Source organism: Saccostrea cucullata, unplaced genomic scaffold, assembly GCF_032062105.1.
Source record: "Saccostrea cucullata isolate Sc308-1 unplaced genomic scaffold, CSIRO_AGI_Scuc_v1 ctg1352, whole genome shotgun sequence".
Classification (NCBI taxonomy): domain Eukaryota; kingdom Metazoa; phylum Mollusca; class Bivalvia; order Ostreida; family Ostreidae; genus Saccostrea; species Saccostrea cuccullata.
Genome location: NW_026921131.1, coordinates 11037 through 83125, shown reverse-complemented (window position 1 = coordinate 83125; position 72089 = coordinate 11037). Strand labels below are relative to the sequence as shown.

The window sequence follows — 72089 nt, the reverse complement described above, 5'->3', positions numbered from 1 at the left end:
TAAGCAAACAGGCCAATTACTACACAAGGCAAAAGAAGAATTCTATTCTGCTAAAATTCAGGAATGCAGATATGATCTGAAAAACTTCTTTAGAGTGACGAATTTATTGATGGGTAAGAATCAGGAGAGTCCCCTACCAACATCATCATCAGATGAAGATCTTGCAAATAAATTTTCAACGTGTTTTATAGACAAAGTAACATCCATCAGAGAGACACTTAAACAAAAAAACAGAAAAAGAAGACAGCTATTTAGGCACAGACGTATACTATCATGGGCCTCTATTAGCTGCTTTTGAACGTACCACTGAAGATGAAGTACGATCACTAATAATAAAGGCACCCAGTAAATCATGCGAACTGGATCCAATTCCAACAAAGCTACTGAAAAAGTGCCTGGATCCGGTAATACCGCTTGTCACAGAAATGGTTAATGCATCTCTCGATCAGGGAATTTTTCCGTCTGCATGGAAGGAGGCCATAGTTCGTCCACTTCTTAAGAAACCTGGACTAGATAAGGAAGTGTTGAAAAACTATCGGCCCGTATCAAACTTGAGTTTTATCTCAAAAATATTGGAGAAAGTTGTGGCTCGTAGGATTGATGCCCATTTGGATGCGAATTCTCTTCGCGATCCACTTCAGTCGGCATATCGTCCGAGGCACTCCACGGAAACGGCCCTCATCAAGGTCCACAACGATATTGTTACAGCCCTAGACCAACAATCTTCAGCAGTCCTTGTCCTTCTGGATTTATCCGCTGCTTTTGATGTTATTGACCATAATATATTGTTCCAACGCCTAACTGTGTCTTATGGTTTCCGTGATGGAGCTCTTGAGTGGATCAAGTCTTACCTCAAGAACAGAAAACAATGTATCACAATTGAATCCGTCCGATCAGAGTCTAGACAGCTGCCTTTTGGTGTCCCCCAAGGATCTGTACTGGGACCGAAATTGTATTGCCTCTTCTTCAAACCCATTGGAATCATATGCCACCGACATGGAATGATATATCACTGCTATGCAGATGATACACAAATCTACATGATCATAAGACCACTGGAAAATTGGAACAATTATTTCTCTCGACTTGAAGCGTGTCTTAGTGAAATTGGTTCATGGATGACATCAAACCTACTCAAACTAAACCAAGAAAAGACCGAGCTAATAATCTTCACCACAAAGCAACACCAGAAGTATCTGCCAACATTACAACTAAAAGTTGGTGATAATATCATTGAAAGCGTGCCATGTGTAAAAAATCTAGGTGCATTTTTCGATCAACACCTTACTATGGAAAAACAGGTATCCTCGGTCGTCAAGTCATGCTATTTTCAAATAAGCAATATTGGACGAATACGGCGCTTTCTTACAAAAGAAGCCTGCAAGACCATGGTGAATGCCGTTATCACTGCCAGGCTGGACTATGGGAACTGGCTTCTATATGGAGTGTCAAAGGCCTTGCTAGACCGGATTCAAAAAGTCCAGAACACGGCAGCTCGTTTAGTTACAAGATCATCGAAACGGGAGCATATTACACCTATTCTAGCTGATCTTCATTGGCTACCTGTTTCTTTTCGTCCACAATATAAAATCTTGACATATGTCTACCAATCCTTACACGGGTTAGCTCCATCTTATATCAAAGATCTTATAATGGAATACAAGCCTACCAGGTCACTGCGATCTGAGTCAGCATCACGGTTAGTTGTTCCTAAGATCAGGACGAAGACATATGGCGAACGTCGACTTGGTTGGGCAGCAGCATTTTTGTGGAACGACCTTCCTAATGATATAAAGCAGGCCAAGTCCCTGGATATTTTCAAAAGACAATTAAAGACGCATTTTTATAGAATAGCTTTTTAAATTTCAGGTGCTCAATTTTTAGCAGCAAATCATAAATCACAAATGATGTTCTTTTATTGAGTTTTATTGATGGCGTAATTGTATTTTGTGTGTAATTTTTAGTATTTTAATGTTATAATTTCGAACACATATATGAGTATGGGTTGATATTTTATATAAGTTTTCATAGCTTTTAAATTATGTTTACTGCGTTTTATTGTACAGCGCTTTAGAGTTAAATTATTAATATTTAGCGCTTTATAAATTCATATATTATTATTATTATTATTATTATTATTATTAAACAGGTAGCGTTTGTATGATTATGATTTAAAACAATATCCCATATACCAGTAATTAAAATTAACAGTCCAGACCCCAAGATATGTTATGATTTTAAAATTTAATAAATACCGGTAATATTTCCAAGAAATTCTCGCATTTTTTCTATTCAATAAGCATTTTTTTCTAATAATTCAAAAATTCAGTCTTGGAAAAGTTTAAATAATGCACATGTGTATTTTCTAGACACTCTTTTAGTTTCACTTCTGATAGTCAAGCATATTGTAATGGCTATCTAGAACCAGGCAAAACATATTGGTATGATCTTTCTTACATTCTCTTTTAACATTTCAAACAAACAGTACTTTTATCGCCAACTGCATGTGGAAACACTGCTTTGACGCTGTTTGGTTTTTTGTTTACTGTGGTATTTATAGTAAGACAGTAGATCAAGATGCCAATAGCCAGGACTTTGCTTTCAGCAAAGCCCGGCTAAAAATCAGAACACAAATAAAAAGGATAAGTAGTTTTCATGTATTGCAGTGGGTCTATTTCGATCTAAAGCGGTGATATTTTATTCACAACAACAAAACATTTGTCCAAACAAAGACAGCCTCAACAAAGAGACGATATAGAATTCTTTTAGTTTGTAATGTGACACACTTAATTGTTGATGCGGATTATTCTTTGAATAGAGGGTTCTGTATTCTTTTATCTGAATTTTGATTTTGAATATATATATTCAAATATATGCTAGCTCTTTATCTTTTTCCCCAGCAACATCCATTACATAAACATGCTTTATCGTTATCACAAATGCATGTGATGCCAGTAATGCCATTGTAATTAATCCGAAAAAAGTCATCGATTTTTTCAATCTGTAAAGAATGGAACATGTGCGCTTATGAATCAATATTAATAATTCATTAAGGGAATATACGTAGATCGTCTAAATTTTTCAAAATACAGGTAAGAAACACTCAGAATTTCTTAAGGAAAAGAAGTCTAGGTCTCATTTATTACACTAAAAATATTCAAAACTTAACTATTTTTATAACTCTGCAAATACATTGATTTTTATAAAGAGTTAACATTTGTACGATTAAGAACCACACCTAACAGATTAAATTGACAATATTTTTTTTGTCTGTTTGCCTGAAATATCTGCTTTTTATTAATTTCAAGAAAAAATTAATTTGTCCTTTTATAAAAAGATTAATTTGTCCTTTTATAAAAAGAACTCGTTTTAAGCGGTTTTACTAATATTATTGTTATTAAAAAAACTTAATCAGTATTGTTTAAGGATGTAACTGCATAGGGTAAAATACTGAGTGGATTGGATTGGAGTGGATTGGAGTTATAAAATATATCAAAAGCATTAGATTCAAATTGATAAGGTTTGAAGCACGAATCGAAACTTACTTTACCCAAAATTAAATTTATGTCTACCGTATTTTAAGTTCATGTTAAGAGAAAAAAATCTTCATCATACAGAATGAGCAGAGCAAAGCACATTCTATTTGACGAAAAGTTTTCTTTATATGACCTTAATGACTTCAGAATCCTAACCAAACAAATCAATGAATAAAAGATTAACCCCTGCTATTAATTAAAAATTAAACCACTATTGTAAGGTAAAAATTCTGTTTGTATGAATGATGAGCTAGCTCACCAGTCAATCCTTTAAGTTACCTGTAAGTGTCCTTTCCTTTCAGAAAACTGTCCATTTTTTTAATAATGAACATTGTTTCTATGCTCAAAACTTGATTTTTACAAAATTTGAATTTAAGTAGCTCAATTTCACATTTGACTTTTTCAGAAACATTGTTCCCTGGCATGGAGGCTATATGATTTCCGTAAGATAATTCGCATGATCCCATCTCTGAAATTTCTGAGTTCCGTATTTTCAGCCTTGTTCAAGATTTGGATGTTTATAGATTTTTTGATATTGATCCCTGTTCGTTATAAACAATCTTTTTCTTTCTAACCGTTTCAAAAATACTTTATAAAATACCATAAAACAACCACTTTTACTTTCGAAAACGATTAATGTTTTATATATTTGTTGAAACATGCTCTCAGAAAACAATGGCAGACAGAGAAAATCAAAAACTGAAGCAAGAGAATATGGGTGAAACTCAAAAACCAAAGCCAGAAAAGACGGAAGGAAATCAAAAATTGAATCAAGAAAAGGTGAAAGAAAATAAAAAACCAAAACAAAAGATGGTGGAAGAAAGTCAAAAACGGAATAATGAAAAGGTGGATCAAAATATAATGTCTAAAAAAGATAATTTAAAAAAAGATAAAGACAAAGTGATTTTTTGTAAATTTCAAAATTTCCGCTACTTCTTGATAATTTAAAACATTTCTATTAAGATAATCTAAGAACTGAATAACAGTTATGTATTTTTATCTAGGCTCACGAAATAGCGAATTGTACGTTGATGATACTCACAGGAGCAATAATGGTAAATTTCCTTTATTCAATTTTTCGAATAATAATGGTCACCCGCGTGGCGCAGTGGTAAGAGCGTCTTCCACTTAAATCGCGGAGTAAGGAGTTGACTCTTATGTCTTAGGTTCAAACTCCACTGTAGGACATGTCGACTGGTCCTTCGGATGAGACCATTTAAATCGAGGTCCCGTGTCGCAGTACATGTAGGCACGAAAAAGATCCCTCATAACTACAAATGACCGAAAGTGCCGAGGATAGAACAAAATATGCAGCTCTACACCGGTAGGTGGTGGTGGTGTCTCCATATGAGTGAAAAATTCTCTAGTGGAACGTTAAACAATATGCAAACAAATAAACGAATATGTAAATGTTCCATATTGAAAATAGAAATGCTTGTAATCTTTGGTGCATTATTTGTGTTTTGAACATCAAAATATCTATCGAATGGTCACCTTTTTAAACTGATTATTAAAATCATTTGTCACTTGAATAGTAGAATAAAATCAATTTTTGCAAAGGTTGTTGCAGTGGTCTTGGTATCTTCGTGTGATGTTACGAAATGTATCAAATCCTGTGATCTCAAGGAAGCCGTGGAATACCTACGCCTAAATTTTACTGTATCTTGTAAATATGAAAATTCTAAGAACATCAAACAGATCTGGAAAATTGGGATATCAGCACTTGTCCTGGATTTCGTATTTCTGTTTCTGAGCCTGATTTTATTGATGGTTCCTGGTGAAAGACAAAGAACAGGATATATAGCTTGTTATTTCGTGGTAAGTTTTACTAATTATATTTACGTTACCGAACCTGCATATGATTACTTACTGATTTTAAAGTGTGGAATAACATCTTCTTTATCGTCTATTTTACAATATTGATTATACAGTCTCATATTTCCTAGCTGGCCATACAACCCCTTGTGTTATCAGTTTTGCTTTTTCTCCGGTACAACAATATCGTCGATTCCAAAACGACTAAAACGGATACGGTACGTTATCAATTTATTCAAACATCATGAAGTTTACTCAAGTTTATATTTTGATACAGATACCAAACCATATCATCACTGTGTTTTAACGTATTATACCTAAAAGGATATTTTATTTAAGATAAGCTTAGTGTGCCAAAACCTTTACTATTAATATTCTTCCACAGGATTATGGAGAACTGAAGCGTGTAATGATTCAATCACTCACAGACAATTTTACTTCGGATGTTATAAGCATCAACGATAGTACTTCCGACCGTTGGAACAACTTCTTTATCAAGGTTAATTGCATTCAAAATGTAGCTTTTTGAAAACATTTATGATTTTATCACCATTTCGAAACCCCGCATGGCAGCTGATGGCGGGGATTGAAGTTTCTCAAGTGCATGTCAACTCCAAAGTTGTAGGTTAAAAAGTCAAAAGTGTTGGTATCCAAAGGAATGTCATAAGGAATACACCTGTGAAATATGACAGCTCTGGTACTAACTGTTCAAAATTTATGGCCAAGGTTAAAGTTTTTTAAAAGTTGAAGGTCAAAAGCACAAAAATATTTAAACATGTATCCACTGAAAAGTTTTGTCACAATAAATGCACGTGTGAAATATATATATATAAAAGCCCCTACATCGACTGTTCAAAAGTGGTCAAGGTTAAAGTTTGGGAATTTTTGTAAAAGTGGGTCATACTCCAAGGTCAAGTGGTCAAATTTGGTAATGCCTCCAAAAAGGTTCTGTCTGTAGAGATTTACCAATGAAATATGAAAGCCATACTAGTCCAAATCACTTAGAAGTTATAGGCAATGTCAAATAGACAAACAAAAACCCAGACAGACGGACCGATAAACAGACAGACCGACATGCCATGGTAAAAACTATATACTCTGGAATATTCGATTACGGGGGCATAGTAAATAAGCGTTTGTGCCCGTTGGATAAAAGTGTGAATAATGCATGCTTATGCTGGAATATTTCTACTCAATTGCCGGTAATGATTATATTTTTTCTCTGGAAAAAAGTAATTGCTAATAAATTATATGTAGTGAGGACAAAGCAAAGTTAGTGTTCTGTCCCCGTAAATGACTTTAACTTTTCTATACTTTAACTTTGTCCTTCATATTTAATATGTATTCTCTTTCTGAAAAACTTCTCTGGTTATGGGGTTTGACATATTGTTGCAAACGTTTACCAAACTTTAACCCAAGCCAAAAGTTTTAGAGGCTTGGAGATATGCGATAGTACCTCACAGTGGCATATCAATTATCTGGATTTTTTAGTACCACAACATTTTCTTCCTTAGACCTTAAACTTGGATTTAGATTTATATTTTAAACTTTAACATTGACCAGAACTTTTGGACGATGATACCTTAAACTTTATTTTATGTTTCACTTTTATATTCTTTGTGACAATATCTTTTTTTAAGGACGGAGTATCAGTGTTTTCTGTTTTAAATTGCTCTCGACTTACTTACTTATTGCATTAAGGTAGTCCGATCCTCAGGTTTATAAAATTAAAAGTTAAGTAATCCAAAATACTCATAAAAGTATCAAAGAATTCACAAAGTTATGTAAATTTATCCACAATATTTCTTTAAAGTTAAATATAAAAGTTAATCATATTATCAAATCTCCAATATTTTTGCAGAAAAAGCGTATTGGAATATGAGCAATGCATTTTCTAATTGCAAATTGATCAACAAATATATTTTAGGTTAAAAAACGATAGGTATCCAGACATTCAGAGAAATTGTCATGGTTTTTATGCTTATTTGGTATGTTTTGTCTTCTATTTCCGTCATGTCCTCTATGATACATAGTGTTATAGGGTTTTGCTATCATTGTAAGACACCACAAATCACTTCTTATTTCATATCATGCTAATAAGCATTTGTATCTAAGGCTGGACTCAAGAAAATTTTATTTCTCTAGAACTGTATTAAAGACTTAGAAAAGCCTTGAATTTTATAAAGATGAATAAAATGAAAATTGTTGCATGAAAAAATTTCATTTTCAATCTTCATTTTGATGCATTTCAAATTAAATATGAATTTTTGGAGTTATCCTTCCTAGCTGAGGATCGGATATCCTTTAGAAAGCTCTAATCACTGCGCTCTTAAACCCTTCCATGGCATATACGCATTTCTACGCATATGACTTGAAAAACAAGTATAGTATGAACAAACATTCATAACTTCGTTAATGCTGCAAATATCAGAATAATTCTTGCACCGTTAGAAACGGAAAATAATAACAATAAAAAATTATACAGAAAATTTTTTTATTGGTTATACCAGTATTTTGCTAGCTTGAGTAAAATTTTGAACACTATTCGAGCGATTTTGCTATTATTGATATCAATGCTGTGGTAACATGTAATATATAAAAATGCTAAATTCTGGTTATTACTTCCAAACCCCACCCCATTTATCTAAAATGCTTTAAATTAGATTTTTAAAAATTGTACAACATACTCATAATTTTCAACCAAACAATGAAATATTTTGAATATTTTTGACTAAGCAAAAAAAATAAATAAATAAATAAATAAAACCACAATGAAACTCATTCTTGAATAGATGGAAATTCAGGCATTATTATTGGCAACTGAAATTATATTTTCATAATCATTTTCAGAAAGTACACAATACCTGCTTTCAGAATATGTATACACTGATATATACAAAAATTACAAAATATACTCAAAAAATGCATTGAAATCTTAATATCAATTTGTCTAGTATACAGTTATGGAATGGGTACGAGGGAAATATTTCCCGAGTTCCCATATCATAACTGTTTTATTATACCGAAACTATCATAGGCAATTTAGTTTTTTTTTTTACCAGATATTCCGACATTTAAAAAAAAACACTGTAGAGGCATAATTGCAAATGCATGCGGTTTAACACATTGTATGATAAGTAATGCATCGTGTTCAAAACAATTAAATTATTTTTAAAAAGTATTTTCACTGACATTTCGAAGAATTATCGTTGTCTTCATTTTGCTAGAATTCAAGTATGATTTTAACATCGAATGTCGAAATGTTTTGACGTCATAGTTACATTGCTAATAATATGACGTCACATACTCTAGATTCCTTGATCGCTCCGCCTATTGAACACTTTGATTGGTTAAAATTACTAATAAATATTCATGAGGGAGTAGTCCCGGGAGTAGCTCTGATTTTCCAGGGACTAGTCTTCAGTTGAGGGCAATAGTTTCTTCTCGGGGAAATAGACAGTTTTATAGTATTAATTTTATATAGATTAATTACAGTTGAGGTATAATGCTTAAAATGCGGTAAAAAGAGGTAAAAATGCTTAAAATTTTTGCCATGGAAGGGGTTAAAAGCACTATTTTGTAGGATAATTTTATGGCATTAGAGTGACCTGCCCTCAGAAGTTAAATAGCATAAATGGTTATTTACAGTGAATTACGCATTTCTCTTGAATTAAAATATTCTTAACAATATACTAGACCAAGAATAAGTAATTGTATTCATTATTTCCGATAATTTTCCCAATGTAAGTAAACAACAGTGATTTCTGTTTTCAATTTATCCATTGTCTTCGAACATTTTTCCTTCGGGAATAAGACATGTACCCTATGTTGAAAATGAACAAAAAAGTTTCAATGTGCACACCTTTGTATGATATACATTTTTTCTCTTAGTCCAAAAACACTTTTTGTTGGTGTTTAGAGCCTCTTTAATTATAATTCTATGTATGAATCGAGTATGTACATGAAAAAAAAATTACTTCATATCATAAAGATAAAAATGCATTATAATCTACTAATATTATCAATAACTGTATTATTGTGTATCAATCAATTGAATGTTTTCCATATTTCAGTACGATTGTTGTGCTGTTAACCAAGTCACTAGCACCACCAATGATTTTGACACGACCCCTTGGTGTACAACATCTGGTTCCTGTCAACAGACGAATTATCAAATTCCAAAATCTTGTTGTAAAGCATATACAGTTGATGATTATGAAGAGGCACCACCCAGTTGTCATGCTACTGTCACTGACAATACCTATAAAGATGTAAATACTATAAACAAAAAAAATGTGCTGAAAATCATTTCTAAATGCTAGTAATTAGATTAAAATTCACACTTTCTTCCTAAAGTGCTGCTCCAAACAATGTGGCAAAGAATCACAGTGTTATTGTAATCATATTATGAAATATAAATTTAAAATATTAAAAAAAACCCAAAAAATTAATGAAAGTAAATATCGTCTGATTTGTCTCTCTAATTTAAAAGTGTTAAAACAAGCAATGTTTATGTATTGTTTAACATTTCAGAGCTGTTTTTCTCGTGTTAAGATGTTGGATGACTTTGCCATAACAGATAACCAGATTGATGTTATAGCTACCATTTCCTTAACCTTCGGGATTCTGAAAGTAATTATATGTTTTGATCACATTTTGAGCTCTTACAGTGTCATCAAACGGAATGTATGTATATATAAACTGAAAATATTTTTAAATCAATTGTATAGACTATATATATAGATATGTTTATATATTAGATGATCATAATATGTAATGTACATTATGGAATACCCACCTGATATTTCATTCCTTCAACATCTTTTCCCTCTAACATCCTATTCTTTGAACGTCTTCCACCTATATTCCCTCTAACATTTTACTCATTCTAGATAACGTTTCGTTCACCATAACGTCTTACTAGTATTTCCTTTATCTTTTTTTACGTTTACCATCATGCCCTCTTCCCTCTTATCACCCTTTACGTCTTATTCCCTTTAACATGATATATATGGAGAAAACGAACAGTAATCAAGCTCAAAAGTTCCTTAGAAAAATAAAAAAAATATGTCCATTAAACAATACTAATAGGAGAAGAACAAACACGGACCTCCAAAACATCAGAGGCGGGATATATTTAGGAGTATATAACGTATGGCTTATTTTGTCTACCATATATTCAAACGTATTATTTCATTTTATGTCTAATTTCCTCTAACTTCACATTCCCTTTGATCTATTTTTCTCAAAAGTCTTAAGTCTAATATCATCGTACGTCCTATTCCCTCTGATCTAATTTCCTCTAACTTTTCAGGCTGGTGAGGTCATCCTGGCTGTTGGAATAGCTTTGGGGCTTTGCATTTGTAAGAAAACTGAAAACTATAAAACAAACCACAGTGATCAATGTTAAGATGCATTTCCAAAGGAGATTCAACAAACCACATGACAAATTGTTAGATGAGATTCTACCTTAGAAATATAGCTTTCAATCATCAAACCAGACTACTTTTTGAAAGGATGCGATCCTAACAGACAATTTTAGCTTTAAATAATCAAACCACACTACCTTTTGTAAGGATGCAATCCTAAGGAAGGAATTATAGCTTCAAATCCACTTATCATTACCTAGGATGAGATCCTAAGGAAGGAATAATAGCTTTAAATCAACAATTCACACTACCTTTTGTAAGGATGCAATCCTAAGGAAGGAATTATAGCTTCAAATCCACTTATCATTACCTTTTGAGAGGATGCAATCCTAAGGAAGGAATTATAGCTTTAAATCAACAATTCACACTACCTTTTGTAAGGATGCAATCCTAAGGAAGGAATTATAGCTTCAAATTCCACTACCTTTTGTAAGGATGCAATCCTAAGGAAGGAATTATAGCTTCAAATCCACTTATCATTACCTTTTGAGAGGATGAGATCCTAAGGAAGGAATAATAGCTTTAAATCAACAATTCACACTACCTTTTGTAAGGATGCAATCCTAAGGAAGGAATTATAGCTTCAAATCCACTTATCATTACCTTTTGAGAGGATGAAATCCTAAGGAAGGAATAATAGCTGTAAATCAACAATTCACACTACCTTTTGTAAGGATGCAATCCTAAGGAAGGAATTATAGCTTCAAATCCACTTATCATTACCTTTTGAGAGGATGAGGTCCTAAGGAAGGAATAATAGCTTTTAATCAACAATTCACACTACCTTTTGTAAGGATGCAATCCTAAGGAAGGAATTATAGCTTCAAATCCACTTATCATTACCTTTTGAGAGGATGAGATCCTAAGGAAGGAATAATAGCTTTAAGGGGATGAAGGACCTTTAGCTGAAAAAATACCTGTCATTTAATTTTTTTCATATTTTGTATATATCTTATTTAGTATGTCCTACATACTATAAAGCAGACATATCAATAGGTTTCTAGACTTATTTCTGAGATATTGAGTGACAAATGCCATACCCCACAGTGTCTGAGCGGAGTTTTTATTCTCCGTGTTTCTGGGTCCATTACTCGTACGATAATTGAAATTTTTCACTATAGATAAAAAATGTACCAGCGGAAATGTGTCTTTTAAAATATTTTAGAGCATGAATAGGGTTAAAAATTCAAAAAAGCAAGATTCTTTTGTAACACCACATCTGGAGACGGAAATTTACGACTTTTTTAGGACAACTTAAACCATAAAAAAATTAATTTGCAAAAAATCCTATCATTCAATATTTGAAAATTTACGTCGAAGTTCAAGGTCGTCATTGTATTGATTAACTGTAAAAATATCGATTGGTGAAACTGAGCTCAATATTGCACGGGGCAAAGTCAAACGAGTCATGATCATGAGAAAAACGTGTCATGTTTACATTTCTCGAGTACGGGAAAACCCAACTATGACGTCACACATTCCTGAAATAAGCGAAATAAGACAAACCCACAGAACTTTTCCGTCAACAACCATGTAAAAATATTTTTTGCGTTCTGAAATTTACAAAAAACCCTACCATGTACATATTATGGCCCGTTTTTATGATTTTATATTACCCGTTTTTACCGTGTATGATCTTACTGAACTAAGAGATCCACTATGACGTCAAAGACGCACTGGACGCGCAGAGTAGGGAAACGGCAGAGTGGATTAATCTATTCCGTAATTTGATAATATTTGCAAGAAATTTTGAATGTTTTCAGATATTTTTATACTAGATGGTGAACGCAAACAAACAGTCAAAAAAATTATACAAGTACTGTGGTTTCAATCTCGTTTTGTACATATTTTATCAGAGATTATGACGTAAATCAACTGAGTCACGTGACCATACATCCTTCATCCCCTTAAATCAACAATTCACACTACCTTTTGTAAGGATGCAATCCTAAGGAAGGAATTATAGCTTCAAATCCACTTATCATTACCTTTTGAGAGGATGAGATCCTAGGGAAGGAATAATAGCTTTAAATCAACAAATTACACTACCTTTTGTAAGGATGCAATCCTAAGGAAGGAATTATAGCTTCAAATCCACTTATCATTACCTTTTGAGAGGATGAGATCCTAGGGAAGGAATAATAGCTTTAAATCAACAAATTACACTATCTTTTGTAAGGATGCAATCCTAAGGAAGGAATTATAGCTTCAAATCCACTTATCATTACCTTTTGAGAGGATGAGATCCTAGGGAAGGAATAATAGCTTTAAATCCACAAATTACACTACCTTTTGTAAGGATGCAATCCTAAGGAAGGAATTATAGCTTCAAATCCACTTATCATTACCTTTTGAGAGGATGAGATCCTAGGGAAGGAATAATAGCTTTAAATCAACAAATTACACTACCTTTTGTAAGGATGCAATCCTAAGGAAGGAATTATAGCTTCAAATCCACTTATCATTACCTTTTGAGAGGATGAGATCCTAGGGAAGGAATAATAGCTTTAAATCAACAAATTACACTATCTTTTGTAAGGATGCAATCCTAAGGAAGGAATTATAGCTTCAAATCCACTTATCATTACCTTTTGAGAGGATGAGATCCTAGGGAAGGAATAATAGCTTTAAATCCACAAATTACACTACCTTTTGTAAGGATGCAATCCTAAGGAAGGAATTATAGCTTCAAATCCACTTATCATTACCTTTTGAGAGGATGAGATCCTAGGGAAGGAATAATAGCTTTAAATCAACAAATTACACTACCTTTTGTAAGGATGCAATCCTAAGGAAGGAATTATAGCTTCAAATCCACTTATCATTACCTTTTGAGAGGATGAAATCCTAAGGAAGGAATAATAGCTTTAAATCAACAAATTACACTACCTTTTGTAAGGAAGCAAGTAAGGAAGGAATTATAGCTTCAAATCAACTTATCATTACCTTTTGTGAGGATGAGATCCTAAGGAAGGAATAATAGCTTTAAATCAACAAATTACACTACCTTTTGTAAGGATGCAATCCTAAGGAAGGAATTATAGCTTCAAATCCACTTATCATTACCTTTTGAGAGGATGAGATCCTAAGGAAGGAATAATAGCTTTAAATCAACAAATTACACTACCTTTTGTAAGGATGCGATTCTAAGGAGGGAAATATAGCTTCAAAACTTACATGACTTAAGAGAATCAAAACTATGCAATGTTTTATATATTTAAAATGTAATATCTACTTTTTAACAAAGAATTTTATTTTGAAAAAAATAAGAAAGACCTGTATAACAGCATTAAATTCTAAGCATATTTACATGTATATATTTTCCACCATACACCCACATCAATACATAACTCCTCAGAGACTGGTAAACAAGTCAAACGCTTTATATTCACATTTTCCGACATCGGAAAAAAATGCAGGTTCACACGAAAATTTGATAAGGGAATTGATTTAAATTCAGAGAATCTGAATCTCATGCAAAATTTATTACTGTGCACCTGGATCCAGAAGAGCCTTTGATTGATTGTCATATTTTTTTTATGTATAAACCTACACCATCATTAATGTAAATTTAATCTTTTTGAAAAAAAGCCCACAAATTATATCACTAGCTTGTACAGGAAGGGTGAATAATTCTTTTTTTTCCCAAAAATTTTTAAATAATGAAATTGCGACGATTTATTGATGATAATTCTATATTATATGTACAGAAAACAGTACACAGGTATTTTTTGATTTTTTTTTTTTTGCAGCAAAGGTTTTTTTTAGCAGAAACTTCATATAATATTTGAATTGACTTGATACGTGTCCCGCTTCTTTTTCATCGAAAATGAAACGCAACTCTTTTGTTTTTTCTATATCATTTGTACTTGAACCGTTGAAGTTTTTGAGATTATCATAATTTCTGAAAACATGTATTTATATATTGTGTAAAATATAACCCGTGATAAAAGATCAACCGTAACTCCAGAGTTCATATTTCAAAAAAAAAAAAAGAAAATGTTTTTTTCACCTCTATAGAGAATGTTTTAAAATTTCCGAAATATTTATTGTAAAAAAAAAAAATCCTGTTATTATCTCATCTTAGTCTAGAAACCGTGATTTTAGCAAAATTGAAAAATTATTACACTGCAATTTTTGCATATTAAACCCCAGTGGTTTTGAAATTTCTTAGAATATAAAAAAAAATCATCATCTTTGATCAACCTAAAGTTTGTAAATTGAAAACAAGTCTTAGGATGATGTTTAATTTAGTTGAATTAAACCCCTCTTTCTAATCTAAATTAAATATAGATATATTCTTTTGCATTTACATGTTATGCTAAATTTATATTGTAATAAAAAAATATTGTTGTTGTTTGCTTTCTGTAATTTAGTCGATGGTTGTATTTTGCGTTTGTTGTGATATAATTGTAATTATCGGGGATTCTTAAACACATGATATGTGGGACTACTCTGAGGCAACAGTATGCGATGAAAGTTTTACATAGGAATATTTTTAGAAAAAAATTCTGAATTAAACCAAAGCCATAATTATTCAAATAAATTATAATGTAGAAACCATGTCGGGGTCAGTGTGAGCCATAAGAGACAGGATTAAAACGGGAAAATACTTTCTGAGTAACAATAATGCCATTTGTAGTGATATCAATATGAAAGCCTCTTCAAGTAGTCTATATCTAAGTAATTCTAATCAATATCATCAGAGTAAAGATGAAGCTAGAAAATCATTTGGAGTCGCAACCTTTGGGGCTGGGCTGATATGTCCTTTAACTTCTAGATATTAGTATACCTTTTCAAGATATGCTTTCTTTTGCTGCTCATTTATAAAAAAAAACCCTACAAAATTCTATGATCATATTGGGGGATCAGAATTTTTACAAGGGAATACATAAGACATATTTGAGGCAAAAAACTTATTTGTACAAAAAGTAAATGGTGATCACGATCAGTACTGAAGCACTGTGGCCCCACCCTACTCCAGGGGTCATGATTAAATCCTTCTCAAGAACCACTATGTCAGGAAAGATGAAACTCATTTAGAAGCATCCTCTGGTGATGAAGATTCAAGTTTGTTCATATCATGACCCCTGGAGTAGGGTGGGGCCACAATGGGGTATCAAAGTTTAACATAGGAATACATAGGAAGAATCTTCAAAAATCTTCTCTTCAAGAACCACTGGGCCAGGAAAATTAAAACTCATGTAGAAGCATCTTTTGGTAGTGTTGAATTAAGTTTGTTCAAATCAGGACCCCTGAGTAGGGTAGGTCCACAATTTTTCACTAATCATAATTATATCCCCTTGCAAAAGGCGTACCCCTTCATTTGAACAAACTTGAATACCCTTTATCCAAGGATACTTGTGGCAAGTTTGGTTGAATTTGGTCCAGCGGTTCTTGAGCAGAAGATGGAAATGTGAAAAGTTTACTACGACAACAACGACAACAACAATGACGACGACGACAGACAACGGACAAATTTTGATCAGAAAAGCTCACTTGAGTCTTTGGCTCAGATGAGCTAAAATGGGTAGCGTTTGACGATTTCATGAATTATTATTAAACAAAGTTTTTTGTTGTTTACGTCAGTAGTTCAATAGATATTTCATATCAGGCAACTATTCACCGATAAAAGAAAAGTCCAAACGACATATGTGCAGACTTAAGGGGAGTTATCCTTCTTACCAAAGACAGAAAATTGGATTAACAAAGAACGGATCACAAATAAAACTAGACGCACTGTGAGCACTGAGCTCACTAAATGATACCCACGCATCCAGTATGATTATAATGGTAAGGTCCTTGTTTTGCTCTATGAGACCCGATAAAGTGTCAGATCAAAAAGTCAGTAAAATAGAAGGTGCACAATGGCATTAAGTACAACAGAATCTGTGAAAGAATTAAAATCTATTCAATGGTATAGGAAGATTTGCAAATAAGAGATGGGTACCCTTCAATATCATAGAAAGAATGGCAGCGGCATGGTTTTGCTATGGGAAACCCAAAATATGTGGCGGATCAAAAGGTAAAATGGGAGGTGCACATTTGCTTTTCATATGTTAAATGTAATTACAATAGACGCTCAGTTTCATAATTTTTTATTTGTTGCAGAGAGGTTAAATGAAGCGAAAAAATGCATCTACCCTGCAATATGACGTTTTCAGTTTTGACTGTGTCTCAGGCGATTTAAACTGAGGTGAAGCAAACTTTTAATTTTATAAACCGCGAAAGGTATTTCTTGTACAACTGTGTTTTTCCCCACGATCACGAGGTAAATCATTTTGTATTATCCTTGGTCCAAATTTGGTGCCAATATAACCTTTTTTTCACGAATTCATAAACGTTCAAGTATTAACGTTTACGAATTCGTGTAAGGAATAAAGAGTTGAAAATGTCTTTGGTATACACCTGGTAATTTCTAGTGAAGTTATGATAGTTGAAGCAGCTTATGGATACAAATCTAATTCAAAGAAAAGAGCCCAAAATAATGAAAGAAAATATATTGATTGTATGTTGTTTTACGTCCAATTCGATAATATTTCATTCATAGAGAAAAGTCACCAAAACATCGGTGAAGGACTTCAAATTTAGACTTTCATTGGGCATTAAGGCCCTCAACTGCTGATTTTGATTTTCAGTTTTCCAAGTTTACTGATATGAGTTTACTTCTTCATCCTCGTTTTAAGTCATCATTTCGCTAATTCTACCATAATGAAAGAATGACTTTGAAAGCAATTAAAATCTATCATTTAGTATAACGCTGACTGACTTTTCCATACAAATTCGTATGCTATTATTGAAACACTGAATTGTGTACATTTTTTTTGCTTACCTGATCATGACAATTCTTCAAGAGCACACGATGGATGTGACTGGTCGACGTGCGATGCTATGCTTGCTCCTCCATGGCACCTTATCCAACCTCTGATTTTAAAGTGTTAGCTCAGTTGCTGATTTGAATTGTTTCAATAGACTATTGAGTTTGAATTCTGTTCATATCTTCATATTTCATTCTTAAAAAACTTTTCATCAAAGTCATGAACTTTGTGAGAATTTTAGTCCTTCATCTTTTCATTTCTGCATCCTTAAATTACAAGTGAAGTGATTATTTTCTACAAATCCGACATAAGTACATTAGTAAAAATTAAAGCGATATTAAAGAGACAATTGATTCGTTGATTTTTAGCTTGTGGAAAAAAATTCAGTTTAGCTTTATGTGAATTAAGAACGTCTTGTAAAAACCCAAGTATATTTTGGTTACTTTAGTAAGCTGTTTCGACAATTCCAATTCTAACACTTAGAAAACAACCAAAGAGCAAACGTCTCAATAAATCTTAAATATGGTCTTCGCCCACCAAAGATTATCAAAAAATGAACGATGCCATTTATTTTGGAATTGAAAGCTCTCATGCTATTGATTTTGCTTGCCACAATTCTATCCCCGATTTCCTTCTCTTAAGCATTTGATTTATTATACTGAAGTGTTTCTACAACAAGATGTTGAGCATCTTCATAGATGATGAAATGTCCTTATCTAGTCAACTACTTGTGTAAAATAAAAGTTTCTTTAGAACATGTATTAGCGAAGAGAAAGGCCTCTAGAAAATAGCAAAAAAATTTCTACAAGACAAAAGATAATTCTAAATGATAATTTAGAAGAATTTATGATGGAAACTGCTTTGAATTTATAATTGCTTGTGCGTCTTCTATCAAATCCGTCACCCTGAATACCAAGAGTTTATGTTGGATGACCTTAAAAATGATATTCTAGTTAAAGGCAAACATTTCATAGCAAATTATAATAAGGTTTAAGTGGGTTCCAGTTAAACAATGTTCTACCAAACATCGTTCTTTAATTTTCACCAAAATATAAGCAAAGGAAAAGCTTCAGAAGTATTTCATAAAACACGTTTGAAAAACAGTGTGAATCAAGATACTGATGCATTGAAAAATAGAAAGTAAAAAACAATTCAAAAATACAATACAAGTATTTACCAGAAACACCAAAAGGTACGATTTAATTCTTTTTTTTTTCAAACAATTGCCCATAAAGATTGTAATTCCACACTCTTTAACCTTAGGTTGTCGCTGTTTCAATAAAATTGCTGTTTCAATAAAAAAAAATCGAAACCCAATATTATAGATAATTTGTTTTTGCATATTAGTCATCTGCAAATAAATAAGTTTAAAAACATTCACATTGTACACAAAAGACCTCTGTGGTTGATATCAAATCGAATAACAATAAACCAATAGAAATCTATGACGTCACTAAGCGCGAGCTTCGCCATGTATAATTCTACGTGTAAGTACTTTATACCTCCCCGTGTTATTTTCGCCCTTTCACACTCGCGAACGAGTTTGTCCAGCTTTAAATTCACCCAGTCACAGTTTTGCTTCTTGTGTTCTTTGAAATCGTCCTGTTTTAAATTTGTTAGAGGGGCGAAAGGGACGAAAATAAAACTGGGGCGAAATTTTCTCTGTGCAATGTATACACAAAAAGATTTTAACAAAACCACCCATACCAAAAGATACTATTTCTTTTTTCCAACATTGCCCACATAAAATGTAAGTTCACACTCTTTGACCAAAGGTTGTTGGTGTTTCAATGCAATTGTATCCTTAAATTATAGATAATTTGTTTTTTTTTTATTAATCTACAAATAAATTTAGTTTAAAAACATTCTCATTACACACAAGTCCTTTGTGGTTGATATAAAATCGATTGAAAATATATCAAGGTTATTTTTAAAGCAAATCTGCAAATAATCTGTTTGGATTTCCAAGGGTTTACTATTGCACTCAGCAAATAGAAGATGTTCCTACGAAACAAAATTATTTAAAATTTTCTACATACAAAATAAAAATTATATCTTGCTTAGTCCTAAGCTTAAACAAATATGTAACGGGAGAGGAGAAAAATGAAGCGGACCATACCTGGATTCGAACTCAGACCCCCTGATAATGCGGTCAGGTGCTCTACCAACTGAACTATCTGACCACAAGCATTTTAACATAACAGTTTAACAATTTGGTTACGTTAATTCGATGTTGAACTTGAATTAAAGAAACAAAAACAATAGTTCATATTCGTTTTTTTTCCTCGAGAAGAATATTAATGGTAACCTGAAAATTAAGCTTTATCATAAACGTGATGATTTCAATATTCCAATGTTCACTTTCCCATATATTTATCCTAGCAATTTACCAGAATCATCTGCATATGGAGTTTATTTCTCCCAATTGTTTCAATATGCAAGAGCATGCTCTGAGTACTTGCTATATCTAGATCTCAGCAAGTGTCTGACAGATCATTAACAGTCTATATAATAACCAAGTTAGAAAATATAATCTATCTTTGATTGAAATGTTAATTGAATTTCTTTATCGAAATAGACTGCGTCTCAGTATGAGTTTAAAAAAAATAAATGAAAGGGAAGTAAAACAAATGAAACAACAGAAAATATCAAATTGCTAATATATTCATTCTAACTTGATGAATACTGTGTATTTCCGTTTGACTGATCCTCACTTTAAGGGTACACAGTGGACGTGACCGATCTGATGGGGATGGTACGTCCTCCATAGCATCTCATCCCATCTCCGTATATTTCATTCCCGTTATGTTTAGCTATTGTTTGCTCATAATTTGTATTCTTCCAATGGACTTTAGAGCTTGATCACTGTTCGTTACCTTCTTTTTCAATATGTGAACAAAGTATTATAATTATGTATAATTTATAGTTGACTTAATGAATGTGTCGCACGCTGGCTTATTGCTTTAAAAATCTTTATCAACAATTCTTAATTTTGTAAAGGTAATTTAGTGTAAAAATAAGATTGATAAACGTACGTAGCAAACCTTTAATGTACATTGCATTCGATGAGGCACCTTGCAGCAGGTTTATAGATATGAACATTTTTTACAGAACCAACTAACTAGATGTTAAGAATAATAAATCAATCAAGACCTTTTAAAAGAGGACATCACTAATTATCAAGTCAGCGCATTTGAAAATATAGTCCTACTCAAACCTCAAAGACTGTAATGTTTTTACCCGAAAAAAGTCAATAATTGTATATTGACAATAGAAAAAACAACGACGATTAAATTTGTCGATTACCACTAGCAGGTGTTAAGATACTTTTGATCATTAGAACAATATCATCACTCTTATAAAAAGATTGAGTGGTATGATTGATCATAAGAAGAATGAGTTGTGTGATAGATATATAGAGAAATAGAAAATTAAGTGATGTGATAGGCAGAAGATCAGAAAAATGAGTAATGTGATAGGGTGAAGATCAGAAGAATGTGATCAGATGTGATACACATTTAGAAGATTAGAATATTAAGTGATGTGATAGACAGTTTGAAGAACAGAATAATAAATGATGTGATGGACAAAAGAACAGTAAAATTAGTGATGTGATAGACGTTTAGATGATCGGAAGAATATGTGGTGTAATAGAGAGAAGACCAAAGGAATGTGCGACATGATAGAAGACAGAAAATCATAAGAAGTGACATGATAGATAGGAAGAAGATTAGCGTTCCTGGAACATGATGAACAGTGAACAAATAAATGAAGTGTAAATAGATATCCTAAAATCTTTTCGAGTGGTGCCCGTTATCGAAATGATAGGAAATGTCTTTAATTTTACTTTTCATTCACAAAACAACACATGATTAAGAAAAGAAATAACTTATGCATGGACACGACAATAATTATGAGTCAATGTTAATAAACCAATATGTATAGTATACACAAAAATGGTTTTCAAATCAATATCAAAGTAAGCTTAGTGGAAAAAAAAATGGCAAATGTAAATATTACAAAATTATAAAATACAGTTTATTTATATAATGCTTGCGGCATATTTCCACCAAAGCCTCTAAAGTGTCATTCATCAATATGGTTTAGAACTTACTTCATTGCTTTCACTTCGGAATGATGTATCAAAAATGGCATTTCGTAGGTTAAAAATATTAATAATTAATGACTTACTTCTCTGTTTTCCTGTTGCCTTCAATTATTTTGCTTTGTCAAATGACAGAAAAACTTCGATCATTTGATAGAAAGAGATGGTAGATTTTGTTATTGGTAATAATGACAATTACAGGACACCTTTTGAGGTGATATTCTTTCAATAAATTTAGCAAGTTTTTCGAAATGAAAATATTTACATGTATAAAGTTAATCTATCTTCGAGGAGTGCTCCTTAAGGTATACCATGTGCTAGATTAGGGTTAAAAGAGGAACCCTTTGATGCTTTCTTCTGATTGAACTTATCAAAGAAAAAAAAAAACAAGCAATAGTTTTACAGTCTAGTATTTATACAGATAATATTTTAAAGTAATGTAAAGCATTGTCCAACCGTTATTTTCATATTTTTTGGATTATTTAGAATAAACAATGCATAATCCATACTACTTTTTTATCCTGCTGCTGATAATTTATCAAAGCATGCAATATCCATTAATTCTTTTATGATAACTGAACGCAATTGATGTTACCATTTAAAGCTTTATTATGAAAATGATAGCAGCACAAAAATAAATTGATAATAATTCTGATGATTATCGATACGTCGCAGCGGTGGACATGGGGGAAGCTGATGCTTATCAGTTATAGCACTCTTTTTTATGGGGGTGACAATATGGATAACGACTACAACAGTCATTGGACGTTTGACATTTGTAACCATGCCAACAATCATGACAAACTTTGACGTAGGGATCGCAAATATTATGACGTTGACAACAGTCTGAGGACGTAGAGCACCGCTGACGATAGCAGTTTGTGTTTGGAAGGCTCTCCCATGGTCGCCAGTAGGAACTGTACCTGTAATATTTGAAAGAAAAACTGTATATAAACAATGCACTGTGTGTGGTGTATGGTGTTGTTTTCACCAAAATTGTGTGAAATTGATTAAAAACATTAATTTTAAATGTTACCGTCAATCTCACGCAGTATTCATAAATATTGTATATATTACTCATTTTGTTTGTTTGTTTTTTTTTCTCTCAGTAGCAACGCTTGCAAAAAAAATAAGGAAATAGACTCATTTTGAAAATTTATGTTTTTAATCAATTCTACCCAAGTTCGGTGAAAATAACACCACGCTCCTGCGTATAACATATAACCAAAAAGAAGTAAATTTTGATCTGAATGATTTTGAACAATTTAATGTATCTTTCGTGCATCTTGGTATAAAATTCAGATTAAACGTTAACGTACTGAAAAATTCATCTAAGAGGTGGGTTTTCTTCCTTTTACAACACCATGGAACTAATTATCAGCCTTGGCCATATGACTGTTATTATGTCTCGATAGCGAGTTAAAAGGATGACGTACACTCTATAGAAGAGGTATAGTATGTTCTGTATTATTATTATATCTATATACAAACCTTCTTCTTTTAGGGAAGTATGTATTTCTCCGTTGCGAATAACTAGGTGAATATCGTCTGTTATTTCCAAAGTTATATGATAACACAGCATATCTAAACAAAAAAACCCTTTGATAATTTTATTTATTTTATTGTTTAATAGACCTTTGAAATTTAATACCTTTCGTTATCTCCATATATTTCATTTCAAAGTCTAATGAAATATGTAGAAAGTTAACATAACTGAAGCTCAATAAGTCCATTCAGAAACAATACAATGCGGAGAGGAGCAAAATAGAGGTGTGATCAGGTGTTCACAAAGGAAAAGAACAATATCAACGTTAATATAACATTATATATGATATTTTTTTTAAAAACAATTACAGCTAAATAAGCATAACTACCGTTTATTTGTAGGTAACATTTCGTTTTCTACAATGATTTCCGATGACAATGAACGATATGGTGGAAACTCGTCTACAAAAAATACCCGATTTAAACAACGATCTCTAAAATGATTTGAAATATGACATAAAAAAAACCCCATAGTTTTTTCAAAAGGAACGAATGTCAAAGCAAGTCAAAAACAATATCAAAATACTTAGATTCCAATCAAAGACGCTTAAATTACGTCTTTTATGAAACAACAATCATTTCATTAAAGCTTTCTTAACTGCCATCTAAATTTTCCTGTTATTTAGTTACCTGCACCGTAGAATCTTTCATACGATAAAAGTTCACTTACCTGAAAATATTGCAGTTGTCCAATGTATAAGCATCGTTAGGACAGTTACGACGAGGACAAGATGCAGACCGCCTAGCATGTTGTAGTTCATGATGAAATCTAAAATGAAATATAGAGACACAGGGTAAAAGCAATGAATAATTGATCAATTTACAGCTTTGTGTTGATGAATATTTGACATTCATTGCAAAATATACATCGTTGATTTCTCATGTCAAGCATCAAATAATAAAATTGCAGATTGGAGTAAATAGGATTCAACTGTGTGCGACCTTGTACTGGTAATACACACCAATATCACTTACAACAAATCTAAAACCTAATACATTTATATAAAATAATTATCTAATAAATGAACAATAACAGGGGATGTGCTTGGATGCGTCCATTTGAGTATTTCAAAAGAATAAGATATGTCATTGTAAAATCTGTCATATGAGTTTGTCAAGGCGATAAATTAATTCTAAAGAACACTTCTTCGGGGTTGCGAAATACACTCGGGAAATAAATCAATTACCCTTTAATAACAGAGCTTCAGGCGTATGGCGGTTTACGATGCCAACTCGATTATTGCTCCTTTTTATACCAAAATGTCTAGAAAGACTAGGCTGTGCCATGTGTTATACGAATATAAGACAATACTCTTCAATAGACTACAGACCCATTATTACTTAGCAGAAATATCCTGTGTCTCTCATGTGAAACTAATGCCAAGTCATACAGAGAAGCTGAAGTAGGCTTTTTAATTCAGAAGTACCTATGGTGTACTGGCAGCAAACATTGCCATAAAAGAGAAGCACTGATTAAACATCTGATACCTGCAAAAACTATTCATGCAAATATAATGCACATCTTATCTTTTAATATTTGTTAACAGAAAGTGTCCTATTGTGTTTGACATATGATGTTACGCAGTTTGATCATAATCAAAATGAATATAACATTTTAAAACTATTACCTTATTTTATTTGAGGAGACAAATGAAATGCAATACGAGTTCCTAAAAGGATCGCAAAATAGATTGTTTTTAAAACGAAAGCTTATACTATAAATGCCCCCTAGCTGTCTCTGACATATTTTAAAGAAAGGGATATTATGTTTCCTTGTACTTTTAACTTAATAAATGTTGGATTTTTGAGATACACAAGATTTTTTTAAACTTATGAATCTTTGAAATGCGAAAATGTGCGATACAAATTTTAAAGATCGTCAAAGCTTTATTTCAAGCATATGCCTCTATGACATTTTTCTTTTGCATGTTCTCATATGAATTAAGATGGATATATTTTCCGAATATTTGAGTAGAAAAAAAAATGTCGTTTTGTATTTTATTTGGTATATTGAGCTATGTTGGGTGACATTGGATTAAAATCACACTAATTTTCCCCTGATATAGATTTTATGGAAAAACGTGTAAGAGAGGAGAAATACAATTCTGACATCAAAATTGTCAAATTTTTCATACTGTGATAATTTTTGTACTTGTTTTAATTTTATGACAAGAATAAATCCTGTTTGAATTTTTTTGGAAAGAATTTCAATTTTTAAGCAAGCATAAAGATGATATGAAAAGTAACCATAAAAAATTACATACCAGTGGAAAGTCAAGTCACAGATGAAATATGAACTACTATAATAGAATAATCATATAATATCACCACTTCGATTGCATCTTCATAAAATATCATTATGTATGCTAATACGGGGGTGTAAGGTGATTGCGTCATCTAAGAACACTCCTTTACTATTATTTGGAAGTCAAAATTGGTAACGGGTGTTCTGTTTTGTTTTCTTACATTACCGTTCATAGGGCGTTAGAGTAAAACATTGAGGTTGTAAATAGAAATTTGTAAAATCGATGATGGTAATTAATCGGAAGGTGTTGGAGTAACTGCAGACGTTCACTTGATTAACAACATTTTTATCAAAGAATATATCCCTGGATATTCTTTGAATATTGATGTTACACGCGTCATAGATGGAGGATATTAAAATTCATAAGTAGGAGGGGGTTCCCCTTCTGGTCCATTTATTTTCATTGTAAGGAAAAAGAAAATTTGTTTTATGTAATGCACAGTGCTTTAGTTTTTCAACTTAGACAAAAACTTGATGCATTATTTGAAAATACAGAACATTTACTACAATTATTTTGACAACATCTTTCAAAAATTAAATCAATAGATCTGAAAAAGATTTAATATTGGTTTGCCTTTTGAGGCGTTTCCTCCGTGTTATAGCACCAATTCATACGATAATCAAGGTTTCTCTATGTAAACCCTCTATGAAATTTCTAGAGTCTACGTACATTAAAATGTTTCAATGGTTATATATTGAAATTTAATGACAACCCATGCCTTTAAGTAAAGGGTGCATATCCAAACGTTAATGAACCCTGTAGGATATATTAAAAAGGAAAAGAGAGTATTTAAGAGACTAAGAATCACAGCAAGGCAGCTTCGGTTCCTAAGAATGATTTTTTTCTAATGATTTGTACTCAATGAGAAGGAACCGACATATGAATTTTTAAAAGGATTTCGAAATCAGGAAAATGCTTGTATTTTCAAAATACTCTTACTGGTGTGTTCGAAATCTTTCATTTTTCTGTAAATTATAATATGCGACAATTTTGCAGAAGCTCTGTTGAGATTTTAGTGAGACTACAGTGACACGGAAAAAAGATAATTTGAATTATATATATCGAGAGTATCTCGGTATTGGCACTCAAGGCAATGGAGAAGTGAAGTCCTTATCGTTTAAAAGCTTGCCCTGTAACAGAATCTGTTTTAAAGGAAAATATCATTACAGATAAAACATCCCAACATCTAATGCTATTGATTGATATAAACCTTTGTAATGAAGACACAATGAATCGGATATTGTTACATTCAACACACAATTAACTCAAGATCTGATAAAACAGTTATAAAACTATCCGACAAAAATTTTTTTAGAAGTAGTTTGAAATCGAGAAGCTATTAGTATCTAGAACGAATCCATCGAAGTTTATTTTTGCAAACAAGCAAAGCTTGTAAAGCCTTTAAAGAAAACAAATATTGTTAAAAATAACCACGACAAAGCAAGCGGCATGTTTTTATGTTTTGATAGATTTATCAGCTTAAGTGCTAAAACTAGAGGTACTGTGAGCGATAAGCTCACTAAATGATACCCCCCGCCTCCCATATGGTTTTAACTGGTGAAAAAGTCCATGTTTTCCTGTGGCCGGGAAACCCCAAATATGTGTTGGATCAAAAAGTAAAATAGGAGGTGCACAATGGCAATATGTAATAAAGATTCTGTGAAAGTTTCATCAAATTTTATTCACTGGTATGAGAGGAGTTGCGGATAAAAGATGGGTACCCCAAAGCGTAACAGACGGACGGACGGACGGACGGAAATACCGATTACTATATACCCTCCCGCTTTTCAAGCGGGGGGTATAATAATGGGAACTCCTGTGAGGAGTCCAAAAGCATTTAACTTCAGAACCTTAATTCCTTTAAAAATGTCTTATGATGAGGAGAATTAGCATGATAAAGTACATGCTATGTATATTTCACTTTGTAATACAATTGCTTCCTAGTGTCCCTGCTACATGTACATCAGTTCATGTATCTCTCTGTTATCTCCCTAACCAAAAGTACACCAAACTAACGTCAATCATAGTTAATTAGGGTAATTTTTCATAACACTTCTATAAAATTTATTTAAAACTAAAAAAAGGAAAAGGAGACGTCTTTCTGTGACCTTCAATTCATTTATTTTACATCATTCATTAGAAATATTGCATATTATATATTTTAATCAATTAACATAAGTTTTTTTTACCCTATGATAATTGAGATGCATCCAAGTCTAACTGGTTTTAAATCATGGGAAACCAAAGAGTCTGACACTATATTTCTTATTTGGATGTTTTACAAAGATTGGAACCAAATAACTTAATATATTATGTGATGACCAACTTTCTATCGATATCTTCCATTTTTATGAACCAGTATATTATAAACACCTGAATATGATATTTATACAGATTTTCCCAGTCCATTCGATACTTATAAAATGCCAGGCTTCTTATGAAAAAAGTTGTAGATGCAAAGATAGAAACAATCTTGTTTAAAGTCAACATTTCGCATTTTTTTTACTCGACTCAAAAAACCTATTTGCAAACAAAATCTTAGTCGAATGGTGAGTAACGTCTCTATCACACTATTAGTCCATATTTTTTAAAAATATTTAATTGTCGATGAATTTTATTCGATCATGACAAGAGGCACACAACGCGTATGTTGGCAAAAAAGGAGGCTAACTCCTCCAGGACACCTGATCCCACCTCTGGGTTTAAAAGTCTTTATGTACTCTGCGAACAATTTGCATTGAACATGTATTATCGATAAAAGAATTATTTTAAGGAATGGTAGTTAGATTCCATGTGAATTTTTAACGAAGTCTTATTATATGATACATAATGAAAATCATTACCTTCAGGTGGATCAAATCAATCCTTCAGGTTTCAGTACTATCCACATTTAAGGAAATAAACATGTTTTCTAGAAATTTGCTTTCAGTATAATTTTTCCATTATTTGCATTTGTTTTTATGGAAGAAAATTGAGAGAGTTAGATACATCTCAGGAGACACGTAAATAAACCGATGTCACGACACGCCGATCGAAACTCTAATGAAAAAATATTCTACAGAGGCGAGCTAATGCAATTTGCACTTCTTTTGGTAACTGCAATAAAAATTGATGTTGAGTAGAAATCCTTAACATACAACATCAACATACCCTTTAATGTTGCAGAAGCGACGTTTCTTCTATGCAGATCACAATGACGTGCGATAGAGAGTGGTTGTGACTTAAGTATCCATTAATCTTAACTAATTTCAAATTCGATTTACCTTTTAAGAGAAATATGATATCTTTGACTTTGCATTATGAATAATTGATGTATGATGAGACACCTCCATTTGACTCTATACTTGACCTTGCCTTAAAGAGAAATGGTATGTTTCTGTTATATGTCTGTCCCATATCAGAAGGGAATAAAACAGTATGCACTTTCACTACTTTGTAGGATACATGCTTATTTATATAATTAATTAATAATAATTATTAATAATTAATAATTAAATAATTAATATTCAGTAACTGTGAAACATGAGCGTAAGCTATAGTCTGACCCAGGAGCAAGCAGAAAAGACACAGGTAAATTAAGATATATCTGATATCTTTCAAATATCATTGTTTTACATGAAATATTTATAATTCCCCCCGCTTGAAAAGTGGATGAGTATATAGTGATCTGGATGTCCTTCTGTCCGCCTAGCTGTACGTCCGTCCGTTCGTCTGTCTGTACATTCGGCCGTCTCTTGCGGTTTGGGGCATTCATCTCTTATTCGTAGCCCCTCCTATACCACTGAATGAAATATAAAGTTATTTTCACAGAATGTTTCTTAAATAGTGCCATTGTACACCTTCTTTTTTATTTTTTGATCGGACGTGGCACATCTTTTGGATTTCCCATAACAAAAAACATGGACACGACCATTCTTTCTATAATATTGTAGGGTAAATACTAGGTGGCTGAACTCATCCAAAAATGAAGAAATAACATATATTTTCATTTCACTGAAGTATATTCTTGAAATCGTCGCTGAAAGTGACCGAGTTAGGGCGCATTTTCACCGACGTTTCCATGTCTTTTTTTTCATCTACACAAAAACTGTTTTACACTGAATAAACGAGAAAATCTTGTGTGACAAAGTGAATTCTTTCACAGTTACAATCCTGTACCTTGTGTGAAATTCTAAATATCCAAACTTAATTTGTATTTTTTGCCATAAAATGTACTTTTTAAATTACATATGTATATTTTCCTGATATAACAACGTTCTCAAAAATATTCAAACTATGATATACAACATTGTATTTCATGTATATGCAATGCATCTGTCCTCCAACAAAATTTAATTAAATTAGAAAAATTTATATGAATTTTTCGATTTAAATAAAACTTGAGAAAACACTAATTGATAAAATATGCCACGATGGTATGATTGTTTTTATAAGTACACTTTATTTTTGGCTTTCAAGTCATGGCTCATGTTATGTATGTTACTCATCTTGGTGTTGAGCGAAGTCCATGAAGAGAACTAAGCATTTTTCCTTTTTCTCATAAATCACAGATCTTTCTCAGTCAAAGGCGAAGGCAAACATAATATTGATTTACTTCAAGACAGTTCATTTCTTTATTATAAACCTACGCTTATATAGTTGAAATTTGATCATCTAAAATTGCTCTGTATACGAATTGTGAACATAAACCTATAACTTATTCATCCCCCATGCAATAAAATCATACAAAGATGCAATTAATTTTCCTTGCCTCTTCTTTATAGAATTATTATATATGTACCTATGCCTTACTTCATATCACGTCTTTCTTGCACAGGAATAATGAAGAATGAAGAGTTGTGTGAGACAGAGCATGATATTTTGGAAAGACGTATATGTATCTTGGAGACAACTTCAAAATCCAGCCTTAAGTCTATAACTCTGACAGCTGGTGACAAGATCCTATCTCTTGCATGCTTCTTTAGAGTAGCTCTCAATACGATGTTTTTGCAAAAGGTATGACGTATAATAACTGAGGTATAAAAGACAAAGATTCTCATTATAAGCACAGATATTATGTTTGGTTCAGAACCGTAGCTAACTTTGAGAAATTCAAAATCATTAAGAACATTTCGTTTGCCATTGGAACTTTCAACGACAAAACTTGTTAGAATTGTATCAATCGTTTTCAGTTTTAAAAATATCATTTTAGAACGTTAAAGTCATACCATGGAATGAAGTTAATTACCTGTACTACATGTAATTATGCATTGCACTGCACTTTATGCGAACACATAATTGAGAAAATAATTACCTTGCCTTCCTGGGTTTTCTTTAGGGAATAATTCAGAATCCACTGAAAGAAACAAACGTAATAACAGCCTTTAAACGCCTTCATGTATAGAACAACTCTTAATATTCAATGATTTCATCCCATTACTCGTGGAATTCTTTATGAAATAATTATTAAGACGTTGAGTACTCTTGGGGTATCTTTTGAAACAATGCAGTTTCAGTCATCCAAACATATCAGTTTGGGATGGGGTCACTCAGCATAATCAATAAATAGAATCAAGAGCTTTTCTCCTATTGGAATAAATACATAGATATTTTTCTAATACAGAATTTTTAGGATATTTGCTCCTCATTCAGAAACTCATTAAATTGGAGTTTAATTAATTACAAATCAAAATAGAATTTGACATTGAAAGCTGACCTTGCATCAATTCTCCTTTAATGCATTTCTATGTAAGCCAAGGTTTCTTGAAGACATAGAAACTTTATTGTTAAAAAATGACAATTGCACCATACAAAGGTTTTACAAGTATATACAATCTTAGACATTAATGATGATTAGCATAATATAAAATTAGAAGCGATTTGTGAAATCTCCAAATGACAGCATAAGCAAAACGCGGATTTATAGAATCTAAAACGATGAGAACTTTAGAAAGTGCACTCTGCGAAAATTGAGAAACATGAAAGTTTCTATGTAAAATATATTTTATGATTTCAGCTTTTTACACGAAGAAGCATTTTAAAAGAAATTAAGTCAAGAAATAAATTAGGAGCTTTGGGAAATCAACGGTGCAACTTTGAGTTGTACGAGTAATTTCTTGTCCTAGATAGCAAATAAACTGAGACATGACACATGCTTTTAGATAATGAATGGAAAATAAATTACAAGACCAAAATAATCGGTATTCGTGACTAGATATAAAGATCCTGTTCTTTCCAAGAGTATCTTTATTCTTTATCGAACTTTGATAATTTGTAGATAAATGTCAATTGGGTCCTTTTAATATGATGGGTTTATACCGACTTAAGAGATAAATAGAATTTTACATGAATATTTCATTATATTTTAAGAGGCCTACGATGTACTTTTAGGACTGAAATAATTGCGAAAACCTCTTAAAATGATACAGAAGTGACATTTTGAATACATGTAACTGAAGCAAATGTGATTTGTTTTAAATATCGTGTGTTGTGGCTTAGTAACTTAACATATTTTACAATCTTAGAGCTGCTGGATAAAGCTCTTAGGGAACATTTCAGTATCTCTCACTGGTTTTAGAGATTGACCCTGAACTAAAACCGTGTCGAAGTTCATTTCGGAATGAAAAATATGGAGATGACGAACAGTATTCAAGCTCAATTGTCTATAAAACAATAAAAATAGGAGCAGAGCGAACATGGACCTCCGAAACAGAGGTGTGATCAGGTGCTATGGAGGAGTGAGCATCCCCTGCCGACCGCTCATACCCGCTGTGTGCTCCTTGTCATGATAGGGAAATAACGGAAAAATCCGTCGTCAATTCAGTGTATAAATAATAGACTAGCAATTAGTATGAAAACGTCAGTCAGCATTTGACTCAATGATAAATTGTATTTTCTGACAAGGTCATTGTATCGACGATAGAACTTCCGAAACGATGTCTTGAAACGAGACTGCTGATGTTCTTGTGTCATCAACTTGTTTGTCAATAATTTACATCGTTTTAGAAATTATACATTCGTAAGGAATGCTCTTGCGTATCGAATAAACTGAGAGATTTAAACTCCGTATGCAGGTGAAGAAGGAATATTGCCGCAAATAAGTAAGGGAAGTTGACGATTGAAAAGTTTATCATCACGTTTATCATAGAGCTTGGTTGTTAGATTACCATTAACGTCTTTTTTTAAGTAAAATATCCAAATATAAAACAGATGTGTCAAGCTTACAGGGATATATTGTATCAAAATAAGAATGGAAATAACCATTGTTAATTGACAGTACGTTGTCGATATATCTAAATGTCAAGCTGACGGTCATAGCAGCTGTTTTCTTCTTTTCACGTATAATATTTTGGACAAATTCTGCTACATATGAATACAAAAATAAGGGGGCGTAATTGGTACCCATTGGAATTCCAATAGATTGTTGGAGGACCTGGTCTCTAACAACCACATAGATATTGTCAATCGGAAACTGAGGTATATTTTCGATGTTAACCTCAGAGTACTTTCGTGTACAATCATAGTGTTTTTAAACAAAATAAATTTGCAAATGACCGACGACAAGGTAAGTTAGTTATTAGATCCTATATCCCCTATCTATTTCTACTGTGTGCTGAAATTTTGGGCATTTTCAATACATAAAGATAAAAATGCATTCATATTTCCTAAATTTTCATGTTTTTATTTGGTCAAAAATGGCCGAAAATGGCCAAATTCAATGGATCCATCTCCATGGCAACCGGGTGCACGTGGGAAACTTCTAACACCATATATGCTGGTTTTGTACCAAGGTGCACCTGTGGTGCAAATTTCATCAAAATCGGAGATATGTCGTTTCCTAGTAAATTTTTTGGTGCTTACAGAGAATGCATGTTAATTTGCAAAAAACAAAGATTTTATATGTCAATTTTAGTAGTCCCCGCCCACTGACGTCAAACACAAAGACAGCTGCACGAGATTTACATGCATATTAGGTCTCCTGAGCATCAGACAGAGATACGTAAAAGCACGATAATTATATGCATATTAGGCTTCCTTAGCTCCAGTCCTATCGCTTGGCGACATTTACATTCCGGTAGAATGATCAAGGTATCAACTCAATTAATTTTAAAAGAGATATCACAGAGAAAGAAATATATACAGATAACGATGACATAACATTTTAAGCCCTTTAACCGCCTGAGTAAATAAAAAAGCACTTTTTAAAATTTTATTCAATTTATTAAGAACTATGTCGTCACAACTATTGTCTTTCTTTCTCCACAAAAGAATTGTCCGTACATGCCTCTCGATTTATTCTCAACCTGGGTCTTCTCCTGCATCATTTTTGTAAGCACCTTTATCCGGTATTAAACTGCAATGACATATTATATTAAAATACGCATAATGAAATAATATTATATAAAATAATATAACTAATATAACATAATATAATTACTTAATGTTACGTTAAAAGAAGCACTGAAATTTTTTTATTCTAATCTTTGAGAAACTATTTTGTATTAGGCGTTCCTCAGGGGAAAAATGTAACCTTCTTTTCTTTTTCGTGTTTGATTTCATGCAAAATAACTTACGGCGTCGTGGTGTGCAGCGCCCTCTCACACAGCGGTAGCCAGATTCACATTGTCGACTCTAAAAATAGAAATCATCAGCTACTTTAAGAAAATAAGCCTTACTTTGTCATGATAAAAGAAATTAAAAGATTAATATTTATTTTTTCTTACGCTTCTACAATATTCCTGGTGAGTTTCTGTACCTGAAAAAAAAAAAGTAAATAATAAATATTATGGTTTTTGTTGCCCACATTCAAAGATTTAAACGGAATTATGATCAAACAGAACTCTCATTTATTTTTTTCAATTCCCAATATTCCATCTAGAATAACTTACCCATAGGTACACATCGATTGTTTAAACACTGGTATCCTAGCTGACAGTTTCTCTAAAGCATTAAAAATGTATTATTATATATGGATATATGTTACGACTACTATTCTATTTTAACAAAAATCATATTGATAAAAAGGTATTTCATCTTTCTTTTATTGTGATTTTAGTTGTCCATTTAAGCGAATTAAAATTCCTTTAAAAAATTAGAAATATCAGCAAAAGAGGTTGGAATCTAAAACGATGAAGTAATCAAGACTCACCCCACGGTAAAGATCACAGTAAGAGGAGCCCTGGTTCTGACCTAAGGGAAAGATTAAGGTTCATTGATGCTCTGATAAGAGAGGTAACTCTTAATGACATAAATGTCTAACATCCTTTATATATGCCTAGTTGAAGTGTCTTTTTTGTCCAATTTTTGCCCTGCAAGCTATGCTATAATTTTTTGTAATTTACTTATAAAATAAATTTCTATTGAAAAATCAAAAATCATTTAGGTTCAAGCAACATTTTATATGAGTAAGCAGAGGGTTTATGAACTTTAAAAACACAAAAACTATAAATCATATTTGAAACAAAGTAGAGTTTAAGGAAATGAGTGTATTATATTTCAAAGCTTACTCAAAATTGAATCTTAATTTTGAGGGGTTTTTTTTAGTAAATTTTACTCTGACATTTGCTTAGCTATTTTTAGATTGACGCTTAAGGCTTTATATTCATTTATTTTGTCAGACAAAAATATATCAAGTTAATCTAATACACCATACCTGGCATACAGTAACCGTTAAAGCATCGCTCGTACAACTCACAGTCTCTGGTCTACAGTTACAAAACATTTATGTTTTAGTTAAAGGAAATAATGGACACAGCAATACAACTACACCCAACAGTGAAGAACACATACGGCTTCAACATATTGATAAGGTGATAAGTACATTGAATAGCGCTTTTCTAAAATGTATTATATAAGGCTGTTCAGATTATGAATAAAGGTGAAGATGACGATAGATGTGCAGTTTAATATTGAATATAATGTCTCACCCTCCTACATCGTCCTCCCATACCCCCAGGAATAATTGGACCTCCTAAAAAACACATAATTGTACAAAAACTCATTTCTGTTTTTGTAAAGTAAATGTAACATTTAACTGACATTCGTGTTTAAATTTCGACTTTGAAAACTGATTTCTTTCGTTTTTATGATTACCTATGTTTGATTCCATACAGGTGCCGAATCGACAGTATTGACCGAATCCACAATCATTATCCTGCATTTAAATGAAAAATAAAAATATATCGTTTTTACTGTTATTTTTGATAACTTGCTCAAGCTAATCTTAAAGATAGGATTTACAAAGAGAAAGCAATCGAATGTTTACACGTATCAGTTCACATTATTCTTTGGATGGCTTCATAATCCAAAATATACATTTTGTATCAATAATAAATATCCATAATTCCCAATCATTAAAATTAATTAAAAATCAATTTTTGAAGAGCTTCTAAAATCATTGAAAATGCAATGATGCAAATAATTTTCAGATAAGTATAAGTTTGCAATAATTGCCAAAAATATAAATCTTAAGAGGGATAAAGTTCTTTTGAATCTCTTATCTTCTTACCTGATTGCAATGTGTGTCTGGAAAAGAAAAGCAAATCTCTTATTGCATGTTGTTTTCTTAAAAAATCTAATTTAGGGTGTCTCTAATACCCAGTTTATATAAAAAGTAAAATATTACACAGCTCTCATATCTCACCTGCGAGACAAGTTCCTCCTCGGCATCTTTGATTTGGTCCACAGTCCACGTCCTGAAATTGCATCAATTTGATATTTAACTACATGTTTATTGGAAGAATTTTATGATAAATATTTCAGTGCAATAACGTTTGAATATTCTGAGCGCCACACCTTCAATAATGATTAAAATGATATAGATTACAATGTTGTGTTTATATTATTTGATATTGGTTTACATTTGAATACAAAAAAATAAATCTTTAAACAAGGATCTATAGATGTGTAACAAATTTTCCACTTACTCTCCTGCACTGTGTTGAATCTGAAATAAAAAAGATATTTTAAACATCATCCATACTCTAAACTTTAAACTTGAACAAAATTATTATGACATAGTTAATTGAAAGTTGTATTGATAAGAAGTTCAAAATAAAATACTTTACAAAGATCAAAACATTAACAAGTACATACAAGTACATAGTTGTGAGCATGATATTCTTTACCTGAATAACATCTGCCTCCTACACACTGGGAACCAAATCCGCAGTCTCGTTCCTGTTATTACAAAGAATGAAAAATATGTATCATTTTTTTTCTTCATAAATGTGTTTTAAATATTTGAAATTGCTTAAGTTTACCAAGCAGTAGAACAAATCAAAGTTAGACCTCTGACTGAGATCGCTTAAACATTTTTAATTTAAAAGTGGAATTTTAGCAAGACCCAGAATTAGCGACAATCTAATCTAATCTAAATAATGCAGAATAAATTTCACTTATGATGACAACTTTAATTTTTTTTAACTTACCGATCGGCATTCCCTGGTGGTATCTGAAAAAGATTATGACAACTTTCCATTCTTACTGCCAAAATATAATTGAGATTAGATTTCAAATAAATTTGTTGATTTACATTCGTTCCAAAACATAATGAAGGTTAGTTTGCATTATGTATTAAGACTTAATTATTCAACTAATGATCATACCAGCTACACATGTCCCCAAATTACATCTTTGCCGAATCCCGCAGTCGCGATCCTGCAAAATAATGAAACGTTTCTATATGAATGAAAAAATCTCTACCAGTACGTTAAACAAGGAATCAATCAATCAAAGTGATGCCAAAAATATAGCATATTATAGAGATTTAGGTGGCTTAAATGTAAAAAAAAAAAAAAAAGAAAAAAAAAAGCAAAACATATTTCTGAATTTTGTCCATTCGTCAAAAAAGACCACCTAGTTCATAATGTAAGCGAAAAAGAAATAGGGGTTAAATATTAGATTTTATTGTTTTTATGCGCTTACTGCCTATTAAATATTTTTTCGTTTAGTTGAGTTTCTTAAAATGAAAATAACGTAGCTGAGACAATATTGTGCTTAAATGAATTGATATTTTTATGTGTATACTCACCAATCTACATGTTCCTAAAGCTGTAAGTAAGAAAACATTTTTTTTTAATTTTATATCATCATTTTAACTGTAATAAACTAATCGTACGTCGAAGCAATGTAAGGATAGAAAGAAATAAAGATTTAACAATGTATGATTTCATTCATCTAATTATATCAATAACTAAATAATACATATTTACCCAATGTATTTAAACTCTTTCTCGTATAATATACATTTTAGGTCATAAAGATGACGCACATAAAATTTCATTTATTTTGCTACTTATGGAATACATGTATGACATAATCTCTGAAAATATGTAAGAAAATGTACATATGATAAAAAAAGTCCTACTTGGTACACAATATCCTTTTCTGCACGTGTGTGTAAAGGAATTTTCGCATGTCCCACCCTGAAAGAGAAAATTATTCTTATATTTTTCTTTATTACCTTCTGTTTTTTCAGAGTCTATTTCATTTTAGTCAATAGAAAATTATTTATAATGCAAGTCTTTATTTTCTTTGATGGATAACATAATCTACGTATTGTGATTAAATACTTTTTAAGGTACATGTAATTTCAAATTACCACAATTTGTTAAAACATAACTCTTGATAAATATTTAGAATAATCTAGCAATTGCTTTCCAAAAGTTTTTTTTACCATTGAGCATCTCTCAAAGTTTCCTGAAACAAAAAGAAAACTGCAATAACTAACACACTGCAGAAGATAAGGACAACTGAACACAGGGAATCGGATTATTGTTATAATATACAATTAGAGTATATCATTGAGGGAGTCAGCAAGATTCCAGTTCCCCAAGAGCAAGTCTATTTCCCGAGGCGCTTGCGCCGAGGGAAATAGGCTTGCTCGAGGGGAACTGGAATCTTGCTGACTCCCTCAATGATATACTTTAACTGTTTTATTATACCGATACAAAAATTAGACATTTTCAAAGTCAGTAACTGCAATTCTTATTCAAACAGCTAGTGCAATTATAAAGGAAATGGAAATAAAGGAAATGTTAATTACTTAGAATGTAAATAAAATAAATAAATTCAATATAATGTCTTTGCATTTTCAAGAATCAATTAGATACAAAATACTTGTATCTACAAGAAAAATTTTTTTGTTTTATAAACAATTTCCACTGTTACAAAGTTACCAAGGTTACGTGATCTGTGGATAGCTCTCAATGCACATTAGTTTACAAGGATGACGTCTGGTCATAATAACAAGTTACATTTCCCGTATAAATTAGGCCCCGCCTCCTTATACAGCTGCATTGTGAATATTCATGATTTTTTGGAACACATCGGTACTTTTCAAATGATTTAAAGAAATTGCTAGGTGTTCCGAATAGGTGTGTATCAATTCATCAAACTGACACACCTTTCTGCAGGGAATCAGTCTTTTTGTGGTGATTTTCAGGAAATCAGCAAAATATATTGATTTACTCTTATATAGTGAAAAATCAGTAGAGCTATAATAACTAGATAGAACCACTTCAGATAATCCATAGAGAGAAGTATTGGTAATCGCACATTACACAAATGTTAAGGTATGCATACCTCGAGCATCCCGGCACGTGCCTGCCAGACAGACCTGATACCCCGGACACGTGTCTCCAATAGATGTCTGAACAAAAACAGAATACAGGTACATGTCAAGTAGAGGTAAAGGCATCAAATCCATATGACAGAAACTATGCAGTGATTATTTTAAAACGTTCTTTTAAACATAATGTTTCCGTGATTCCAAACTTTCAAACAACTCGGAACTAATGCAATATACTTACTGTTTGGCATCTGCGGCCAAATCTGTCAAATCTGTTAAATCCGGTATCGAATTGTGCGCTAACACTGACCCCCAGTACTATCAACACACATAGGAACAATGGAGACATCTTTAATCTAGAGAAGAATTCAAATAAAGGGTAAAAGAAAGGTTCATATGCTTACATTAATTTGGAATCAAATTCAAGGGGTTTCTAATTACGAATCGTACATTTTAGTTAATATTTAAAATAAAACATGAAACGTGATTATTTTAAAACACTTTTATTTTCTCTTTTCTAACCCTTTCGATTTGATACATATTTTCAAAAATGATTTAAAATCCCTAAAATAAAATATAAAGATATGAACAGTAATCAAACGTCTGTTGAAACAATATAATATTAGGGGCTAAAAATAACAGGGATAGATCTCGTAAGCATCCCCTGCCGAATGGTCACACCGCCGTTTGCTAATTATCATGGTCGGGCAAACGGGAAAATCCGTACTATACAATTCATTGTGTACCTAATGACCACACAATAAGTATGATAAAGTCAGTCAGCATTCGACTTCATAATAAATTGTATTTGCTGGGGATGTCAGTAATAAAAGTGCTCGAAGAAATCTGCCTATATATTTCTTTTCATAATTTTGTTTGTTTTTTTTTAAAGCGTGGGTTTTTTGTTTTGTTGTTGTAGAATTTTTTCGTAGAGCATGCTCAACTCGGAGGCATAATCCCAACATGCAAGTGATAAAAGTATATTAATGCAACAAAAGTCACCTTGTTTCTTTCAAAGAATACTTAACGGAATTGGTAACATATTTGTCGTCAAATAAAAATAAGTTTGTGCTTTTGACCAATTTATGTTTCACTGCAGTTGTATTGAGCGCTTTGTAATTGCTTCGAAATTCGAAATGAACTACAAGGTATGAACAAATAACACTAATGATGAGGCATTTATGTTGTTAATTTCAAATAGAAAGAATATAACAGCTACCATAACAATTAGTAAACCATCGAATAATTTTTTTTTTTTATATTTCCACGCAATTTCTTTTTAATTCTTATAAACACATTAAATAAATATTTTTTAAGATTGTTTGTTTTAAAATACTGATCACCTATCCAAATACACCTTAAAGTTTTCTTGCATGGGCTAGCGTTCAAGTTTTAAGAAGATTTATAAGAGGAGCAAATAAATTTGGTGAAAAAAGATATTTGTGATGAAAAAAACTGAAAAATAACTTTACCTTTGAGCTGATCAAACTAGACTGAACAGAAGTGTAAACTGCTTTGCTACTTTATATTTTTTTACCTGCGCAAAAAGTGTGCTCGGAAAACTTATGTAATATATCATTTGATCATGGACACGTTTAATGAATTGTCTTATTGACGTTTGTTTTTAATACAGGTATCATCGCATGTTTTTAAATTACCCTTAATGCTCTTAAGTTAAAAGTTGTACTTTTAAATCTTTTGCATATCATTCAAATAATTGTGAAAAACAAACTTGTTTCAATTGATGTCCAGGAATTAGTACTAAATGAAAACACAATTACGATGAAATACTGGCACACTCTTGAAATTTTTTTACAGATAAATTATCAAGAAGATACAATGACGATGTTATTCTTGCCCTTGATGAATTAAACGAAAATCAATATATTCAACATCTTTTATACCAATACTAATTTTTTGTTGTGAATTCTAGAACCCCCTGTTTTTCGATTATTTAGTATTTTTTCTAATATCTGTTATTTTTGTGTTGTTGAAATGAAATATATGAAGATAATGAACAGTATTCAGGCACAAAAGTCCAAACAATACAAGCTGTTTGGTCCTTGTCACAGAAGCTGAGCGGACATCCAAAACATGAGAGGTGGAATCAAGTGCTATGGAGGAGTGAGCATCTCCTGCCGACCGGACACAAGCTGTATGGTCCTTGTCATGATCGGGAAATAACGGAAAAAATCCGGCGTCAATTCAGTGTGTAAATAATGGCCTTACAATTAGTATGGAAAACATTAGTCAGCATTTGACTCAATGATAAATTTGCTGACAAGATCATTGCATCGACCATAGAACTTACCAAATGATAACTTTAAAGAGACTGCTGATATTCTTGTATCATCAACTTTTTTGTCAATAATTTACCTCGATTTAGTTGCGGGTTTTTTGAATGAGACCTTAAAAACAGAGGTCCCGTGTCACAGCAGGCGTTGGCATGATAAAGATCCCCCAATGCTCAATGGCCCCGAGTGCCGATTAACATTGTGAAACCCTTCACCGGTATATGGTGACGTCTCTACATGAGTGAAAAATTCTCGAATGGGACGTAAAACATCAATCAATCAATATTATCATTATTATTATTACAATTATGATGTTGTTGTTATTGTAATTTTTTAAAAATAAAATCTTTCAAGAAATTTTTAATGGTTTTTCATCCTCTTAATTTTTCTTGCTGTTTCTTTTTGAGTTTTCCTGCATTAGCGTTAAATATCTCGTAAACAACAAGCAAGGAAATGAATTAAAATTTAAGTTATACTCGCTTGAATAATCCTTAAACAGTTTATTTTATAACCTTTTAATCTGACACTGTAAATCGTAAATAGTGACTGATGTCTCCATTGTTGAGGCATTAACCTTTCTAGCCGAGTAATTGTGGTGCATTGATAATTAGGCCACACCATATCCCCGTAGTCTCATCAGTTATGCCTCTTTACATTTAACCTTAACTGACGACAAAAAGTTTTAATTTTATTCATAAAGAGCCCCATGTATATTTTTTTCTTTTCATTTAAATTTTCTTTGAAATGAAGTTCGAATAAATAGTCAGACGTTAATGTACATGTAATGCCTATATAATTTCAGAGTAGTTACTTTTTTACTTTGATTAATATAAGCAAATATTTCAGAATAAAAATTATGAAATAAGAAATGGCAATTCAGGTCTGTGGGTACACAGCTTGCACCGCTACGACAGATTTTGTAAAAATAAGACAGACATTAATTTATGTACCTTATTATGCAATATTTGGGTATTTTACCTAGTAATAACACATTGTATATTTTGCTGGTTGTTAAATCGTATAATTTAATTGTAATATATCATTTGATTAGATTGAAAAGTTCGTTTTTGTTGTTAAGAAAACCTCATTCTCTATCCATATTAGCCTGCTGCTACGCCACTAACACCTCTGTCAACGTTAGATAAATACGATTCTTTGTATTATTTAATGGACTTTGGAGGTTGAATGCTGCTACTTATATTTTTGAAGGATTAATTATTTAATATCTTACTTTGGTAAATTAAATTTATTCCTATTTTTCTGTTTGGCTATTCTGCATGTCAGCTGAAGAGACATACGCTCTTATTTTTATACTGCTTTTTGGATAAACCTGGTTGTTTATGGATGAAATAACATGGCTGTAAAAGCATTTTGTGGTATGGTACTTATCTCACTCAGATTTTCTAATACATTACCTGTTTACGTGGAGTCTACTAAACTCTTCTTAAAATAATGATAAACATGTGCCCTAGAAAACAGTTTCCTTCCATGAAACATGTTTTAAATGATGTAAAGATTGTAAACAACATACGTATGACATATCAGTCTCCAGGATAGTACCTCCTATCCTTAATAAAATCAGTTTCATGGAATAAGCTGCTAAAATATATTCACTGCGTCGTTTTTTGTACATTTTATTGGATCATTTTATCCACATTCATTTCAGAACTTTTGTTTATTATTTTGATAATAGAACTTTCTGTCTATTCAACATCATTTAGTTTTGTAAAAAAGAAACTAAGATTGATTTCCTTGCATAAAAAATTAATTTGGAGTAAGTCGATTTGCCTTTCAATAAAGAAACACTCCATCACAACAGTTTATCTTGCTTGATTTATATGAGACATACATTTTCCACGTTAGAAAGTGAAATCTTTAACCTTAAAAATATTCTAATTACATGTAGTTACATAAATCGGCTACTTTAAAATATGTAGACTTTTTCTTGTTATGATATATGTTTATGACATATGATTGAAAGAAGGATCATACAGACCACAACGAATGTTTATGCATCCATTTTATGGTCTTTCGTCTTCATGGATTCTATTGTCATACCCTCGCTTGAAAAGCGGGAGGGTATATAGTTATCGGTATGTCCGTCCGTCCGTGTGTTACGCTTTGTGGTACCCATCTCTTATCCGCAACTCCTCTTATACCACTGAGTGAAATTTAATGAAACTTTCACAGAATCTTTATTACATATTGCCATTGTGACCTCCTATTTTACTTTTTGATCCGACAAATATTTTGGGTTTCCCGACCACTGCAAAACATGGACTTTGCCATTATAACAATATGGGAGGCGGGGTATCATTAAGTGAGCTCATTGCTCACAATACCTCTAGTTGGTTATTACAATTAATGTCCTCTGAGTTCCTCCGGAGACAATTATTGTTTTTCTTTTCTTTTATCATTATAACATGTAATTTTTTGAAGACTCAATAGTGATTCAACTGTTTTAAGCTCACCTGAGCCAATTTCAACCAAACGTTGAACAGAATATCTTTGGGTGATGGAGCTTCAACTTCCTACAAATAAATGGCGACGCACTTTTTCAAGGGGAGATAATCAGGATTAGTGACCATGAAAGATGAAACTTTTATGGAAATATCCTCAGGTATTAGTAAAATCAAAGTTTGTCCAAATCATGACTCCCCAGCGGTAGGGTGAGGCCACAATGGATGATCAAAGTTTTAATTGTTCAAAAATATTCTTCTGAAGAACAGCAAAGCCATAATTGGTCATATTTATATGGAAGCATCCTTAGGTAGCATGGATTCAAGTTTATTTAAATCACGACCCCGGAGAAGGATGGACCTCAATGGGCGATAAAAGTTTTACATTGGAATATATAGGAAAAATCTTCAAATATCTTCTTTCAAGAACAGCAAAGTCATGATTTGTCATATCTATATGGAAGCATTTTCATCTGGTGTAGATTCAAGTTTGTTCAAATCATGACCCCTAGGTGTAGGGAAGGGCCACAATGGTTGATAAAAGTTTTACATTGGAATAAATTGGAAAAATTTTCTCAAGAACAGCTTAGCCATGGTTGGTTATATTTACATGGAAGCATCCTACGATAGTGTAGACTCAAGATTGTTCAAAAGATGGCCCCAGGGGTAGGGTAGGGTCACAATGAAAGACCAAACTTGTAGGTAAAAAGTCACAGTAAAAAAAATATATGTACGTGTAAGTGTGCATTCAATTTTGTTCAAATCATAGCCCTTTCCTTTCTGGGGTAGGTTCGGACCACTAATTTAATTAAGCTTTTCAATTATACTAAACTGATTTTAGCTTTTTTTAGTACAATGCTGAAGTGTTCGAAGTGGCCACTGGGCCTTTTGTTTCCATTATCAATCTATGAATATACCAGTCTGCTGTCTTTGTGTAGTACATACCCCGGTAATGCGATTGGGGTTTATTTAGTTGAGGTATTCTATAACCGAAAAGATCACAAAAGTGTAATAAATTTAACATATATGTGAGTATAGCTTCTTTGGAATATAATAAACAATCATCAACAATAGTGTTTTGTAGATAAAAAAGAAAACTCTTGTCTGATGATATATTTATTTTCAATCATAGTGACAATATTTTGCAAATCCATACTTCGTAGCAAATATAAAGCTTCTTTCTTCTTTCAACTGGAAACTATGCATTGTCATTTACCAAATCTCGTTCGAATCCATTAAATGTCTCAGTGTACGCTGATGTTCTCCTTACGAAATCACTACATTAAAAGAAACGTAAAAAAAGAATATGACTAAAATGTTATGACTTTTCATGATATACGAATTAGACAACGAAAACTCCACTTTAATACATAACTAATATGTTTTCCTCAACCCGCAAACTTTCACCTTTAATATAAATAATTACAAATTTACGCTTCAAAATCCTACGGACCATTTTCCAATGAAATTAGTGTTGAATAAATTACTCTTGACTCTTTTCTAGATTAACTAACCGAACACGCATTGCCTTTGTGATCCGATTCTCACACACTCTTGTCCAGATGGGCATTCAGCATTCTAAAAAAGATGGAAAGTGAAAAAAACACAACATATCATAAGTCAAATAAAACTTAAGCAAATATAATCAATCAACATAAACTCGCTTACACTTTGACATCCTATTTGCGAGGGTGCAGTCGGAGTAGGGAAGGAGGTTGGAATAGGAATGGTTGGCCCATCTTAAATAAAAGTTAAGGTTAATTCAAATCAAAATACAAGTACTTCATTTCCTTAAAAATCATACTTTAAATATATCCAAACTTTGCATATTTTGTATTTTGTTGATGTTAACCTTTTCTTACGTGTTTCAGCCTTCTAAAAAGGTTTTGTTTATCGTTGTCAAGATGTTCATCATAAATATATTCTGGTTATCAATAGACAATGTGAGCAAGAAATATATTGTATAGAATTCTACTGTTTTCTTTTTAACTTGAAAAAAATTATGATGCAAGTCAACGATTTCTTAAGTGAATACTAAGAAAAAATTTGTAGACACAAACATCTGAGACGCAGAAAACTATGCATTTTAAGTCTTACCAGTGCAGAAACCTATGTCTTACCGGTAATTTTTGACAGTTTAACGCTTACTTTGAGAAAAAAAAACCATGAGAAGAAATTATGGAAATTGGTAAGTGTATGTGAGAGAGTTTCATCATTGGCAAAATATTTTTTCATAAAATTCTTTTATCAACGCTTAAAATATGTTTACTAATAAAGTCTACTCCACTTAAACAACTCTTATAGGTATGTTCAAATTGAGCAAATAAACTAAGACAAATGTTTCATGAATACATTTTTCTAAGTATGTTTAACTGTATCTACACCACACTTTCGTCAATTTTATACCGAGGCAGGCTACATACACATAAATTGATATTAAGAACAGATGATACAAACAACATTTTTCTTTGGAGAAGAATTAAAATTATGTCACAGGTTTTGAAAAGTGGACAATTCTTAGAATTTTTTCTTCTAAGACCTGGAAATTGAAATAGACTTGGAAATTATTAGTTATATATCAATGAAATTAAAAATATGAACAAATCAGACTCAGTAAAGGTTCACATGTGAAAACAAATTTCAAAATATATAAGCTTTGGGCTAAAAGTATGATATTTTCTTTTAAAAAAGATATACCAGTCCAGGTGAATTTTATGAGGAAAAATCAAAATGACAAAATATCAGAAAAATCACATCGGCTGATTTTTACCAGTTTGCTTTTCCCCATAAAATTCGCCTAATTATTGAGTGTGTTTTGTCAATATTTGTAATTAATCTCCTTTTTAATGGATCGTATAATGGCGGTCATGTGTTTTGCCATTTTCTTTATACCAAATTTGACAAATGAATGTTCTATTAACCTGATAAATATTGGATTACGGCGTGTATGACCGATTAACTAGGGATGCCTTCTAGACCGAGGTACCTCTGAAATTCCCTACAATCTGTATGAGGCCCTTTTGCAATTTTTACTGTTTTATATTCTTTTTTAGATTAATTTTTGCTCATTACCCGCATCCTTTCTTTTGCAAACTGGAAAGTTTACATTGCAACTATAAAAATACCCTAAGACTACTTTAATTATATAATTAAGATACACTGTACATGAAAACAATGCATCAATATCCATGTATCCCTACTACAGTCTTAAAATGTTTTTAGTTTTTTTTAATCAATTTACCATTTCCATCACTAAAATAACTTCAATTCTATTTAATATGGAATAAAATAAAAATGGATATAAAAAGCAATGATATATTTGAACTTAGAAACCAAAACAAAATAAATATTAAAACTTACCTTGTATAGGTAAACAAACTCTAGACACACAGTAATATCCAGAAGGACAGAAACCCTATCAATGACATTTAGCTTTAAAAATTATGCCTTTCCGTGTTCCTTCAAAATTTTATTGAGGAAAATCAAGAAATATAACTTTTAAAAAATGTTCATTGACTCCTCAGGTCTTTTTTTTTTATTGAAGTCTTAGTCTTACAATATTTTAATTATTACGGTTGTTTCATTTTAACTCGATATAGTTTCCTGAAGATAAAACAAAATTTTATCTAATTTGTCAAAGAGTTAAAAAATAATAACCATTCTCTCTCTCTCTCACTCTCTCTCTCTGTCTCTCTCCCTCTCTCTCTCTCTCTCTCTCTCTCTCTCTCTCTCTCTCTCTCTCTCTCTCTCTCAATCTCTCTCTCTCTCTCTCGTTAAAAAACACATACTCACCGAAAATCCGCATAGTTCCCCTGAATGAAAAAAGTAACAGAATAGTAAATAAAATGGGAAAATAATTGAGTTGGTCAAGTAAAAAAAAATGCAATGAATGCACCAGACAAGAATATATACCTGGAAAATTTGGGTTTTAATTTCAACTCGAAAGCAAATTTTGGAATCAAGGCAAATTAAAGAAAAAAACTCAAATAAATTAAAGGGATTTTGTTTTTTAGAAATCAGTGATGTATAATTAATTTTACGATAAACTGAATTTCTAATCATGGAGAATCTTAATAAATGTTGTTTTGAAGCATGCAAACAATTATGGAGTTACCGATTTTGATAACGAAATATTTTTTCTTTAGTTTCTTAATTTCATATAATAAAACTTGAAATCATACTTGGAAATTTGTAAAAATACTCTAAATAATGTTATCTTTACTTCAACCATTTGGTTTTAGAAAATTGATATTTTAAAATAAATAGATGTTAATGTATGTAAAACTAAATGTCTGAAGATTTAAGTCCCGATCGTCTTCATCAACCAGCAAAAGCGTATACTGACATTTTTAATTCTGTCAGTGAACAGCAAAAAATGTCTTTGGCATTGTAATTGGTTAAAATTTAATTATAAATTTATTTATACCTCATTATTTCAAAAACAGATTTTGATTCGGTGATTGATCTAATATCGGTGTCGGCGAACTTATAATATATATTACAACAGCGTTGATGGCTTCACTTAAGATTAAGATGTGTCGTAAGACCGTGTTAAGATATGTCTTAGTTCTAAGATAGCATCATAAGCATGCTTACAAGGTCTTGAATAATAAATTTTTCATGTAAATATTTTGGTCGCCCACGTGGCTACGTGGTTTGAGCATGCGATCTAGAGTAGCGGAGTAAGGATCGAGTTGATCCTTATGTGCAGTGGGAGTATACCTCGTTGCCTGCGCCAATTTAGCCGCTAGAATATGAAGCCCGTTTTTTTAAGTACACATGTGTTGATTCCGACGCCTGGCCTAATTGTGGTAAATAGTGTCACCCACTCACAGTACCCATTTCACTGACCATACGTTACGGCAATGGTATATCAAGAATAATTTACACTTACATATGGATTTTTTTTTCAAAAAAAGGAGCTTAGGGGGCGTGGGGGATGGCTTGTGAATATTTGACGTTCAAAAGAGAAATCTCTATTGCAACAAATATAGCAATACTGCTGTAAAACTATCAGTTATAAATAAATCACATACTGCATCTTCTTCTGTGGCATGTTTGACCATCGGGGCAATTGAAATTCTGCAAGAAAAAATTAATTTATATTTTAATTAATATTTTTATATCACCATCACAAATTAACATAAAGATGACACAGAAATGAGTTTGTCTCTTTTGAATGTATTCAAACAAAGTATCATACTCAAGGCAAAATGTGAAATTAAAAACAAACAAACAACAAACCTATTTATAAACAATCGATCAATACTGACCAGATAGACGGAACGTTACGTAGTCAAGTTCAGCATAGATACGTCGGCGTTACAATTGGTACCGGTAAAGTCAGTCACAGCACGACCGATAACAGTTTTTAATAGCTGAAAAATTCTATGAAAAGAAACTTGATGTTTTATTGAACGCTGAGCTTGTAAATACCCCAACGAAAATAAATGATTTCGCAGTATTTATAAACAATTACAAATCAATATTGACCAGATAGACGGAACGTTACGTAGTCAAGTTCAGCATAGATACGTCGGCGTTCAATTGGTACCGGTAAAGTCAGTCACAGCACGACCGATAACAGTTTTTAATAGCTGAAAAATTCTATGAAAAGAAACTTGATGTTTTATTGAACGCTGAGCTTGTAAATACCCCAACGAAAATAAATGATTTCGCAGTATTTATGAACAATTACAAATCAATATTGACCAGATAGGCGGAACGTTACGTAGTCAAGTTCAGCATGGATACGTCGGCGTTACAGTTGGTACCGGTAAAGTCAGTCACAGCACGACCGATAACAGATTTTATTAGGTAAAAAATCCATGATAAGAAACTTGGTGTTTTATTGAACGCTGAGCTTGTAAATACGTACATGCGTATACCCGAACATTCCCATTCCAATGACGAGCCGCGGTGTAAACCAAAAATATTGTTTGGTCAACCTCTCAACGCCAAATTAATGATAAGTAGTGTCAGCTAGGTAAAATGTGTTTATTTTCACAAAAAGTTATTTTCACAAGTGTTTTAAAAACCTTCCATTTAAGCCGTTTTGTTTTTTTTTTTTTGGTCGCTCACATCAAGTATTATTTCTTGAATTTTTGGATTTATGCTTTTGGAATGTCGATTAAAAAAAATTCCATTCCGAAAGCAATGTCTTTGAAAAACATGTATACGCTAGCCCCAAAATAGTAGTAAATATATAGTGAGTTTTCGGATACCATTTCTAAAACGGGGAAAAGCATAAAATACAAGTAATAATATCCGACGTGTGCAACCAAAAGACCGATTTTACTAGGAGCATGCTCTTGAGTATCAAATAAGACGCTAGGAGGTGTAAGAAAATGTTTAAAGGATATAATTATATAAAAAATTGGGAAGTTGACGATGTAAAAGTTAACGTCATTTACTTTGTCGTACAATATAGTAGTTGACCCTTACTGTCTAAAGACAGTAACAAATATGGCATATTCTGTGGTGTCTGTTACTTCATTCTTACCGTGATATAACAAATAATCGTCGGTAAGCCCACTAGTTCAAACCAAAAATTAATAAAGAAAAATGAAATTTTAAATAAAAAAACCAAATTATTAATTGAAAAAAAAAACACAACAAAATTATAAAAGAAAGCGAAACTGAAACTAAACTACGATATTCATAGATGTGCATGGAAACATAACCCGAACCTTTGAATAAATTCTTTATTTTTGATTTGCACTATTGGGCTTCCGTATATATCTCTAATCAATAATTGCAAAAATTGCATCCTAAAGCTACATGTATACATGTAGATGTCGTCTCTGAGCTAAAAATAAAATACGAGATTTAAGTGTTGATTAAAATGATATTTTCTTCTTAGTTCAAATTAATTTTTTTACCGATTTTTAACTTAAATTATCCCCATTTTTAAAGGTTATATTGACTTTTTAAACTGTGTCTGATATTTTTATCCGAGTGGGAAATAAGGATATCCATGAAACGCGTTTAACTATATTTTGTAATTTACAGGAAAGACCTTTTTTTATATAGAGTACCAAAAGCAAATAGAAAGATCTTTTTAATTTGAGTTAGTCTGAACATATAAAAAATACGCCATATATGACTTGAAATATACCCTTCAAATATGCTATATGAGCAAGTTACTATGTTAAATCAGTAAGATTGCATTTGACCTTTCGAAAGATTGTTCATCCAAAAATTTGAAGTTTCCATAACATTTAGATAAACTAAGATTTTTAATATATTTTCATGTGAAATGCTATTACAATATATTAATTCATGTAAAATGCTATTACAATCTATAAATATTAACTTCAAATCTGTGTCTATGCACCTTTAAAAGTTTAATAATAAACATTCAGAACGTATACCCAAGTTTGTCATATGCATGTATGTGTTAAAAGATACCACAAAACAAAGAAAAAGAGAATCTTACAGTCTCAGATTAGAAGGTTAGTTTTGTGATTAAAAGTAAACTTGTGCTATGCTATAAGACAAAGACGACGGCTATATTGTATATACTTACTGATCTGCAACCTGTGAAACAAAATCATATAACATTTAGATAATAGATCTGATGAAAAAAAATATGATGCTCTTAAGCAAAAATAATTGATGTATTTCTTGTAACTTGAATAATACAGCAACTTTACAGTAATGAATTTTATTATTTTGTTTTTGGTACCGTTTTACTTAATGATATCGTTCGATGCAAAACATAAATTAACAAAATTTAAAAAAAAATACCCTGGCTTTCCACAATTGCAGGTGAGTATTTAAAATATATCTTTTAACAGAAATTAAGATTTATAGTAAAAAATGTTTTTGGTAAAAAAAAATGCATGGTGTACTCTCCAACACTTACAAACAAACATATCCTCACACCCTCCTTCTCTCTCTCTCTCTCTCTCTCTCTCTCTCTCTCTCTCTCTCTCTCTCACACAAATTATGTTTTTCTTACAGTTAGTGTAAAATGACATTATAAAGTTTATATCCCATTTAAAATTATGACATACTTGTAAATAGTTGACATTTTCCATTTACGCACTCTGCCCTATGGGAATCTGGGCAATCCGAATCCTGAAAACGAAACCAAAAGTAAATTATACATGATAAAGAAGTATCATGCATGAAGATAACATAAATCTCGTATTTATCATGAATAAGGATGGTTTATCTCCATTTCAGGAATGGGAATGGGTGTTGTAATTTAATTTCAAAAAGAATAATATTATACATTTGTACAATACATGTACTTATATTAAGGTGTCGGCTTTAGGCACAATGTCATTTTAACATGTACTCTCTTTGAAAAGATATACAATTATGGAATCTTTGGTGTTGAATATGGTTTGTTATTCACCAGAAATATCAATATTGAAGGAGGCGAAACAGTTTTTATTAGTAACGTATACATGCATATGTATCACAAACATTTACCAAAAAAAAAAAATGTAATAATTATTTCACGACTAATTATATACCCATTTTGTTACTTTTTGATTTTTGTGGTGGTTATACAGTATTTTGTCTTGATTTCCTTTTTTATCAGGAAATGATTTACATTTGCTATCAAAAATTACGACTTATATGTTTTAATAGCATTTCATACAAAATATATTAAAAATTTTATTGCATCTTAAAGTTATTGAAACTTCAATTTTTTTGTTTGGGTTTGATTGACACATCCTTGCACTCTAAGAAATTTTACTTTTATTCTAAATAATTAGTAAATGTGGCAATCTTGTTGTGTATTAATGAAAAATATTAAGACTTATAAATTCTTTTAAATTTAATTTTTAAAAATCTTTTTGGTGTCTGGAAATTTACAGAACATCAAATTTGCGAGGTCATTATGAAGTATCTGCTTGAATATAATGTGTTTTTTCCAGGAGAATCAATTGGGTGATCGATCAAAAAAAATTCAAACTAAACAAATATGTGAATAGGAAATAAACACGAATCCCCTAAAAATTCATGGTGGGATCAGGTGCCAAGGAGGATACTTAAGAATGCTTACTTTCAAAGGGGTTGTTGAAATTTCTGTAACATCAATTAATATGTCAGTAGCTTGCCTTGGTTTAAAAACAGAAAAAGGTAGAAGAAAGTCATCAAGAGCTAATCTGTAATGGGTCCGGGCGATAGATGTGCCTATTCCTATCACAGCTCCGGAGCATTTCCATGACGACTACTTAAATAGCGAGGGGACTATTCATTGATCCTGCAGGGCACATGTTTGCGCGAGCACAACTATATCTTTATAATTTAGAGGCATAAACATACGTTTACCTCTATGGGAGGTACAAAATACTTTTTATTTTTTAAAAATCTCTTGAAAAAAGAGACTCTGAGATGGTGAAAGACTTACCTTCCTTCTAGATATAATATTTAAAATTATTACATTGTAGAAATATATTGCAAACTAATATAACATTGTAAAATACCACTCAATTTTCTCATAATTATACAGAATTTATAAGTCTAAAAATGTATGATCTTTATGTCTTTTTTTTCAAAATAAATTTTCTTTAGAAGAATTCTGTAATGGAGCTTAGCCAGGGCCCCATCCCTGGTAGCTGCTAGCTTATTAGTTCATATAATAATTGTTAATGAGTAGGATCTGTGAAATAAGGATTGAAAAAAAACCATAGGTTTGCCAGAAAATATGCAAGATGCGAGCGTTTTTGCAAATTCAAATTCATCTCAGAGGAGACTGGAGATATTGATTTCAGAGTTGAAAAGGTCATTTGCGAAAAGTGCTATGCTAGTACAACCCGGCGTATTCTTTAAAGACTTAAAAGCACTACCCTTATCAAAACTCAATTTACTTTCAGCTGTCGTTGAAGTACAGGAAGACCATAAAAAATCCATTTTTATTTTAAAGTTTTGCTTTCTAGCCGCAATGTTTACAGACTGATATTATACACACAACAATGCATACACAATCGAAACAACACTCAAAATGAAGATTTATGCAATAAACAAAACAAATACATACATAAGTAATTTTGCTACAAATGTGACAAAATTTAGACACATGAACTAATAATTTGCGACAAAATGTATGCAAAAGATAATTTGCACCATATCCTGACCAGGTGTAAATTTACTCAACTGTGCAGAATTTGCATGTAAGCAAATCAGTTCATACGGCAAAAATTGCACATGTGAGTAAATTTACATATGAGTAAAATATACTGACGTATGCAAATCATGTCTTATGAATGGGGTATAGACAGATATTTGATATTCAGTAATTTATCTTTGTAGTACTTACAGATGTGCATTCTCGATCTGTAAAAACATAAAAAGCGAATATTTTAAGAAATTTTTCTTTAATATATGTTAGCATAAAATATTTACCTCGATAGTATACAACACTATAGCTATTATTATTAGTTATTATATATCTTTACACATCATGAATATATTGCTATAATAACATAAAATAATATACCGACCTCTTTCGCAAAATCCGTTTGTACAGACGTACCCAGAAGAACAAGGGAGGTAATCTCTTCCATAACATAGTGCTAGTTTTATGAAAAAATATTAGTATAAGAAACTTATACAAGTAAATTTGTGCACCATTGTTCCAAGTCAGATGTTCAATCACTGCTTACCTGAAGGTGGCCACACACATCGACCATTTTCGCAAATGCTTCCTGGGTAATTTCTGCAATCCCTCTGCAAGAAAAATAGGGTTGATATATTTTATCATTTAAAAAGATTCTATAATGTGATAATGTGTGTTTTCCTTGTAACCCCTCTAATTCTAGAAACGCAATTATTTTGAATGTTTTAGAAGGCATTGTTTCTCCTTTGTTTACATTTAAAAAGACAACAACTACATTGTATATATACTTACAGATCTGCATGGAATAGAATCTGTAAAATATAAATGTTACATTTGTATCTCTTCTGAAAAAATATTCAGCACAGTTAATTTCTTTAAAACGTGCATTTTAATGTTAGATTTGTTAAAAAAAAATTGCAAAGGTTTTCTTTGAATTTTTTTTTTTTTTTTTTTTTTTTTTTTTTTTTTGCAAAAAGTATGTTTTACTTGATAATATATTATAAAATCTAATATTATTAGCAGTCTTATAACCTTACACATCGTGAATTCATTAAATAAACACAAACTGCATTTTCTTTTATTACGGACCTCTTCACACAATTTTTGAAGAGGCAGCCTTGCTCAACATAACTACGTACTTGATTAGTTTATTTAACACATAGAAGCAGAGAAGATTTTCAAAGAAATAATGCATTTTCACTAGGGATGGGTATCGCCAAAAATTTCGTATCGCGATATATCACGATTTTCCCCCCTAAATATCACGATAATATCATGATATTTTTACAAGCAATTTTTACAATGATTTTTAATGAATTGTAAATATTTTTCTTAAAAATGTGCTAAAAAAACAAAATTTCACTTTTTTGAAATTTTTATGTACATAGAATTAATCATGTTTGGATGTTCAACATTTTTAGACTTTCTATAATTGTAATTTGAAAGATTGAACAAATAAATGAACAGTTTCTGGACTTTATAATATGTACCTAAATAACGGTATTCAGGTTTCCGTATCACGATACGTATCACACAACAAAAAATCGCGATATACCGGTATACCGATAAAATCGCACATCCCTAATTTTCACTATATAATCTATAAAGCCCCGCCCTAACACTAAAACCCCTGACCCTGGGGCCATGAATTTCACAATTTTGGTGGAGGACTCAATGCTTATTACATTCATGCGAACAGTATGACTGCTTGATGTTCAGGAGTAAAGAAGAGGATTTTTAAAGACTGCATTAATTTTAGTAGTTTGTGCCCCACCCATCAGGCCACAGGGGGCAGGGACGATGAAATTCACAAATTTCGTTCCCCTTCACACGTATATGCTTCATGCTAAATTTGGTTGAAATTGGTTGAGGGGTTGCAGAGGAGGAGCTGAAAATGTTAAAATGTTAACACACGACGCACACTGCCGCACGACGATGGACGAAAACGGATAGCAATAGGTCACCTGAGTAAGAAATGAATGGTACTGGCTTAATAAGGATTACAGATGGTTTATTGTATTATCTGAAAAAAATGCAATCACAAAAGTATTCCATTAGGATTTAAGGATTGCTGCTAGGCTATCATTTAATATATATGATTGTTTATTGTATTATCTAAAGAAAAAAATGGTATAGATGAAAACAATCACAAAAGTATTCCATTAGGATTTACAATAATTTTATTCATTGCTGCTAGGCTATCATATATATATATATATATATATATATATATATATATATATATATATATATATATATATATATATATATATATATATATATATATATAAATCCAAGTAAAATCACAGTGGTCGGTGATAAATATGAAAATTATTTTAAATAAATAAAAACACAGAGAACGAGTAAAACATAAGCGCTTTCATTTCTTCTTCATGATGTTTTACAATACTCATGGTAACGTCTATTATGACGTCATAATAACTTAACGTCAACAAGTCTTTGATTGACGTCATATTTTTCCCGTACTTTCACAGAACAATGCATCAACAAAGCATACAATAACAAAGCAATAAATGTGACTCAGTAACATAATTTACATGTAAAGAAACGAATCTTTTACATTAAACTATTTAATTTAGGTTTGAAAGTCCTTATAAAATGTCTTTCTTTATCACGTCTTTCAATTGTGTTAGAGTTGTGCAGTTTATAAAATGGAAAGACAGTAAAAGTTCTATTTCCGCACACGTCTAAGTGTTCACTGACTTTGAGTTTGCGATATTGCGGTACGTTTATTTGTTGTTTGTGTACTCTGATCCTTTCCCGTAAGGCACTTCCCGTCTCGCCGATATATAGTTCCCCGCAACCGGAACATGTTATAACGTATATAACATTTCTAGTTTGACATGACATGTTATTATTAACAGTAAACTGTTTCCCGTTAAAGTTGAAACTTTGTCCTTGTCGTATGTATGGGCAGGTACCACAACGCGGATCCTGGCACTTGGTCACATGAAATTCTGTCGTTTCTTTAAAAGAGGACTTTGTGAGAATTCGTCTGAGGTTCTTCGGCTGCCTCCTACTGTTTATGAATTTCCGATTTTTAAATATTTTAGACATAGTTTCGTCGGTTTTCAAAACGTCGTTGAGTTGGTAAACAATCGGTGCAACGTTTGTATTCTGGGGATTATGGGTCGTTACTAAAGGCAAGATCCTGGAATCCGTCTTGTTTTGTTGCACAGGGTTGAGGAGGTCCTCTCTGTCTAAATCCATGGCTTTTTTAATAGCATTATCAATAATTTTTTCGGGATAACTTTGTTTCCGTAGATACTCTTTCAGTTCTTGTAGTCTTTGTATTTTGGTTGTTTCCTTATTTACGATGGTGCATATTCTCCTTGCTAAATTATAAGGGATGGCTCGTTTTGTATGCCGTGGATGGCACGAATTAAAATGAAGATACTGATGCGTGTCTGTTGGCTTGTAATAGATATCTGTCAAAATGACATCGTTTTCCTTAATTACCATGATGTCCAGAAATGGAATTCTATCTGTACTTTCCTCCGCTGTAAATCTTATATCAGGATTAAGTTCATTCAGTAATGTTTTAAAGGTAGACAATTCGTACTTACTGTATTTCCAAACAATAAAACAGTCGTCCAGATATCTTTTCCAGTTGTTAGTAATATAAAGTTTCACCTCTTCGTTGATATATATATATATAAAGCACTAAAAATGACCAACGACACGAACAATAAAAATTGTCAAATTTTCGGGACGCCCTGTCCCTTCCTCAGGACAAAGAAAAAAAGTTAAAAAGTCATAAGAACAAAGGAAAAAGAGAAACAAAAACAACTAGCACTACTACTAAACTACTAAGCACTAGATATTTACATACTTAATTACATGGTGAATTGGAAATTTTTAAGAACACTAATAAAGAAAGAAATCCGGACCGCTATGAAATGCGTCCGGTCTATCGGGTATACTCGGGTGAAGTGCGATTTACATAATTGAACGAATTAATTATGCTAATTAATTACGACAATCAGTAAATCGTACATTGTTTCATTCTCTCAAAATGGCGTAACTTTACTTAATAAAGAATAATCGAAGAAAAATAATATAGCAGGGATATTTAAACATATGAATTATGATCAATTATAAATTTTGAAATATTTAAGGACTTATTACCGGGAAAAATAATTAACAAAGGTGTAAGCAATACATAGTTATGAGAGTTGTTCGAGAGTTGGTGACGCAAATTAACTGTAGAGTTTACACTAAATTGAGAGAATAATCTTGTTTAGTATCATCAGGAATTGGGTCTAGTTTACGTTCATTCTGGTGAAGTCATTCAGTTTGTTAATACCATTAGGGCGGAATGACTTCAATCTGTGCATCCAGAACTTTTCTTTGATTTTTCTCTGAGCATCTGTCCATCTTGGGTTATGGTCAATCACCACTACTGTCATAGCCTTTGTAGTTACCCATAACCCAAGGAACAGAAACATCCTTATGGACGCTAAAAGATTTTATCCCATTTTAGAACAATCGGAAAACATGAAAAGTTTAGTTCAACCAAATGATATCATAAACAGTCGACAACAAGCACAAAATCTTAAAAAAAACTATTGACCAAGGCCCGTTTTACTACACAGGAGGAAATTCCAACCATTAAAAAATGCGGAGATCCGAGATGCGGAACGTGTACATATTTAGAAGAGGGGAATAAAATCCAACTTAAATCAGGAATGGAAATTCGAACCAACTCATCTATGAACTGTAAATCGGAAAACGTCATCTACTGTGCCATCTGTCCGACGTGTAAAGAATATTATATTGGACAAACGGGAAAACTAAATGCCTGGGTTCGTGTGCACAAACAACAAATTAAAGACCCTAGTGTGCGTAATACACCGTGTTGTGAACATTTCGCAAAATGTGGCAAAGGAATATTTAAGATTTTCCCTTTTTATAAACTTCCAAATGAAAACGAAAATTTACGTTTGGCAAAAGAAGACTATTTTATCAACCTCTTTAAACCCAAACTTAATCGCAAATGATACTATATATATTTAATATTTTGAAATTTCATTTGTATAATGTGTGAAAGTTAGTGCAAGATTTGTACATTAACGATTACGCCAACTTAACGCTACCTACATCTATTATGACGTCACAATGAACTTTATGCTTTTGACGTTACCAGGTAACCTACCTGACATATGTATAACTGCCTGAAAAGCCGAACATGGCGAAAGCGCTTGCAGTAAATGTTTTGTGATATTTTTGGATTTTTACTTTTAAATATACCAAAAATTGTACCGATTCTTCATTTTGTTTTGAAACTATATATATATATATATATATATATATATATATATATATATATATATATATATATATATATATATATATATATATATATATATATATATATATATATATGTATGTATATGTGTGTGTGTGTGTGAGGGTGTGTGTGTGTGTGTGAGGGAGGGTGTGTGTGTGTGTTTTTAAATGTAGTATGGTAGCAAGTGTATAATAATAGTACACCGTAATAAATCTTTCATTTTTTTCGAGGGGGGGGGGTAAGGAAAATCTATTAGACTAATATCAGTCATGCAGAAAAAAAACAAACTCTGTTGTTAAAAGATAGAACCACTTATCTACCAAACCTTTATAAACCCCGGGGTGTAAAAAAGTTTTGGACATTTAACAAAAGTGCCATTTTTCTTACTCTAGGTTTTTTGGGAAGGACATTTTTAAAAATGTTACTTTCACTTTATGATCGCTCTTTGAAATCAACATGGCCCTTTATTTGAACAAATTTGAATTCTTGTATCTAAAGATGTATTGTCGCAATTGATTAAAATTTACTCAGTGGTTTTTGAGAATAAGTCGAAAATGTAAAAAGTTTACAGATAGAGACGGACAGATATACATACGACAGGATTATTTGATGAAAACAGCTCACTTGAGCGTTCAGTTTAGGTGAACTTTAGAAAAGGGACCTCACAAATAAAGGATTTTCGAGATAAGAAGCTTTTCTGAACCCCGACCCCACCTCCCAAACCCGTCCCAAAGATAAAACGTTTTGATACGGGCATGAATAGGTGCGAAATCATTTCTGAATTGACGAGGGATTTTCCCATTATTTCTCAATCATGACAAAAAGCACACGGCGGGTGTGACCGGTGGTCAGGGGATGCTCACTCCTCCATTGCACCTGATCCCACCTCTGAATTTTAGAGGTCCGTGTTTGCTTTGCTCCTATTTTGTATTGTTAACATTCTAACTGAAATACTGACCTCTTCTGCAAATCCCGTTTCTACAGACGTACCCAGAAGAACAAGGGAGGTTACCTCCTCCATCACATCTTGCTAATTGAATAAAAATATTATTATTAGAAACTTACATAAGTAGCATTGTACGCCATTGTTCCAAGTCAATTGTACAAGCAACGCTTACCTGAAGGTGGCCATACACATTGACCATTTTCGCAAATGCTTCCTGGAAAATACATGCAACTCCCCTGTAAGGAAAATAGACTAATTATACTTTCATATTTAATTATAATGTTACAATGTTTGTTTCCCTTGTATCGACTCACTTTACAGGTGTATGTTTTAGACGACATTCATTCGTTTCTCGTTTGATTTTATTTAAGAAATGAATTTAATAGCTACCCATTTTATACGGTATAAACTGAGTTCGGGCAGTTTACGCTTTATAAACCGCGAAGCGGTTTATAAAAAAGCGTCAACTGTTCCAACCCAGTTTATACCATATAGAATGGGTAGCTATTAAATTCATTGCTTACAATTTAATTTTCATTCATTTGATGTAAGAAAAAAAAATGATTGTTCTTAGACTAACCACAGGAGTCTGAAGTTTTTATCGTCCAAAAAAAAAAAATCCGGAAAATTTTTTTCCTACCCTTAACTAAAAAAACCCCAGGATGGCAACGTGTTTTGGGGGGACCCACCTAAACAAATAGATCTGGGCTTGGCCAGAAAAATCTCGCGACTAATTCAGTTTCCGGAGCGTTTTTGTTATTCATTTAATGTGAAAAATTCAATCTGCTTGACGACTACGGGCCGTTCCTAGCCCCTTTTCCACTTTGACAGCTCATCCTGGACTCCATGCCACTAAACCGGAAGAGAATCTCGCAGTGTATATTTGACGTTTATGAAAACTTGTTCAAATGAAATAAAATAAATAATTGTTCAACGTAATTTTATTCAGTTATTTTAAATATATTTAAGAGAACTTTAAAAAGTTATTTATTCTTTTTCTTACTTGTACGACGATGTGTTCCAAGGACAGATTATTCAGTTTTTACAAGCGCCAAATTTAAATCACTGAAAAGCCATGTCGACAAAGAGCCAAAAGGATAGATTAAGCGCCCTTATAAAGCATTACTTTGTTTGAAAATATATATCTTTTTATTGATCACGTATGGTAACATAAAATTGTACATGAAGTTTTACATGCATTTTTTGGTTCTTTTCTTCAATTACGTCATATATTCACCTCGGAGTTCACTTCCGGTTTAGTGGCATGGAGTCCAGGATGAGCTGTCAAACTGGAAAACAGGCCATGAACAGCCCGTAGTCGTCAAGCAGATTTGATTTCTTAACTTGAATAAATAGGACAAACACTCCGGATACTAAATTAGTTGCGAGATTTTTCCGACCAAGCCCAGATCTATTTGTTTTAGGTGGGTCCCCCAAAACACGTTGCCATCCTGGGGTTTTTTTAGTTAAGGGTAGGAAAATTTTTTTCCGGATTTTTTTTTTTTTTTTTTTTGACGATTAAAACTTCAGACTCCTGTGGACTAACAAAATGACTTCAATTTGTACAAAATTTGAAGGTAACGTCAGGCGGATTGATACGTTTTTGACGCAAGTCATTGCGACGTAGGCAACCCATTTTTACGATATAAAGTAATTTTTTTATCCAATCAAATACAGCGTTACAACCAGAATTAAATTATTTCAATATATAAAAACTCTATTTTTACAAAACTAATATGTTTGTATTAATTGATCTTTATCTAATATATAATTTCTGCGCCATTGCACATGCAGTCATATAAAGAAGTAAATAACTGTTACGAAAGATATTTTAAGAAATGTGTATATTTATCTGAAAGTTTCTAAGTACGAAAATAATTCTTACCCCACATTCAAGAGTTTCTACAAATGAAAAGCCGTAATATAATTCAAGACATTCTCAAGATGATCCACACATACTAAATAGTCGGATTATCATAAGAATATAATAAAAAAAATAAAGATATCATTTGTCAATACCTTTATATCTAGTTTTATCAATGCAAATAGTACCAGTATGTTTTCTCAAATGATTTCGATCGAGCGAAAAAAAAAACAACATGTAAATAAAATTTTTTATAAAATGAATGACACTGGCTTATTTCAGATCACAGGTGATTTTTTTTATTGGATAATCTGCAGAAGAAAAAAAGGTATAGATAAAAACAAAGACAAAATATTCGATTTTTCATTCATTTTTTTCTTTTGTGCTAGGCTATCCTCTGATATATATGTATATATAGATGTAGTATGATAGCAAGTGTATAATAATGAAAGTAATAAATCTTTCATTTTTTTTCCGAGTGGGGGGGGGGGGGGGTTAAGAAAAATCTATAAGAGTAATATCAGTCGTACAGAGAAAACAAACTATGTTGTTAAAGGATAGAAAAACTAAAGGCCGAGATTTTTAACCGTACGGTTTTCTCAGGTAATGAGGGTGGGGACTTAATTTTACATGCGTGGTACCCGAGGCATTGACGTTCGTGCAGTCCATGGAGAACGCTTATTCCTAAACGCAAACTTTATACACAGGATGTCCATGAGTATTATTTGTACAGCTTGTTTGGCGTACATTCGATCGTAAAATTATTAGATATCGACTAGATATAGAAATAGAAAATATCATTAAAAATAAATGATTATTGAAAAATTCCATGATTTTAGATCTTTCCTAATATCAAACAACAAATCTCACCAGCCGAATTTTGTAAAAATCTACGTCACAGCAGCAATGAGTTGAGTTCATTGTAAAAAAAAAATAATAATGATGAAATACAGGTACAATTTCAAAAGGAAAATATTCCTCCTTGTCTGTCTCTTTCAAAATTTTACAATCTATCAAAGTTTTCGTAAATATAGCAGAGCTTCGATAACGACCAAAAGAAAGAGTTACTTCTCGTTTGCACAAAAAGTCGCATGGTCCTATTTTCAGCAAATGTGTTTTACTGTGAAAATTCGCGTGACCGACGGTTTCGTAAAGTGAAGGATATGGAGATAACGAACAGTATTTAATATCAAAGTCCATAGAACGATACAAAATGGGAGCAGGGCAAACACGGACCTCTAAAACATCAGAATCATATCATGGGATCATATGCCATGGAGGAGTGAGCATCTCATGCTGACCGGTCACATTTGCCGTGTACTCCCTGTCATAATTGGGGAATAACGGAAAAATCCGTCGTCAATTTAGTTCAATAAAGTTATAATTATAGATATATGTGTGCATGAAAGTAAATTTAGATAGTAATAATAAAACAACTTAAAATGAAATATTAATTTATTTTTGACATATACCGGTATATCCATGTATTTCTTCCAAAACTATTTGAACACCTGGAAAGGAGGTAACAACCCTGAACCCACATAGCAAGAAATGCTAGGTTATAAAAAGAAAGAAAGAAATCATTAAAGGTGCATGGACATAGATTTGAATTTCATATTTTCTGTGTAATATTACGACTTATATATTTTAAAAGCATTTCACACAAAAATACATCAAAAATCTTTTTCCATCTTAAAGTTATTAAAACTTCAAATTTTAGACGGGTTTGATTGACACATACTTGCACTTTCACAAATTTTAATTGTATTCGTAATACTTAGGAAAAGTGGCAATCTTGTTGTGTATAGATGAAAAATATAAAAACTTTAATCAAGAAAATGCAGAGTAGAAATGTATGAAAGCAAAACATATACACAGTATATTGTCAGTCCGTGCAGTTGTGGTGAGCAGACTTTTACAATTGAACGGTCCCGGTGAATCGTAAACATCAACAATAACAGAGTCCGTGCCCTGTTTACAAAAACTGTGTACGTTTCACGGATGTGATCAATTTGCTGAACTCTGTACACAACACTTAGCACTGAATGCTTGTGAGGGGGGTTTGCTTTCTAACATTTCTACTCTGAATATTTTTATTTTTCTGGATTAAAGTTTTAATATTTTTCATTAATACACAGCAAGATTGCCACTTTTCCTGAGAATTAAGAATAAAAGTAAAATTCGTGAGAGTGCAAGGATGTGTCCATCAAACCCATCCTAAAATTTGATGTTTCAAAAACTTTAAGATGAAATAAATTTTTTAATATATTTTGTGTGAAATGTTATTTAAATAAATGAGTCGTGATATTATGCAGAAAATATTAACTTCAAATCTGTGTCCATGCACGTTTAATACTTGTCCAGGTGATGAATACTAATAGGATAGTTTGCTTTCATAGATACCACAGAGTCTGACACATCTGTTTAATATTTTCACATTTGGATATTTTACTTGAAAAAGACGTTAATGGTAATCTAAAAAACCAAGCTCTGTGATTAATGTGATGACTTTAACTTTTCTATCGACAACTTTCCTTACTTATGCAGCATTCAACACCTGCAAACGGAGTTTATATATCTTAGTTTATTCGATATGCAAGAGCGTGCTCTACGTATGAACAATTTCTAAAACGAGGTAAATTATTGACAAACAGGTTGATGAAACAAGAATATCATCAATTTCGTTTAAAGTCATCATTTTCGTAAGTTCTGTGGTCGATACAATGACATTGTCAGCAAATACAATTTATCATTGAGTCAATGCTGACTGACGTTTTTCATTCTTACTGGTAGTCAATTATTTATACACTGATTTTTCTACGGATTTTTCCATTATTTCCAGATCATGAAAGGGAGCACACGGCTGGTGTGACCGGTCGGCAGGGGATGCTCACTCCTCCATGGCACCTGATCCCACCTCTAATGTTTTGGAGGTCCGTGTTTACTCTGTTTCTATTTTGTAGTGTTTTATGAACTTTGATATTGAATACTGTTCGTTATCTCCATACCCTTTATCTTCAAATCAATTGTACTTATCTTCAAATCAATTACAGACAAAACTAACTGGGTTGAATGCATAGTTATGTTAATGTAGGATTTTGAATTCTTATTTTTCTTTCAGTTTGTCAATATAAAGCAAATATTTTACCTGGAACACATCTTCCATTTTCACAACGCTCTGAAGGATAAATAGGACAATCTAGATCCTGAAAAGTTAAATCTTATTCAGTTAAAAAAAAAATTAAGAATAACATTGTCTGCAATTGTCAGTTTGAAGGTAAAAAGAAATTCATTGATCAGGAGAAATATAAATGACAAAGTAATAGCATTTGTTTTCAGGAATGGTGTGTCAACATGTAAAAACAACATCAAAAAGGCAAATAATCAAATAAGTTATATTATAAGCCTTTCATTTTTTTTTTTAAATTAACTGTTTTAATAAATGTTTTAAAATTCAGTGGTATCAGTATCTAAATTTTTATTTCTTAACAACCCTTTACCCAAAAATTATTATAAAAATTAATTTACAATACTCGTCTCTACTGACTAACTTGATTGCAGATTTACTTAAATAAACAGTTATGGAGTTGCTTTTTATGCAGATGAGAACAAGCAATTTTAAAGAATTACTCTAGTATGCCATCCACCTCTTTCGGTATCTTAGTTGATGGGATGCCTTTACTTTTAGCATATTGTGCCAAATATGAATAACTAATTATATGCGAAATTCAAAAGAAATCACCAAAATAATTTTTTATTGAAATTAGATCAAATATGAAGTCAAGATCATGACGTCAAAAATGATAACATGCTCGGAAACATCATGTCACAGGTAATGTACACGTCAAATAAGAAAGCCCTATCTCTTCTGCATCAAAAGTTAAAGGTCACGGGGTCAAAAAACATGGTATATTTAGAAATACCTTTTCATGGGTTATGTAAATGCCTAATATACATGTTTAAAATGAAAGCCCTATCTTTTGTCTTTCAAAATGTCAGACCAATGTAGTTATTTTAAATTTTTTAAAATGTAGATCAATCTATAGGTAATGTACATGCGCAGTATTAAAACCATATCTCTTTTCATTTATAAGTTTTAACAGCTAAGAAAAGGCCTATAGGTCTCAAAACACTTACCTTTAAAAGTAATTTAGCTGTAGACATATATTTAAGGAGGCTAGGGGGTTGTGGACATTTTTAGACTACATAGTATATTGATCTCCTTCTAAAGAAAAAGATCTTCATGTGAAGATATATAAAGATGATCAAATTTCAAAACTAATATAAAATGTATGAAATTTTTCTTTGGTAAATGAGAGTTTACAGCTTAAGATATCATGTCTACAAATGAGGTTATATCTGATGGCTAATTTGTTGAATCCCCCCCCCCATCTCCTTAAAGACATTTGAAGAAGTTTTGGTATAATTTTTATGACATTATTTGTGTTAAATTTACTGTAGTTTTCCTAGTTTGACCGATCGTGACAAAGCGCATGGCGATTGGCGAATCTATCTGGTCGACAGAGCATGCTTACTTTAGATATACGTACATGACAATTGATCTTACCTTTTGTTTAGAGTTCTATATTTGCTCTACACTCATCATATACTGTTTCAATGCAATTTTGTGTTTACCTCAAATCAAGAAAGGAAAAGATGAAACTGAATAAAGTACAAATGTTTTGTACAAGTGTGTTTCTTTCATGGTATACATGCAATGGTAGGATTATTTCCCTTTTCTCATCAATAACTCTCTTTAACGACATGCTATAGCAAGTAATGCAAAGTAAAAAAAAACTTTTACAGAATGGACTGTCTGACTTCGTATTCATTTTAGTACATAATACAATATCTGACATAAATAGATTTTTCATGATTCCTGTGCCTCCATGGTACCAAAGGTTAAGCAAAGCTGATATATAAGAATTGATTACGCTATTGCGTATCACTTTACCGTGTAGCACATATCTAAAATTTAAAAAAAAGATAAGAATATTAGATAAATACCTGGAATGATCATTTTAAATCAACTCTAGCTTCCTTGGTCTAAATGTAAGTCGTCCTTAGTACAGTGGTTAGAGCGCTTGCTTTAAAAGCCAGGAGTAAGGAGGTGATCCTTACTTGTAACAGTCTGTAATAGTTCTAGCAGATAAAAGTGGGGGGAGGTAAGGCTTCTTTATTTTTTGCAGTATTTTAAAAGAACTTTGTTTTACGTACCACGCTGACATATTCCTTGTTCACAACGTTGTCCTAAAGGACAGTCTTGCTGCACAAACTACAAATGTATGAAAAATAACGAAATATTAACTAAACGAACTAAAAATATAATTGATCTCCATTGATATCTTGTATATGCAAGAGTAATTAAATTACTTTGCCTGTATATTTGAGTTTCTAGATGGTACATCTTTTAAAAGATATTCAAAAAATGTCAAAAATAAAAACCATTTGATAAAACTTTTTGAAATGCTTTTTAAAGGAGGTAGTCTATAATAAATATGTATTAGCAAAGGATTGCAAAATTTAAAAAAGTTATGCTTCTAAAACATCGAGAATTCTTCTGTCTATTTTTGTTTCAAATGGGACAAAATATTGTAAACGGAATAGAATAAGTTCGACAGAGGGAAACAGGTAGTGTTACTAGGAAAACTCAGTATTGTTTCTACAAGCAGTTATTAAAGCATGATTTGTTCCCTAAATAACTACTAGCTTCCTAGGCTTAAATCAACATTTTGTCCAAACTAATTTCCTCATCTTTTTCAATTATTGTACCATAAAGTACAAAGTTGACAGTGATATACTCAATGTATCAAAAATATTATCAGAAATAAAAATCCCAATTAAATACATTTCTTGAATGGGATTTTTATTCTAAAAAAAAAAAAGTTAAAGGAGAATAATAAGAAGCTAATAAGAATTAATCGGATGTGAACCATGTTGACTGCATGTTTCACAAGATAATAATAAAAATGGTTGTTACTTACTGGATAGCACAACTGTGAAGTAACGCTGGATACAAGGGATAACAGAAGGATAAGATTTATCATCTTCTCTCCCTAGTACTGAGAAGCGAAGATCTGACGAATCTGATGGGGATTATTTTCTATAAAACTGTAAAAATGTCTGTTTAGACCACAAAAAGTATGCATAAAGTAAAACAAATAATGATGTTCTTCTTTACTTCTGAATTCCATTTCAAATTGGTACAAATCTGTTCACTGAAGTAATAGATAACTTGTTAGTTATCATGGAGAAAGTAAATTATTTGAGGAAGGTTGAAGACATAATTGTATTTATGTGCAGCATAAATTAATTTATACCATCTCTGTTAGTGTATTGTTATAAGAGAATTTTTCCGGAATTTTCAATGCCGCAATGAATTCTTGCTACTATATTATATTTGTAACTTGATCTTGTTTATCCAGACCATGCTTTCTGAAGGAAATAATTTTTGACCCACCACCTCCCCTGCAACCACTCAATATATACTCAATTGTATTTGATTAAATAATGTACGCTTACAGTGGAGTTATTGTATCGTATAAATTGTTTTTTCAATTGATATGTGTTAATAATGTCAAAATAATATATCATAACAATTATTTTGTTATGTATATATAGTACACATATATTTACATTAAAGTTGTTCTCTGATCTGATATGTTAACAATGTAACAATATTGTATACTTATTTTTCGTATGTTTCACATCCTTTTTAGAATTTGGCGTGTTTGTTCTCCCATCTTTTTTGCAAATTCTTCTAGTCATATTGGTATTTTTTACTTATGTATATTAATATCCTTATAAAGGATATATTCAAATATGGTCATAAGTAACTTTTGTACATATTTGGTTAATTTGTTTGGCATTACAATAAATGCTCATTTACAACAAACATTTTGTTTTGATCTTTGCAAAAAACAGAGCAGAGTAGACTCATTCATGGAGAAAGTAAATTATTTGAGGAAGGTTGAAGACGATGGTATAAGCCCCTGTACTGCAAAACTGGAGGCATATTATATTTTTTGGTCCGTGTGTTTGTGTGGAAATTGACCTACTTTTGTAAAAAAGTACCTTTGGTCATAACTTTTGAATAGTGCTGGGGCTTTCATATAAGCTTTCATACAGAGTGATCGCTGTTTCACAAATACATCTTGATTTTTGCAGCATTTTTTCTGGGCAGTTAAGTCCACCCATTCTTTTAGGAAATACTTGAAATGTCAGTTCTGGTTTAGAAATACTGATTTACTGGTATTTTCTGTTTTCAGTCATACTTATATTTACTGAATTTTTCAATTTATTTGACACGTATTGAAAATTTATGAGATAATTTTTAAAAAGTACGTTTTAAAAAATATGAACACATGCTTGAAACTTAATCCAGATACATGTAAATTAAGTAGAGTTCAAAACCTTGTAGAACATATAATATTCATAAATTGATTCATTTTTCGTGAGTGATGATAGGCTTTTCCTCGAGAAGTTCTTTCCTTGGTATCAATATTATTTTCCGGGCAAACATCGATTTCCAAAAACGAAAATACTATGATTCAAAATTTTACATACTACTATATTAAATGAATGCTTAAGACTCCTTTTTCAAACATTGCTTAGCTTTAAAAGACCGATATTTGTTCTGAACATTAACAAGTGCTGATTTTAAAAGTCGTATTGATAAAAAATAAAACATATAGAGATAACGAACAGTATTCAAGCTCAAAAGTCCTTTGAACAATACAAATTTGGAGCAGAGCAAACAAGGACCTCCAAAACATCAGAGGTGGGATCAGGGAGGATCAGGTGGGATCAGGTGCCATGGAGGAGAGAGCATCCCCTGCCGACCGGTCACAGCCGTGTGCTCCAGTTATCGAGAAATAACAGAAAATTCCTTCGACAGTTCAGTGTGTAAATAATGGCCTAGCAAGTAGTATGAAAAACGTCAGTGAGCATTTGACTTATTGATGGATAGAATTTAAGAAATACAGTCCGCGTTTTCGTGAATATTGATAACCTCCGAGGTCGAGAAATGTTTGAAAGATAAAAGCCGAGGCGTTATATTTCAAACAACATTTCGAGACCGAGGAGGTTATCCTACATCATTCACGACAATAAGGACTATTTCTATTTCTTCTTGAGTTCTTCTTATTTCTATTCTTCTTGAGTTCTATATAATAAGGCTGACCCTATAGAGAAACGATCACGCTGTTCCATTTAACACCAGTTTACCTACGTAAGGAAGGCAGATAATTTGAGCTTTCGCTGCATTAAAAAAAAACTTTTTATTATTGTGTTATGAATTTATTATTTTTTTTAATGTACAATGACAAAAGCAGTTTTCTATTTTATTGCTTTATCACTAAATTCAAGGAGTTCAAATATGGTGAAAGGAGGTCCATGGAACAGCCCCGCTTAGCAATAAAAACCTACATTCATTAGCTGATTTTTAAGTATGCATTTATGCAGTGTTTAGACGTTGAAAGACGACACGTCGATGTGGTCTTAACAAGTATTCATTCTATAATCAAATATTCATCACAATTGAGCAGGTTTGATACGTGTTTCTGATGACGTTCGCGATTTATTGGAGAATAATTTCCGATTTATTTCTTTGATCTCGGCAATAATCATAGTAGAATTACAGATAAGGTCATAGTATTGACTATAAAACATACTAAATGGTGATTTTAAACGAGACTTCACTCGGGAATATTTTAAAACATACTGTCTTATAGTCATTCTGTTTTTTTCTGTTTTTTCGGTAAAAAAGCGTTTAATCTAAAATTTTCAATATACACATGTATTTCCTAGTTTATTCAGGATAAACACGTATATGGAGTTCCGTAAGTAAACATCCTGTAAATTAATCTATTTACAGAATGGTTGAGGAAAGCCATGTTATTCCTGATTTCACATATTAATGTGTAACATATCAAAGAACTGAAATGGAAATTTATACACATGCTTCCTCAATCGTCAGGATTTTCGAAACATAAGTTTCAAGAAAACTGATTTGTTTTCAAACCTCTTTAGTTATGGTTCATCTTTTATTCACTAGAAAAAAAAAGTTAAAATTAATCTTTTCAGGGAATTAATCATTTCATTATCTTTATAGGTTAATTCTTTTTTATATGTTATGAACTATGCACAATGTTGCATCTGAATTTCCACAATCATATTAAAATTTTAAAGTCTGTCTACATAGAATTCAATTAGATACAAATTAAGTAAAATCAAAATTATTAAGGCTCAAGAAAGTAGTATTTACATGTAGTTTTGCATAAAGTAAATATATAATACACCCATCAAAATTTCAAAATCACCATTGAATTTTGAGTACAATGTGTGAAGATGACGAAAGGTTAATAATATCAAAAAATCTACAACTAAAAACAGTCTGTAAAACAAGGACCCTTGGATAATCTACACCTGGGATTAGGTATCAGTAAGGGTTAATCAACCCCTGCCGACCGGTCATTCCCACCTTGGACCCTATGTGTTGAACAAATAGCGGAAGAATTTGTACTACTTTATTTTACAACTTAAGGAGAATCTTTGCACAAATTTTGATGATTTGGCTACTACTTTTCTCACGTAATCACTAGATACATGTACATGTATACAAAAACTTGTCAAAAAGACAATTTTCGTATATATATTGATTACGTAAAATCATATATAGTATGTTACAAGCCCCTGTGTTTTCAGAAACCCATAAAAACAAAATATCTGACAAATAATTAAATAAAAAATTGGAAAAACCTTTATTTTCACTCAGGAGCCATATAAAGTAAAAACTAATTGGATGCTATAACAGACATTTATGTCATCCAATTTAATGATTTGTTTGGCAAACCCTCACAATGATCGATATTTGGTAATTTTTCAGTAATTTTAAAATGAGATATAATGAGATATAATGTTTCTACTTATGATTTATATTTATGATAAATGAAAGTAACAGTATTTCTCTTTCAAAGAAATGTTTTATTTACCCACTTTTTACATGCATACGCACATGTAAAGATAACTGGGAA

The 72089-nt window shown here is 31.8% G+C and overlaps 4 protein-coding genes and 2 long non-coding RNA genes across 7 annotated transcripts; 2 read left to right on the top strand and 4 right to left on the bottom strand.

The window, feature by feature from the left end:
- The first annotated feature begins 2956 nt into the window (after positions 1-2956).
- LOC134259245 (uncharacterized) lies at positions 2957-4048 on the top strand. Its single transcript, XR_009990307.1, has 2 exons — positions 2957-3092; positions 3943-4048. It is a non-coding gene; the product is annotated as an uncharacterized LOC134259245 (long non-coding RNA).
- A 138-nt stretch (positions 4049-4186) lies between these two features.
- On the top strand, positions 4187-10955 carry LOC134259243 (uncharacterized). The gene is made up of 8 exons (XM_062741844.1): positions 4187-4382; positions 4541-4591; positions 5097-5354; positions 5483-5569; positions 5737-5850; positions 9425-9622; positions 9885-9983; positions 10666-10955. The coding sequence occupies exons 1-8, from the start codon at positions 4212-4214 to the stop codon at positions 10759-10761; spliced, it is 1074 nt and encodes a 357-aa protein (XP_062597828.1). The 5' UTR covers positions 4187-4211; the 3' UTR covers positions 10762-10955.
- An 11306-nt stretch (positions 10956-22261) lies between these two features.
- LOC134259240 (uncharacterized) lies at positions 22262-30933 on the bottom strand. Of its 2 annotated transcripts, none has more exons than XM_062741840.1 (5): positions 30848-30933; positions 23919-24017; positions 23578-23650; positions 23195-23287; positions 22262-22626 (listed from the first exon to the last, which is right to left on the bottom strand). In XM_062741840.1, the coding sequence occupies exons 2-5, from the start codon at positions 24007-24009 to the stop codon at positions 22407-22409; spliced, it is 477 nt and encodes a 158-aa protein (XP_062597824.1). In that variant the 5' UTR covers positions 24010-24017; positions 30848-30933; the 3' UTR covers positions 22262-22406. The 2 variants fall into 2 exon arrangements, with proteins under 2 accessions (XP_062597824.1, XP_062597823.1); XM_062741839.1 differs by lacking the exon at positions 30848-30933 and adding an exon at positions 28398-28710.
- Positions 30934-33739: 2806 nt separating this feature from the next.
- LOC134259239 (tenascin-like) lies at positions 33740-40586 on the bottom strand. Its single transcript, XM_062741838.1, has 20 exons — positions 40576-40586; positions 39345-39459; positions 39118-39184; positions 38210-38232; positions 37901-37958; positions 37565-37584; positions 37140-37191; positions 36963-36985; positions 36660-36711; positions 36459-36478; positions 36176-36227; positions 36041-36057; positions 35626-35686; positions 35460-35503; positions 35186-35237; positions 34682-34722; positions 34422-34473; positions 34257-34288; positions 34107-34164; positions 33740-33886 (listed from the first exon to the last, which is right to left on the bottom strand). The coding sequence occupies exons 2-20, from the start codon at positions 39450-39452 to the stop codon at positions 33882-33884; spliced, it is 837 nt and encodes a 278-aa protein (XP_062597822.1). The 5' UTR covers positions 39453-39459; positions 40576-40586; the 3' UTR covers positions 33740-33881.
- A 4370-nt stretch (positions 40587-44956) lies between these two features.
- Positions 44957-48938, bottom strand: LOC134259238 (uncharacterized). Its single transcript, XR_009990306.1, has 6 exons — positions 48893-48938; positions 47649-47668; positions 47217-47271; positions 45525-45595; positions 45371-45434; positions 44957-45133 (listed from the first exon to the last, which is right to left on the bottom strand). It is a non-coding gene; the product is annotated as an uncharacterized LOC134259238 (long non-coding RNA).
- Positions 48939-51863: 2925 nt separating this feature from the next.
- LOC134259236 (tenascin-X-like) lies at positions 51864-68168 on the bottom strand. Its single transcript, XM_062741837.1, has 12 exons — positions 68040-68168; positions 67273-67330; positions 67010-67023; positions 65204-65261; positions 62077-62093; positions 60364-60427; positions 60204-60275; positions 54727-54746; positions 54482-54545; positions 54320-54391; positions 54136-54152; positions 51864-51938 (listed from the first exon to the last, which is right to left on the bottom strand). Exons 1-12 carry the CDS (start codon positions 68100-68102, stop codon positions 51864-51866), a joined length of 594 nt encoding a protein of 197 aa, XP_062597821.1. The 5' UTR covers positions 68103-68168.
- Between the last annotated feature and the right edge of the window lie 3921 nt (positions 68169-72089).

Excerpts from the sequence above, each read along its gene's own strand:
- LOC134259236 (XM_062741837.1), bottom strand. The coding sequence starts at position 68,102 with ATGATAAATCTTATCCTTCTGTTATCCCTTGTATCCAGCGTTACTTCA. Across the intron at positions 67,331-68,039 it reads CTTCACAGTTGTGCTATCCA|TTTGTGCAGCAAGACTGTCC; the intron begins GTAAGTAACAAC and ends ATACATTTGTAG. Across the intron at positions 54,747-60,203 it reads AAACGGGATTTGCAGAAGAG|ATTCTATTCCATGCAGATCT; the intron begins GTCAGTATTTCA and ends TATATTTTACAG.
- LOC134259240 (XM_062741840.1), bottom strand. The coding sequence starts at position 24,009 with ATGAACTACAACATGCTAGGCGGTCTGCATCTTGTCCTCGTCGTAACT. Across the intron at positions 23,651-23,918 it reads GACAACTGCAATATTTTCAG|ACGAGTTTCCACCATATCGT; the intron begins GTAAGTGAACTT and ends TATTTTTTGTAG. Across the intron at positions 23,288-23,577 it reads ATGTTACCTACAAATAAACG|ATATGCTGTGTTATCATATA; the intron begins GTAGTTATGCTT and ends TTTTTTGTTTAG.
- LOC134259243 (XM_062741844.1), top strand. The coding sequence starts at position 4,212 with ATGGCAGACAGAGAAAATCAAAAACTGAAGCAAGAGAATATGGGTGAA. Across the intron at positions 4,592-5,096 it reads TACTCACAGGAGCAATAATG|GTTGTTGCAGTGGTCTTGGT; the intron begins GTAAATTTCCTT and ends ATTTTTGCAAAG. Across the intron at positions 9,623-9,884 it reads CTGACAATACCTATAAAGAT|AGCTGTTTTTCTCGTGTTAA; the intron begins GTAAATACTATA and ends TTAACATTTCAG.
- LOC134259239 (XM_062741838.1), bottom strand. The coding sequence starts at position 39,452 with ATGTCTCCATTGTTCCTATGTGTGTTGATAGTACTGGGGGTCAGTGTT. Across the intron at positions 37,585-37,900 it reads AAAAGGATATTGTGTACCAA|CTTTAGGAACATGTAGATTG; the intron begins GTAGGACTTTTT and ends TCTTACTTACAG. Across the intron at positions 36,228-36,458 it reads ATTCAACACAGTGCAGGAGA|GACGTGGACTGTGGACCAAA; the intron begins GTAAGTGGAAAA and ends ATGCAATTTCAG.